This window comes from Triturus cristatus, chromosome 5_1 (genome assembly GCF_964204655.1).
Source record: "Triturus cristatus chromosome 5_1, aTriCri1.1, whole genome shotgun sequence".
Lineage (NCBI taxonomy): Eukaryota > Metazoa > Chordata > Amphibia > Caudata > Salamandridae > Triturus > Triturus cristatus.
This window is the reverse complement of record NC_140587.1, coordinates 659,691,011-659,763,099: the sequence shown is the minus strand read 5'-3', so window position 1 is coordinate 659,763,099 and position 72,089 is coordinate 659,691,011.

Here is a 72,089-nt window from a genome sequence, read left to right as displayed (position 1 = left end):
AAAACACCCCACTACATATAGATTTTCTTTTCTTTTTTTTTTTTTACGAGAAAAAAGATTATGATAACTAAGTCAGCAATCACTAAAGTGAGTGTAAGTGCGCTTTCGCTGCAGCTTCTGATGTGAAATATCGTACCTGATCTTTGTTAACAACTTTCAGTTTTGCTGGGTTTAATAAAAATGCCTGTGCGCCTTTATTCCTATATGGAGTGATAAGTTGCCGTTACTGCCATCTAGTCTCGACTGTAAGTGGACAATAATCTGGTCGCACAAAAAATTCAATGCCTTTGCCTGACTTTTTATGATCAGGGCGGGCCAGATCGTAAAGAGCCTTCCTCGCTAAGAAGTTGCTGACAAAGATTAAAATTGCTCTCGGTCGTGTATTACTAGAGCCAGGTCTAGATCTGGGGGTAAGGGGAAACCTGTGGGCCCTCTGTATTTCTGATTTCCAATTCCAGTGTGTTAGTGTTGGAAAAGCTTCTGTAAATAATTCAATAATAAATTGCCGCACATCTGCCCCTTCAGCCCCCTCTGGAATGTCAATAACGCGTAGGTTGTTCCGGCGTAATCGATTTTCCAAGTCCGTTAGTTTCCAAAGTGTGTCGTCTTTTGTGGCTTGTAGGGACTCAGTAGTAGCTTTTTGGGTGGCCAGTTCGTCCTGTAAAGATGAAATACGAGCCTCGGCTTCTGAAAAGCGAGTAGTGAATTCAGTACAGGATTTTTCAATTCTTCTAACAGAATTTTGCAATTTGCGATAAGCACCTTGCATGCGCTGACCCTCGGTTCTAGTTTCTTCTCTATGGGCATGGATGCTCTGATAAATATCCGCTAATGATATATTTTCTGGATTGGCCGTGCTATTCCCAGGAGCGTATGTAGAGAGGTGGTTATCAGCCACAGTACTGCTCCCTCCAAGTTGTGTAGTGAAGGAATAATCCCAGTGTAAGCCTTTAGTTGCATCGTCCCTTGGGGAGTGAGGACTAGGCCACTGTTCTCGATGCGTCAGAAGTGTCAGAAAGTGAAAAAAAGTCCCCAGAATCAATATCTTTAGCTACATCCCAGGTATTGGAACTGGCGATTTCTGGGAGGTTAGGTACAGGCTCACGAGAGTGATCGGCTATACTCATTTGTGCTGTAGTGTTTTCCAGTACTGATTGCAGGCTCTCTTCAGTAATCAAACCACCGAAGGGGTCAGTTGAAGAATCCGAAGGGATTGCTATTGAGGTCAGGGTATTCGCTGGCGATGTAGATAATATCTCTGGGTTCAAGGTGATGCTAATTACATCCTCTGTAAAGCCCTCTCGCAAAGATACATCACTACCCCCGCCTTTATTTCAAGCTGCAGCGCACCCTTTTGTGGGTTGTCGTGGCAAGGTAGTTCAGAGTCAATATTTTTTCTGGGCTTCGATTTGCTGGCCGAGAATATATTAGGTACAGTTCTTTTCCCCCCTGCCGGGTTTGTTTTTTTAGCTACAGATACTTCTTTTGTCTTTACCTGTCGCCCCCCGCTCTGGGTGTATTCTCACCGCCAGCAGCCCCAGCGTTTCCATTGTTTCCCGCGTCTGCAGGGCCGCGGGTTCTGCCGCGCACAGCTCGCAGCGGCATCCTACTAGCGTTCCGATCGGATCCGCCTCCAAAATGGAACAGCCTCACGGGACGCCAAACAAGTGAGCAGAATCACCACAGGATTGCCGGGGGGGTGGTGTACAGTCTGAAAAGCCAAAGCATCCTGTATGGTGTTGCGATATGATGTTTGCCACCGCGGGACTTAGTTAGTATCTCGCCAGCGCCGCTCTGCAGCCGGGAGTCGGAGGAGCTGTGGTTTCACTCAGCCGATAGGAGCGGCCGCCATCTTGGTAGTAATCTATGTACAATGTTGATGTTTTTTTATTTATATGTATAATGTATGAACATGTACTTGTGACATTAGAATGTTTTTTATAAAAACATGATTTATATATTTTGATAATAAATGGTTTAAACTACAAGTTTGTTTGGGGCATGTTATTCGTAATATGTCACCAGATTTAAAAGTATTAAGTGGGGGAGGTGTTTGTGTTGTTGATTACTGTATTTTCCCTGGTTTCTTTCCCCCTGAAGTGCTTTTTCAGGGACCCTCTCATGGGTTTTACTAGTATTGGTGGTGGTTGTCTTAGTGGTGGTGGTGTTGGTGGTGGTATTGGTGGAGGTGGTATTAGTGGGGTATTGGTGGTGGTTGTATTGGTGGTGGTATTATTGGTGGTGGTATTGGTGGTGGTGGTGGTATTGGTATGGTGGTGGTATTGGTGTTGGTGGTATTGTTGGTGGTGGTATTGGTGGTGGTGGTGGTGGTATTGGTGGTATTGGTGTTGGTGGTGGTGTATTATTGATGGTATTGGAGGTGGTGGTATTGGTGGTGCTATTGGTGGTAGTATTGGTGGTGGTGGTGGTATTGGTATGGTGGTGGTATTGGTGTTGGTGGTATTGTTGGTGGTGGTATTGGTGGTGTTGGTATTGGTGGTGGTATTGGTGGGGGTGGTATTGGTGGTGGTTTTGGAGGTGATATTGGTGGTGGAATTGGTGGTATTGGTGGGGTGGTATTGGTGGTGGTGGAGTTAGTGGTGGTATTGGTTGTGGTGGTATTGGTGGTATCGGTGGTCGTGTTGGTGTTTTTGGTATTGGTGCTGGTATTTGTGGTATGGTATTGGTGGTGGTAGTGGTATTGGTGGTGTTGATGGTAGTGGTGGTGTTGGTGGTGGTATTGGTAGTGGTGGTGGTATTGGCAGTGGTGATGGTATTGTTGGGGGTATCGGCAGTCGTTGTGGAATTGGTGGTGGTGGTAGTATTGGTGAACATGGTGGTATTACTGGTGGTGTTTTGATGGTGGTGGCATTGGTGGTGGTGGTATTGTTGTTGGTGTTATTGGTGGTGGTTTTGTTGTTATTAAAAAAAGGCTTTTGAAACCAACCCCTCAGGTTGTTTTAGTACAGATGACATGTAACACAGATGTGCTGTTGTAAGATTCAGCCCATTAGTACAGGATTATGTGCTACCTGGAATTCACATGACTTAATTTGCTAATCATTTCTAAATCCATTTTACATTGGGGGGGTGGTTTGAAACAGACACAAGAGAATTCCAGGTGCAAGTGATTGAAAGCAGGTGCCCGTGTTACGGGGGAGGTCATGCCGCTTGAAAAAACACAAGCGGTTTCAACTGAAGCAGCGCATGTCTTGCCTGCAGTAAGAAAAACTCAATAAAGTAAATAGTGCTTACTGACTAAATTACAGGTCCCGTGTAACAACCGAAGTAAAAGGGCCAGTCGCCATGTAAGGGTACAAATGAAGACAAGGCTGTACTGAGGGACTAACAAGCCTAATATCGAATCTGAAGGCAGCATTTACAAAAGACAATGACACAAGCCAATTAAAAATATAGGAGGAGTGTGGGTGCAGCTACTCTCCCATATTCTACTGCAGCAGTCTTGCAGAGCGAGCAGCACATGTGCGCTGCCGCTAGGCTCGACCTAAAAATAGGTGCACAATGGTACCGCTGAAGGTACCCTGAAGTCGATCAGAATAGGTTTGAAGCAGGGGTGTCACCTTTAAATGAGTGTGACAACAAGCCACCCTCTCCTCTGGATGTACCATGGTGCAACATTACAGCATCATGTATATCATCAAACTATGAATGCCTAATAGGTGGTAGCTGGATACTTTTCCAATGTTTTCCTTGCATGCATTAGTATGCTTCCAGTGTGATTGGACAGGAGAGGTACCAGTGAGCTAGCTCCCCCAGGTCCTAAAGAAGAGCCAATCAGGGTCACAGCTTGAAACATGTCGACCGTTAAGAATTGATCCATTATAATCTCTCATCCTAAGCTCCCACTATTTTTATTCATACCGACTAGAGGTTAAAATAAAGTGACAACTACTACCCAGGTATTTTTTATTTTCCAAATCTTTTTAGTGAAGGTTGCCACCTTTTACCACAGCGTAAAACGTAAGATAGGCAGCTGATATTAATTATAAGGTCTTATACACAAAGGGCATACATTGAAAGCAATTGTCCTCTTGTGTAGTACATCCAGCAACGTAATAATTAAAGAGAAGAGCTGTATCCTGCCAGAGAGACGGCTTCTAAGGTGAGAGGGGGGAGAAAACCAAGAAGTGAAAGGGAAAACTAGAAGAGGGAGGGACAAGGAAAGGGGAGAAGGGGAAAGAGAGAGGGGTGGATGGGCAGCTGCGGTCCGTGCAGGTAACAGTGGTGGGGCAGAGTAAGGGGAGATTTCAAGGTACGATGCTGAGATAAAATTAATTATTTATTTAATTTCCCCGCTGCTCCATCCCTCGAAATCCCCCCTTATCCGGCCCAACCACCCCACCACTGTTACCTGCACGGACCATGGCAGAGGACGGGCCATCTTGGGCCAAACCCGCCAGTGCTTTTGTTGGAGGTTTAGGGGTGAGCATTGGGCTTTCTATGTTGTCAGGTTGAGCTTTCATCTGGGGGGTTTCAGCCCCATGGACTAGAGAGACGTCTTCAAACAATTGGAGGGGGCAGAGCCGAGGAGGAGTGAAGCAAGTGTATTCTATTTTGGAGAAATGATCAAGCAGTGGTTGCCAGATGCAGGTGAATTTGGTTTCCGTGTGTGTCACCGGGCATGATAAGAGCTCCATCTCCATGATGTGCCAGAGGTGAGTGAACCACAAAGCGATAGGTGGTGCAGTGTGCTTTTTCCAGTGAAGGGCCAGTAATTGTTTTGCCACGCATAGCATTTGTGCAGTGAGATACCATTCTGCATGGGTAATAGTGGTAAGCGTCGGGGGTCGAATGCCCAATATGGCCACGGTGTGTGTGGTTTGGACAGGGAAGCCGATATTGTCTTTTATATGGCTCAGGATTTCCTTCCAGTATAGGGTAAGTAGCGGGTAGGTCCACCAGATATGGATGAAGTAGCCAGTCGCTGATTCACAGCTCCAACAGCGTAACGGAGTGTAATACCCTCTAGTCATGAGTTTTTTAAGCAGTTTCACGTTGGGTAATGCTCCTATAAATTTTAGGGATGTAGCGTCATTTCGGAGAGATTTTCTCTGAGGTGTCATGTGCCAGTGTGTTTGGTAGGGGGGTTGGACGGATGTGGAGTGTGGCAACACTTGATATGTGCCGGATATCAAACCCTTGTGCCATCTGAGGATCATACCAGAGTATCGAAAGGGGTGAATGGTCAAGTTGCCCCCTGTTTGTTCGATGGTGCGAGCAGCCAGTGTCAGAGTTAATAATATTGTAGTCTGCAGGGTTCCGTGAGACGATAGTCTCTTTTGCATTAGTCCAAAGTTTTGAACGTGTCCCCCTCAAAGAGGTCATGATTTGTGCTACACTGTCCCTCTCTCCATGCAGAGAATGACTGCAGTTGCAAGGCGGTGGGAAGTCAGAGTTGTGAGCCGATGGAGTGTTTGGGAAGGGAAGGATATTAGGCCCCTAGAGAGTGCAATTTTATCTCAGATGTCAAGGACCGTTTTGGTGGAGGTGACTATGTAAGTGCTATGGGGTTGGAGAATCTCAGGAGCTAAGCGAGATCCAAGAGTGGTCTAAAATATGGAACCAGTGTTTTTCACTTTTATGAACAACCTATTCCTAGATATATCGAATGTGCGACGCCAAATAATATTCCAGTAGGCTGGGGCACACCAGGCCTGCTCGGTCTCTGAGCAGCATGAGGAGTTTGTTGGCGAACTTGTGCATTTCCCCACCCCCAGATAAAAACACATCACGTTGGAGGTGTAGGATAGCGGCCTGCGGAATATGAGTGGGCAACATTTGAAAGAGGTATAGGATTTTGAGTAGAAGGGACATCTTGACTGCGTTGAGGAGGCCAAGCCATGGTATGGGAAGTGGTTTTCAGGCATGTAGGTCCTCTAAAATTGATTTCCTACACACCGATCAGTTAATCTGGGTCCATGTTGCCAGGGAGGGAGTTAGATTCAAGCCAAAATAGCGAGTCAAATGTGGAACCCATGGGAAGAGAGCAAGTGATTGTAATTTGGGTATGTCTTGAACAGGGATCTACAAATTTAACACCTGAGATTTGGCCATGTTGATCTTGAATCCTGAAATTAACACAAAGGATTGGAGAAGGTTACTAAGGTAGGTAGGGAGGTCCTGGGGTTGGTCAAGGTAAGTAAGAGGTCATGAGCAAATAAGGCAACCTGGTGCTCCAGGCAGCCAAAAGGGATGCCCTTTGTGTCTACACTTTGGTGTATTGCAATTGCCAGTGGTTCTATCACCAATGCAAAAAGTAGGAGTCAGAGCGGGAAGCCCTTTCTAGTGCCTCTTTGTATCTGTATTTACGGGGACAGCCGGCTGCTAACCTGGACCTGCACTATGGGGGAGGAGTAGGATGCCATGATTCGAGAGATCATAGTCAGGCCCAGTCCTATTTTCTGCAAGACTGTGCTCATAAAGGTCCAACCAAAGGGGTCAAATGCTTTTTCAGCATCAAGGGAGAGCAAACATTCTACGATGTCCCGGAGTCAGACCTTTTTGACTAGGTGGGCTAACCGATATATGTTATCCGTGCCCTGACACTGACTTACAAATCCAATTTGGTCGGGTAGGTAGGGTTCCAGGTGATTCGCCGGGAGTTTGGTGTAAATCTTGCCATCTGTGTTTAGGAGGGCAATAGGGCAGGATGATGCGCACAGGGAAGGGTCCTTACTCAGCCGCTGACATAGTAGAAGTGAGGCCCACGTTCTCTGAGAATAAATTAAAAAAGACGTAACAGGTGGGCCTGGATCTGTGGTAGGAACATTCAATAGAATGAAACCGGGAGGCCATTTGGGCCAGGGGTTAAACCGACTGGTAGGTCGTTGAGAGACTGCTGCAGCTCAGCCAATGTAATCGTGGGCTCTAAGAGTTGTGAATGGTGCGTATCGAGTGGTGTCCACTGGCAACAGGATAAAAAAGAGTTGGTGTCCTCCTGGGAAGTGTTTTCTTCCTTATACAGAGTAGTAGGGATGGCATGCAACACTTGCTGCTGATCGCGCTCTGAAGAATCCCATGCACCATTCGTACATTTGATCTTGGAGATGTGGGCCCATGCTGCCAGCTGGCAAAGTTGACGAGCAAGGACAGATCCCAGTGTATCTCCCCCTTGCAGTATCTTTGAAACAGCACCAGCAATGATCGTTCCGCTTTGTTTCCCCGGTGTATCCTCAGTTGGCCCCAAAGTAGAGCAAGCTGCTTTTTTTATTGCCTAGAGGGCGTTATGTGGTCCAGGCGTTCCAGGGCTTTAATGACCCTGGTCAGCCCGATCTCCACTAGTCTTGCCTCCAGTCTGTGGGCTATCACGATTGAAGTTATGACGCTCCATGTTGTCGCCTTAAAGGCATCCCATATGATAAAGCTTATAGTTTCAGGTAGGTTATTTGATCTAAAATAAGCAGGGATCTCTAGCTGCGTCTCGGCTACATTAACTGTGTCACGTAGGATATGAGGGGGAAATCGCCAGTGAGCGAAGGATCGTATTGTATGGTTATGACAGTGCAATACCATTTCAAGGTGGGCATGGTCTGAAATAGAGATGTCTGAGAGAAGAGCAGACTCCAGATCCCAAATTAGCAATTGTGAGAGGAAGAAATAATTGGTACGTTAATAGGAGCAATGGACGTGTGAGTAAAAGGAATAGTCTTGGGCGTCTGGGTGTTTGTAACACCAGGCGTCTGTGAGGCCTAAGTCTATGCGAGCCCTTGTTGATGTAGTAGATATTGCCCCTGTACCCTTGTAGGAAGCAGCACTGTGGTCTAACTTGGAATACCAGAACAGGTTGAAGACTCCTCCCACAATTAGTAAGTCCCCATCTTGAGTCGCCTGGTCTTTCAACAGTGTTCTGATACAAAGGTCCTATGACTGGTTCGGTGCATATACGTTAAACAAAGTGAGGGGTTGCGCATTATGTCGAACTACAATTTTTAAATACCAACCTACCCTCTCCCTGACCACCCGTGAGACCTGAGAGTGCAGACCCGCCTTACACAAGATTGCAACCCCAGCTGTCTTGGTTGGGGAGGGTGCCCAGGATTGTGTCGGTATTTTGGGTGGGCCATTCAATATGTATCCACTTGCAGAAGGTGAGTATCTTGCAGGAAGATAACATCTGGATTATGTATAAGTAGGTAGCGCTAAATTTGCTGCCTCGTACTCGGGGTATTAAGTCCCCTCATATTGAGAGACAGAAATTAGCCATTATTAGGGGCAAGGTGGTCAGCTACTAAGGAAGGACGAGTATGGGATGTTGCCCACCCTGCTGTTGCTGGGTAGGTATGATGCTCAGTGTGGGTGCCCCATGGCACAGAGGGAGAGGAGAGGCTAGAGTAAGCAATGCTAAAAGGATGGGGTGAAGCCTTGACAGATAGCAGCTCTTCCATAGGATCGGGCAGGTATAAGGAAAAGCCTGATAGGCGCCCATTTCTGTCCTAGGACCCCCCAAGGGCACAATAGAAAAAGGGGGGGTAGATAGGTCAAAAAAATAAACAGTAAACGGCCAACAGGGCAAAACAACTCTATTCCACTCCTGGTCTCTAGACTGAGCACAGGCCATTCTGAAGACGCCGCTCTTCAACGGTATGAATTGAGTGGGGGGGTGCCGTAGAAATCCGTGAGTTCTCCATGCTCCATATCCCGCAGCCAGTGGTCATCAGGACAAAGGAGTGCCTAGCTGTAGAGCCAGACTCTATGGCAGTGGAGGAACCTTCGGTGCAATCCGCCACAAGGACCACATCAGTGGGCGGCAGAGGAGGTGGTCAGGAGGAAAAGAATATTGTGCGGACCACAGTCTCTGGGTCTATGTCTCAAAGGCGTAACTCTATCAGATACTTGAGATTCTAATCAACCTTGTGTAGACAATTGAGGTTCTTTCTTATCAGGTAAAACTTTAAAGCTCCTGCCGTGAGGAAGAGTCCCCACATTTATTCCGAATCCACTTGTAAGCGAACAGGGGAGTGTCCACCATCCATGGAGCGCAGATGCTGGATGATGTCTTGCTTAGCCTGGGAGGAGTATTGTTCCTTAGCATGAGTGCTGTGTTTAGACCAGGGTACCGTGGACCACTTGAGGCATATAGGTTCTGAAGATGATATAGGTGAAGAAGAAGGGCTTGTATCGCAAGAGGCTATTGGGAGTTGAAAGAGCTGTTTAGCATCCCAAAGAGAGCAGAACACCCAACACCTGCCCTCCCAAGTAAAGATCAAGGCAAAAGGATGGCTGAACTGGTATTTTATATTAAGATTGCGTAATTCATCCGTGACAGGCTAGAATTCTCTGTGTCGTCGTAATGTCACCGGGGCAATGTCTTGAAATATTTTGATTGCGTTTCCCTTGTAAGCCAGCTCCGCATTCCACCATTAGGCCTGCAGAATGGCTTCCTTATCAGTAAAGAAATGTACTCTAGTGGGTATATTAGTCACAAAGTCTGGGTGGCCCAGAGCAGAACCAACTCAATGGGCTCTATTCAAGGCTGGTGGAGAGGCGTCCCCATCAACTCTGATTTCTTGGAGCAGATCCGCCATGAACACCACGATGTCCATGCCCTTGTCCCCTCTAGTTATTCGCTGATGCGGAGGTTATTTCTTCTGCTTCTCTTTTTTAAATCCTCCTGTTTTAATTGGAGGTCAATGTGTTGCTCTCGAGGGCAGCCATCCTCTGTCACAGGTTCTCTTGGTGCTCCGAGCATGCATCTACCATGTGTTCAGGGTTGTCGACTCTTCCTCCAATCTCTGTAATATCGCATTTGAGGTCTTGAAGACAGACCTTGAATTTGGTCTTGAGGGAGCCTATCTTCAAATTTTATTTCCTGTAGGAAGTTGTTCATGTAGGCCTGTGTATGGGTTGCTCCTGCGACCTCCTGGGGGGTCCATGGGTGGAGAGGCTGGGGGGGACTTACTTGAGCCACATGGAAGCGACAGTGTTTTCCTTGCGGAGGCTGATTGGGTGGTCTTTACCAAGTTTGGTGCTTGGCATGATCCAACGAAGAACCTCTGTTTGTAAATGTCGACTATAGGGCTTAAGTAGATGTTACAGGGGGGGTCAAAGGCTAGGTATTCGTGGCACATACTCTGTGTTGGCCCATGGTCCTGACACAGTCGGTTGCGGTGTCTGAGGGGCTAAAGGGAGGGTTTGGTTTGGCCCTACTGACAATGATAAGTACTATAGTCTCAGCCGCGAGGTAGGGCGTCCAAGGTCTCCTCAGAGGCTATGAAGTCATCTGTCTCCTCTGGTGAGTGGGTATCAACAGAGTCTCCTATGGTCCCAATGCGAGCTTAGGCTCCTCCAGGCACCCCAGGAGAGGGTCCAGGCCTCCAGATCACAGAGTAAGCCGAAAGAGAGAGTCACAAGCACTGTAGTAGTAGGGAAAGGAGGGGTGACAGCAGGTGGGTGGGCCTTGGGGAATTAGGGTAGACCAGTGAGGCAGGGACTGTAACTGGAGAGGGGCTCCAGGGTGCAGTTCAGCCAGAGCTTTGGGGCATTCAGCATTTCTCTTTAGTTGCAAAAGCTGGAGCAGGGAGTTTGCCCAGCGGTGGTGGTAGGGAGTGAGGCCTACTGTACGATCCCAAAGCTGTCTGGCCCTTACCTCTGGTGTGTAGTTCATGTCTTGTGAGGCCCAGTCACCTTAAGTTGGGTCCTCGGGACTGCTCCTTCACGCCTTAGACTGCTGTGTATTTCCCATCAGCCATGGGCTGGCAGCACCGAGGGCTCCAACAGCCGGAGATGAGAACCCTAACCCCGGGCTACATTACAGGCCCCGTCTCGGGCCAGCAGCACAGTTGGGCCTCTGTAGCAGTCACTGAGACCTATGACCTTGGGGGACCGTGGCCGCAATCTTCTTCCTTAGAGGCTGCAGCGACCCACCACAGTGTCAAGCAGTCTGCCCCTTCAGGGCCTGGGCACAACCCCAGCAACTGCAACTGCAGGTGACGTAGACTGCAAGATGGCGGGGCAGTCCAGCCTGGGATCGCAGGTCTCCAGTTACAGGGATCACCGGGAGGGGGTCCAGTCTGCTCCCCCCCACAGAGGAAGAAGGGCCGCTGCTGGGGCCTCGGGCCCGATGTAGATCCAATTGGGACACCTGGTGAGCCGCCATGAGATGACAGGCTGCCCCGTCGGTGGTGCTGTAAGCCGCGAGATGGTGGGCCAGCCCAACCCGGGCTGTGAAGCGGTGGACGCAGGAGGCGCCGGAAGGAAGCTTGGTCTATTCCCCCTCCCGCTGCAGAGGAGAGATTGTCAGCTGGGCCCCTGGAAGCCAGATATGGAGCTGGCACAGCCACCTGGGAAAGACAGCCGCTCTATTGCAAGCTTCAAGATGGCGGACCAGGCAGGTAGCGGTGTAATGCTCGGGATGTCCGTGCAGGAGGATTTGCATACCTCGATGCTGTAGGATTAGCCGTAGCAGGCTGCAGTGGAGCGGAGACATAGAAAGGTATGTCTCACTCCATTGACTAGTTGACCACGCCCCCCTTGCCAGGTATTTTTAAACCACACACCATCTACCCCACTCCCTTTCCCTTTCTAACAACATTTTCGTCATTGTATATAACAACAGTAAGTGCTCCCACGTAGGTTGTAGCACTCCCCGATCTGCAGTGGCACGGGATGGACCCAATAATGAAGCATGTCACCAAGGGGTAATGTTGGTGGGTGATTGTTTTACAAGAAAAATCCTCCCTGTAGACCTGTGACCATTTCAAGTTTTCAAGCATACTTATGGAAAACATTTTTGAATTTTATTTTTGCATGAGCAAATATATACTGCTATTTTTAACTAACCCCTCCCCTTGGCCCTTGCCAATTGTGGGGGGTGTTAATTTCCCTCCCATGTTCAACGGCAATATACATGTGTTGTGTAACCCCCTCTATTTTGGGTCACACCAAATTTGACTTCCCATGTGAATTTGACCTTAATCTTCCTGGGCTGAAGTGCAGCAGACAGGCAGGTCTCACTTTCTCCTTAGGGTAGTACTCATAGCAACACTGACGCTCTTGCTAGGGGTAATTGAGAATCTTGATCTCAAAGGACTCCGAAGCAGTGCTCAAACACCTGTCTATTTTATAATGATTATTGGTTGTTTTGTTCTAATCTAATTTAAATACATACTTTAGTTATCACCATAATACCAGATAACTGAAGAATAATGAATATTGCAAGATTGAACAGAATGCACATCCCAAACATTTCAGTGTAATCATTCTATTTGTCCTTTGGTATCCTATCATTATGCTGCCTGGTTGCTGAAACAAAATACCTACCCCCATACATGTGCAGAATTCGGTGTAGTATTCCTTCTAGCAGCATGTCTCCCAGTATCCCATTCCTCTTCATCTCCACATTATTTGAAGGAAGTATATAATGAATGAATTACATTTTGTAAGGTGCTGCATTCAGCCAGTGGGTATGATGCCACTGGGAAAATCCAAAACAGAACACTGAAAAAAACAGAAAGGAAACACAAATGTTTTACCTGAAAAGGATGTCTTCAAGGCTTCTTGAAGCTCATATGAGAGGAAATAGGATTCAGATTTTTAAGAAGTGGGCCCCACAAAACAGCATTCTGCCTCCCACTCTAGGGGCCTCATGTAGGTAAATAAATTTTACCGGTTCTTAAATACCGAGCCGTACCGAATCGGTAAATTAGAATCGGTAAGTTATATGTAGGTAAAAATTCGGTAACAGTTACCGATTCGGTAACATTCGGTAAATACGAATCGGAATTCACCGATTCGGTAAATACCGAGGTGATAATTACCGATTCGGAAAATACCGAGGTGGTATCTACCGAATCCGAAAATACCGAGGTGGTATCTACCGAATCGGAAAATACCGAATCGGTATGTACGGATTCGGTAAATAACATCACATGACTTGACGAAACAGCTAATCCTGTGCAACGACAGCCCACCCAACCAGGAACTGCCCACACCCAGGCAGGTGTACACAATTAGCCGAAGTGGCCACACCCAGGCAGGTGTACATAATTAGCCGACCCTGGAGAGGCTTGGAGTGCAGAGGAGAGGCAGGGAGCAGTTGCATGTGCGAGCGGGAAACGAACAGCATGTCCAGCCAGAGAACACAGAAAGACGGAGGGGAAAGGAGGAGGAAGCTCAAATTCAGCCCCAAGGAACTCCAGGTGCTGGTGGAGGAGGTGGTGAAGCAGCACCAGAAGCTGTTTGGGAGGCAATCCCTGCAAGTGCCTGAGGCCGAAAAGCGCAACATATGGCTGGCCATCCAGGCGCAGGTCAATGCTGTGGGAGTGACCCACAGGGACATAGAGGTCCTCAAAAAGCGCTGGTATGACCTGAGGATTGTGACCAAGAGGAAGATGGGCGACATCCAGAAGGAGGCCAGCCAGACCGGAGGTGGAACCAACAGGGCACCTGCCCTCACCGAACTGGAGGAGCTGGTGGCGGCCACAATCGAGCAAGAGAGCGTCGTGGGTCTTGGGGACGCCGACAGCTCTGCCAGAGCCGCAACACACCAAGGTAAGACGAAAGCACAGCAATGTAGCCTCCCCTACCCCTATCCCACATTCCCCATTGTGAAACGAGAATCACACTGCAGTCCACACGTGTCAGTGCAGACAGGCATTGCATTCCGGGAGATGTAGTCAGGGCAACACTAACCATGACGTAAATGTAACAGGGCAACAAGGCATGTCACGCACTCGAGGCACAAGGAGACAGAGGACAGATTGGAATGTGAAATGATTTATTGTGACGCTTGCAATGCAGCCCTTCGGGGACACTGAGCCAATGTTGTTTTTCTGTCCACAGATGTGACATCATGCAGTACAGGGCATGCTGCAGGGGAGACGGCACACCGGCCACAAAAATCACCTCTAGCCAGCACGAGTTCAGACCAGGGAGCAGGCCCACTTGCAGCCGCACCACCAACACAGCCAGCCTCGCCGCACACAGAGCCAGCATCACCTCACCGAGAGCCAGCATCACCTCACCGAGAGCCAGCATCACCACAACCACAGCCAGCATCGCCACTCATGTTCGAATCACCGGCCACATCTCCGCTTGCAGGTGTGAGAATGAGGAGGCGTCCAGCAGCCAGGCTACGAGCCTTCGACACCTCGTCAGACGACAGCATGGGCCCAGAAGACCGCACCGGGCCCCAGGAAGGGAGCCATCCCACTGTGCCCCACACCTCACAGGCAGCACAGACGGGAGCAAGAGGGCGCCGCAGGTCGCGTGTCCAGAGTCCACCAGCACCCACTGACGGCCATGGTGTCTTCTTGGGGCTCGAGGGCCAAATGTTGAAGCAACAGCGCCTGCAATCAAAGGCAGTTATGTCAGTCCAGAGGCACATGCGGGTGATGAAGACAAGCTTAGTCAACATGGACACAAACATTGGCGGCATGGCTGCGGGCATTCGGGACATGTCCCAGTCAATCCAGCAGTTGTGCAGCAAATTAGATGCTGACATCGAAGCACGGCGCCGGGAACGCCAGAGAAGGGACACTACCAGCAGGGCACTCAACCGTCTGGCAACTGCGACTTCCCTACTTTGCCGGCGCTCTGTGACGATGCAGGAGGGCCTAACACAGTGCTGCAGCGACCTGTCTCGGGGGATGGTGCAGGTGACAAGTGCACTAGGGGTGCTATTGACTAGTCAGGCGTCGACAACTGCTGCAGGGGATGCTGCGGAGAGCATCGACACCAGCAGCAGCATCACACCCCCCGTCCCCGAAGCACGCAGGAGCAGCAGGCGGCTTGGGGTTGGCTCTAGTGAGGATGCACAGGCCGTGCAATCCACCACTGCAGCGCGTATGCGCAAACATTGATGTGGCCCTGCTTAGCCACTTCCCATTGGGTGACGTAACCCTGGACATACTCCTTGTATAGATGGTATATTGCCAGATTGGCCTGTTCATGTGTTCATGGCGTGGTGCCACATTAAACTACGTCATGACTTCTCACAACTCGCTGTGTCCCCTCACTTACTCAGAAATAGTTGCATGTGATCTCTGCCCGTCTCTCTCTCCCATCGATTGCAGTTGGCACTCTAGCTGCGCTGCCCTCTGGCTGGCCTGACTCATCCTCGTTGTCCTCAAAATATGTTAGTTCCACATCTGTCCCTTTTTTCGTGGCAAGGTTGTGCAGCATTGCACAAGTGGCAATAATCTTGCAGCAGGTGATGGGTTTGTACTGGCGTGCGCCTCCGCTCTTGTGGAGGCAGCGGAACATGCTCTTCAGTAGTCCAAACGTGCGCTCCACCACATTGCGTGTTGTTTTGTGGGCCACGTTGTATCGTCTCTCACTCTGGGTTGCTGGGTGTAGGTAGGGAGTGAGGATGAATGAACGGCATGCATATGCACTGTCGCCTGGATGAGTAAAAGGGAACCATCAGTTACATGCCTCTATACACTCTGATTTGCAGGTTTCAAGGGGCGTCACTGTTACTTACCCAGCAGGTATCCCTCTCCGAATTCTCCGGCACTCAGTCGTGTGTAGATCCCACTATTCTGGAAGATGTAAGAGTCGTGGGTGCTCCCAGGAAACTTTGCAACAATATCTGTGATGATGTTCCCTGCATCACAGATCACCTGCACATTGATGGAGTGGGTGGACTTCCTGTTCCTGTAGATGTGCTCTGTATCAGCTGGTGGACAGATTGGGATGTGTGTACCATCAATACAGCCGATGACATGGGGGAACTGTGCCATGTGATAAAAGTCTGTGTGTTTGGGAAGCTTATGTAGTGGTGCATTCTCTGCATCATGGCATCCAGGAACTTCCTGAAGAAACGGGACAGGCAACTCTGGGATACACCACCCACCGCAGCTATCACCACCTGATAACTGCCGGATGCCAGTAGATGTAGGCTGCAGAGCACCTGCACATGTGGTGGTATGGCGTGCGCCCTTCTTGTTGGCTGGTCCAGGAGTGGGTGCAGGTCCCTTATCAGGTCCATGATGGTTTCGGGGTGTAGCCTGTACCTCTCATGTATCTCTGCATCAGTCAGCTGGAGTAGTGTGATGCGCTGTCTGTAGATTTGTTCCTCCCGTCGCCACACCCTCAGTCCTGCTGCCTGTAGACGTAGGCGCCTTGCAATGACGTACATGGCGGCCATGTTGTCCACGCTGTTGCATTTTGGGATTGCTTATGTGCATTGTTGATGGTTACCACCTGCTTTCAATCCGTGTTAATTACCGACTCTTATTTACCGATTTTCCTGGATTTCTTAATTACCGACTGCTCCTACATGTCATTTGAATTTTTACCACTTCATATTTACCACTTCATATTTACCGATTCGTTAATTATGTATTCGGTAAATATGAATCGGTATTTTAGAATTCGGTAACTATGAATCGGTATTTACCGCCTCATATTTACCGAAAAGTGGTTTTTGGACTCCTACATCTCACTTGTCTGGATACCGGTCGGTAACGGCATATTTACCGAAAATCGGCCGTTACCGACCGGTATTTCGCTACCTACATGAGGCCCTAGATCTATTAAATCTGGGAAGAGACCACAGCATGGCACTAATAGGGGTGTACAATGAGCAACCCAAGAACAAGGACTAGTTTCAAAGCTACAAAAAAATGTATGCATAAGTCATAAAATCTTAAAAGATACCATCGGCTTCCCAGGAGCCAATGCAAGGGAAGATGTGTATTGGTAATATGATCCCTTTTTTACCATAAGAGCCACTTTCACTGCAAAGTTCTGAATGGATTGAAGATCAAAGCGGGCTACCTTGCTAATCTAACTTTTTTCTTTTTAATCCTCATACCAGCTTAGATGTCGATTGGCAAGGAAAGGTTAAATGAATATAGGAGACTCTTATCATAGCATTTCTGCAAATGCCCTCCTGAACCAGCCACATATCTGACTCAGTTGTTCAGGAATTGTACCTGGGCAGTTGTGCCCATGCATACTCGGCATTCATCTTGGTTAAATCATTGGACCTTATGCCAAAGTCAAGTGGTTATGAATTAGCCAGGTACAAATTTACTGTCAAACCTGTCAAACCTGTATGTTTTTTTGTTGGAGAATTGCACATCTTAAGCACAAATATATTTTAAATATGCTAACCATTCCACATGTGATGGAGCCACCGACTAAGTCCATTTTTTTAACATATTTCCCTCCTAGCTAGTACTGTTATACAAAAAAGCAGTTTACTTTGGTTTGACAATAATTCAATTCTCTCTTTTTCTTCTTCTTTTAGTATTCCAAAAATAGGAAAAGTACAAATTACCTCTATTTTCCTAGCAACAATAGCTGTTGCTATGTTACACACATTTTGCCAGTATGGTTGCAATTTAGGACCGCTGGTAAACATGTGTAGATCATCTGAAACCCAGCTGTGATATTTGGGGCATCTGCTATTGGTCTGTTTCTTAACTCTAGCCAAATTCAAAGGATATCAAAATACCTTATGGAGAGTACAAATGTGGTTCTTCCTTAAAGAGGAGGATTTTACTGTAGTGTGTAAAGTGTTGAAAGAGACTGGACATAGATTTTATTGCTCCTTCGGAGGCAAGTATCCGTTGCATACTCAGATTGGTAACTTCTGATTTGTGTCTACTGCACCCAGTACCCATACCCACATTTAAACCTCCTTCTTCCTTGGCGCAGTATTTTGCAGTTCTAATTCACTGTGACATGTCTCCTTCAAAGCATCCTCTTGTGATTTCATCCACTTGACCAACTAACAGTATTTGTATCTTGATATAGTGCCATTTGTTTTTTTTCCTCCAGATACTTCCAGGATGCATAACAGTTCATATCCTTCTATCAATCACTCCAATTTATTGATCCCTTCTTGCTTTAATGGTAAGATTAACTGCTCTCCTACACATTCTGGTGCACCAGGTGAGACCTAACTCGGACCTATCTTTTTATAGAAATGGATATCTATTTTAGACCTGACATTATACCAGAGTTTTGTGGCTGCTTGTATTATCTCAAGTTGCACTTTCTCGAAATACTTTGTAGCTACAGACTTGTACATAAAGAAACTCCCACATACATTATCTTTCACTCTTACTTATAAAAGACAATCAATTGTTAATTTATCAGGCTCAGACGTCAGAATTCTGCAATCTTTAAATTGAAACTCCCAACACTACCATTGCAGGGCTGGTACTGCTATGCCTCCTTTATCCAATTTCCTTCTTAGTTTATCCCTGGTTCCCTTCCAGGCGAATATGAAGCTGTCAATCTTTCCCCATAGTTTCCCTATTAACCCAGCAACGCTTAAAAGAATATTATCACATATGAACGCAAACTTGGGCAGAATTATCATCTTAACTAAAGTTACCCTTCCTTATAAAAATGTATGGGAGAGTTTGCCATTCCTTCATTAATTTATCTGATTCATTGATTACCTAATTGAGATTTATATCCATAATCATTTTAAAGTCAAATGACACCTTTAAACCTAAGTGTATCTCTAAGTATCTCAATTCATTCTTTTCTGACTTTTTCTCCCAAGTCAAATTCCATGTTTTACTTGCACTATATGTGGGTGGGATTTCTTATTTCATCTGCATACACAGGGATTTTTCAAATCCCCCATAGATAAAGGGTACATACAATGTTTGTTCTTTATCTAAGCTGCTGGGCTAATGAATCAAGGTGCATATCAAATAACAGAGGTGAAAGTGGGCAGCCTTATTTAGTTCCTCAACTGATTCTAAACTGTGTTGTACGGTTTCCATTAACTAACATCCTTGCTGTGGGGGACCACTATATCTGCTTAAATGTTGTATAGAACCCATCCTCTATCCCAAAGCGGATCAGCACACCCACTAGGTATTTCCCAGTAATTCCTTCAAATGATTTTCTTGTAGCCAATGTAAAGATAGGCATTTGTGTTTATGTGTCATAGCTAAGTAATTGAGTCTCTAAGATTATGTGCCAACTCATGTAGATAGCTACCTGGTAAGAAGCCTCTCTGTTCCTCATGTATCAGGCTCCTCACAACCTTACTTAGCATATTCGCTAAAATACTTGAAAATACCTTACATTCACACATTTTGCATGGATATGGGCCTATATGGTTGACAGCTGGCCATTGATTGCTGATTTATTTGGTTCAATAGCTTCATGTTATGTGGCAAAAACTGAGTTCATTCTAGAAGAATGGAATTGAATAACTTCATAAATGTATTTTTTTTTTATTCAGTATACTACATGGACCAGGTGCTGTACTTTTCTTTATGTTTTTTTACTGCTTGTTGTATTCTTGTATTTTCTTGACTCAATCTTATTTGTTGTTGGTTGTTCTGGTTTCAACCTGGAAAGGTGTTAAGTTTTTATATACCTATTTAGTTCAGCATGATTAGCTATATTATGTTCTGTATATAACCGTTATACACCTTAAGCAATATCTCTTTGATCTTTTCGTTATTACTTTGCAATAAACCTTAATCCTCATTATATATTTCTTTTATGCTGTTCCTTGTTTGTTCTGCTCTAGCTTCCCATACCAGTAATTTATCACACTTCTCACTTTATTCAAAATGGCTCATTTTGGCTTCCCTCAGAAAGACCCCAAACATTGGCAGGTATGGGCAGATTTTTTAGGCCCAGGGTTGGAGCCAGTGCATCCTCAGCATCACCTGATTTATGATGAAATCCAGATATTCAAGGGATAAGGGCAGGTTAGGCTGGTGTGGGATGAATAATTTAACAATTGGTCTTATTTTATGTTTCAATGATGGACTGTGGGTGGGAGGTGTAATGAGTAATTGCATGCAGGTATTTGCTTCTAATTTAGCTTTTTTTGTGTGACTTTCTTGTTGTATTGTGGCTTCTTAGGCCATGCTGTTCATCTCAACTTTAAAATCAATAAAATATGCTTTGAAAAGAATGACACATTTTACTACTTTTGTACTGCTTATGAGTTTTTACTCTGAAGTTACTCTAAATTCTCTCTAATGTCCCTCTAGTGTTTGTGTTAATATACGCCGCTCTGCGACTTTGTGACCCAGTGCCAGATGTATGACCCGCAAATTAGCAAGTCACAAATTGCCTCATATTTGCGACTCGATAGTAGGGATGCATGACAGTGTCTGAGACACTGTTTGCGATTCCTAATGGGGTCGCAAATTGCATGCCTCATGCATAGTAATGAGGCTGTCACAATTTGAGACCCCATTGGTAAAGGCTTGCACTCCCAAGGATGGTGGCGTGCTGGGGTCAGCAGACCTCCATGTCTGGGACTGGTTTTAAATAAAGCAGTTTTTTTTTTAAATGCAGCCCATTTTACTCAAAGAAAAACGGGATGTATTTAAAAAATAAAAATGAAACTTTTCAGTTTCATTTTTTAAGGGCAGGCAGTTGTCCCTCCGACCACAGCCTGCCCTTAAAAAATATTTGTGCATGCATTCACAAATGGGAAGGGTTTCCCTGGGGACCCCTTTCCATTTGCGAGTGCTTTACCACCCTTCTGAGAAGGCTGGTAAACTGCAAGTGTTTTGCGACTGCACCAAACAAAACATAATTTATCATGATCCTAATGTGAGCAATATATTATATAAAAAAATGTTTAATTAGTGTACAATAGAGATTGGCTAATTTGACAGTTGCTGTTTTTTCAACAATGTAAATTGATATATTGATACACTGTATTTGCCAACAGGAGTGAATTACAATGGCAACCAACCAGTGCCCATAATAAGAGAGACGTACTCTGGGTCTTGATAAAGATGGACTATTAGATAAAACCATCGAAACGCGTCAACGCTGTATTTAACACAATCTGTGGTACAGCTTTTCCTATAGATATAGAACAAATAGAGTGTATCTAGGAAGAGCTTTTTTGAAATTTAAAAAACGGATGTGTTACCCAATGACAAATTATACTGTCTGCTTTTGTCTCTCTGTTTAATTGTATGTTTAAGTATAGAAGCTAGGCGTAGGTGTTTATGTTGTGGTCTTTTTTATAAAGTATATTTTTGTTTTATTATTTTGTATAAATGTTATCCTTGAATGAAATAAGTTTCAACTAAGTAAATGTGATATATCCATGTCTTAAAATATATGTATTTGTGGTATGATTATAGACGGTCTATGCTTGTTTTATTAGCATAGAGTGCCAATAAATGTGGAGACAAGAGATCCTGGTACCGTTTGAAAAACTTGTAGGGGAACCCATCAGGGCCAAGAGTCTTCCTGGAGATCAGTTATTGCTTGCCCTATCTCTACAACTAAGAGCGGCATATCCAGTTCATGTGCCAAGGAGGGAGGGATACGTGGTAGTTGATATCTTCAATAAGGCGATGGCAGTGTTCATCTGGGGGATGGACGTATACGTCCTGATATTAGTCCACAAATACCTGGGCAACGTCAGGTAGCCCCTCACAAAGGATGCCAGAGCAATTTCTGATGGCTGGGACCACAGTGCTAGATACCTCCTAAGTTGCCAACCAGTATAGTAGTTTGCCCGATTCATCTCCTTATGCATACATTGTTTGGGTAGATGCCCTCCAGCACTGCCGCACCTCATCCAACGAGACCTGGCGCAGCATGGCTCTCGCAATCTCCAATTAACTAGCGGTTCCCTCGATCTAGAGTAATTTATCACAGGTTCCAGATCAATGATCTGGGTCTCAAGCTCCATTATCTGAGTCTGGCATAGTCGTCCCCCATGCTGCACATACCCTTTAAGATGACCTCACAATGTGGGTTTGCTTTCTGTCCACAAAGTACCGTTAGAGGACACGGAGCCCTGGTTATTTTGGAAGAAGCCATGTATCTCCTGTTTCACACAAAGTGTGAGCAGTTCTGGTCCATCAGGTACCATGCATTGAAGCGCCACATTGGATGAGGAAAGTCACATGGGTATCCCATTCAAGGAGAAGGGGAGCATGATCTGAGATGCCTCTCAGCAGTATTTGGACACTCTGCACATGTAGCAGGTCACAGCCTGGCAGCCAGAAGAGTTATCAATGCTAGATTCGATCTTGTGGGCTGCTGGTAAGTGTGTGTAGGAGTGTCTTGTAGGATTCTAGCTATTGCAGTGGTCACAGAGCCCCATGCAATCCACCCAGGAGATGAGGCTCACAGAGCGTGTCAGTCTAGTAGGCCGCGTAATATCTGATGTGTCTTGTGTGGGGTCGGGGACCGTGTTGAAGTTCCTTCCGACTACTGTTATCTTGGGGGGCAGTAATGAGGATCTGAAGTGCCTGTAGTGTGTGTTTTAACAGTTGTGGGGGAAACAAATTAAATTGAGGTGACTGGCCCCTAGCCGCCCTTTCATGCCCATGCATCGCCCCTTAGTTTCCCAGTGTTCATTAGATACTGTTATGAGGAAAGTCTTTTGTAAGAGGATTGCTTGAGCCCCTAGAATAGCCTGCATGATACACTCAGTCATTCCCAAACCCACCCAGGAAAGAACAATGGGTTCGCAGGAGATGTGTCTCTTGAAGCAGTACTGCATCTGGCTGATGGTGCTTCACTTAACGTAGCACTGCCTTTTCATGTGATCTAAGAGTCCATTTACATTCCAGGAGACGACTCTAACAATTAGGGAGTTGCAGTTTAAAATGTCGGAGGCAACCCAAGTCCCCGGAGGTGCGATTGGAACCCTCATCAACATTCCTGGATTTTTCCCAAAGTGTAGCACACAACATTGGAGGGCTGGTGTAGTAAGTACCTGAAAAGAAAAAAAAAATCAATGAAACAATTGTAAAAAAAAAACTACAAATATCCCTTCAATGCCCCCTCACACTATACTTCTGCCCTGGAAGCATCAGTTGCCCTTATAAAGAACATTTACAACTAACTGTAGGGGGAGAAGGAGAAACAGATGAATGGGAACTTAATTTGGCCAGGTAAGGATACTCTTGCCTGACAGCAATGCCCGGAACATGATAGTGGGTCCTTGTGTATATTTAGGTCGAGCATTCAAGACCTCTTGTATATACTTTAATATATACTTATATACTTTAGTATATACTTATATGTGTATGTACTGTGTGGGCTGTGGAGATCAGCCCTAGGACTTGTCTGCTTTCGCTTAGGGACTTTTTTTTCTGTTTAGCTGCCTCTATTTACCTGTCTTTTTTTTTTTTTTTTTTTTTTTTTTTTTGAAACCGTTTATTGCAATCTCAAGAATATACAGGTATGGGCCTACAACCTTCCGGCCGGCCGCTAGAATGACAGGAGCATATGACATATATACAAAAACACTTGGCGTTGCAGAGGAGCAAAATCAGGAGGTATCAGCGTCGTGGGCCACATCACTCTGACCCCACAATACGGTTTCATTTTACACAAACAACACAAAAACCACACCCGCAAGGCAACCTGCAATCGACAGTAACAACACGTGCTCCCCGAATGGGGGACCCCAGCCATCCACAGAAGTCTAAAGAGGGGAAGGGGAACCGATCGAGGACTGGGGGAATTCCGTGCTCGGGGCTAGGAAAGGAGTCAACTAAGGGGACGGGGCTGGTGAGGCCGCAGGCAGCAATGGCGGCGCGCAGATACCCCCGCGGTAGGCGTTCCAGGGGCCCCATACCTTCACCCATGCCCCAGGCTTACCCCTCGCCACATACACCACCTTTTCTCGGAACATGCACCAATCCATGTGTTCTTTCCAGGCCGACACCGCCGGGGGCCTCTGGGATCCCCACAGTTGAGCAATGTCACGCTTAGCTATCATATATCCCAGAGTCACCCATCGCGTCTGCGGAACCGAGTAGTCAGTTGGTTCCCACACATTCAGCAGGCATCTCCTCGCTTCAGGCAGCAGCACGACATGCGTAACCACTCGCAGGACCTCATGCACACCACGCCAGAAGCGCTCCACCTTCGGGCATTCCCACAAAATATGCAAAAAAGTCGCCAAAGCACCACACCCACGCTTACACAACCCATCCTCAGCATAGCCCATACGCAGAAGCCTTGGCCCCGTCATGTAAACCCGGTGGAGTATCTTAAGCTGGACGAAGCGAAGGCGAGCCGGTATGGCCACCTCCTTCGTAGAGGCCACCGCGGAAATCCAGTCTTCGTCGTCCAACTCCAGCCCGTCGGCAACCCAAGCCTCGCGGAGGCCAGTCAGCAGGCCCGAGCGGTCATTAATCAATTTTTTGTAAATAAGGGAGATCGTGCTGTCCGGAACGTGGCCATCCAGCACTCTATCCTCCAGGGGGGAAGACTCCGGGATGGAGGCGACGTCTGGGAAGACTGAGCCCAGCGCGTGACGGACCTGCAAGTACCGAAAGTATTCACTGCCCTGCAGCTGAAACTCCGTCTGCAGCATCTCGAATGTTTTAAATCCCCCTCTCGTCCAGAGGTCCCCCACTTTACTGATGCCGATCGTGTCCCACTTCTCGAAGCCCTTCGAGGTCCACAGGGAGCCCAATCTCTCAGACGCGTACAACAGTGATGCCCGGGTCAAACGGTCCTTCCACCCCATAGCTGCGTTGGCCGCGTGCCATACTCGTACCATGACACGCGTAGGTCCCGTCAGGCGGGGGCCGGGCGCGCCAGAGTAGAGCGCTCGATTATAATCGCCACCAGGCAGGAGCATCTTGTCCATTTCAAATGCCGGGTTCAAGGCGGGCCCGTAAAGGCCATGATTAATTGCAGCCAGCTGGGAGGCCCAGTAATACCGTTTAATATCCGGGAGGGCAATCCCCCCGTCGTACCATGGGAGCGTCAACTTCGCCAGGGCAATACGCGGCCTCCCGTCCCAGAACAGGCGGCGCTGTAGACTCTCCACCTCACGGAAGTAGCGCGCCGGGACTAAATCCATAGTATTCTGGAGAGCGTACAGGAAGCGTGGCAATGACATCATCTTAAACAATGCCGCCCGGCCGAGCGGCGAAAGCGGCAAGCGCCGCCAGTGCGCGACGTCCTCCTTCAAGCGCTGGAGGGGGGGAAGCAGATTCCGCTCGTAGCGGGCCTCCGGGTCCAGAGTAATGTAAACCCCCAGGTACCGAAACCCCTGTGAGGCAATCTGGATCGGACAGCCCCGCGGGAGGACGGGAGCCTCCCCGGAAAGCACATACACACATGATTTAGCCCAGTTGATGACAAGGCCTGAATTGCAGCCGAATGAGCGCAAAACATCAACCAGGACAATCAATGATTTACGCGGGGAGGCTAGGTACAAAAGGATATCGTCAGCGTATAGGGACACGCGGTCCTCATATTCGGGGGTCCAACGGAGACCACGGATGGAAGGGTGCCACCGCAGCCACTCCGCCAGGGGTTCCAAGGCCAGCGCGAACAGGAGCGGCGACAAGGGACAGCCCTGTCGTGTGCCCCGTCCCAGCTCGAATGGGACCGATACTCTTCCATTCACCACCACCTGCGCCAATGGGCCCGAATACAACAATTTGACCCAGCTGATGAACCCCGGGCCAAATCCAAACTTCGCCAGCATGGCCCAGATGTATGGCCACTCGAGCGTGTCAAACGCCATGGTGGCGTCTAAGGACGCCAATATGGCCAGCTCCCGCACAAACGGGACACGCGCGAGCACCCCGTGCAAGCGCCGCAGATTAAGGGCCGTGTTGCGATGGGGAATAAAGCCGGACTGGTCTTGGTGGACCAGGTCGCCCACCACGCCGACCAGCCGGTTGGCTAGCACCTTGGCGAGGATTTTGGGCTCCGCATTCAAGAGCGAGATAGGCCGGTAGGATGTAACCCGGTCTCGAGGTCTCCCCTCCTTGTGGATAACCACGATTGTAGCCAGACGTTGGTCCGGCGGAGGGAGCCCAGCGAGTGGGCCGCCAGGAACATCGCACGGAGGTGGGGTGCCAGTACATCCGGTCGCAGCTTATACAACTCGATAGGGATGCCGTTCGGGCCCATGGCCTTGCCGGATGCGACCGAGCGTATGGCGAGGGCAATTTCGTCAGCGGTAGGAGCGGCATCTAACGACACCCTGTCCTCCACTGAAAGGGAAGGCAGCGCGATATCCCTAAGCAGGGCATGGGAGTCATCCTCCGAGCAGGGAGAAACCGGGGAATACACCTCGCGAAAATAATCCGCGAAACAAGAGACGATGTCTTCTGGCTCGGTGACACGCACACCATCCATCCTCTCAATCAGCGGGACCACACGACTCGCTCTCTCCTTTTTATCCAACCATGCAAGCAGTTTACCAGCCTTATCACCCACATCATACAGTCGCCCCTGTTGCTCTCTATAGAGGCCCCTGGCCGCCTCCGTGACGAGGGCCCTGTAGGCCGCCTGCTTAAGTTGTAGGACATGTAGTGCAGCATCCGTCACCCCACCCTCCAGATCACCCTCCAATTCAGCGATTTCGGCCTCCACCCGGGTCACCTCCTCCTGCTCGCGCCTCCGGGCATGGGAAATAAAGGAGAGGGCCTCCCCTCTAAGAACTGTTTTGAAAGCTTCCCACAGGGAGATAGCCGAAGGGACGGACCCCACATTCTCATCGAAATACCGCTGCAAGGATTTAATCAAATCAGCGCGAATGGTGGGGTCGCGCAGGTACCAGGCATTGATTGGAGCTACTCTGCCCTCCCCCCTCGGGAAGACATCAACGTGCAACAGGAGCGGGGAGTGATCTGAAATACCCCGCGCCAAATGGCGCACCTCTCCTACCCTCCCAACATAGGCCGCAGGGACAAGGACATAATCAAGCCGTGAGAGGCTACCAAGGGCACCCGAGTGGAAAGTGTACTGCAGCTGCGTGGGATGTTTTAAGCGCCAGCAGTCCACCAATCCCAGTGTATCTAAGAAGCCGGACAGCCACGCCTGCGCCCGGGGGAGGTCCCTAGGGGGGTGACGATCCACGGTCCCAGAAACCACCGCATTGAAGTCCCCCCCAACCACCAGAAGCCCCCCCGGAAGGTCAAGGAGGAGGCGCCCTAGGTCTGCAAAAGTCGTGGACTGTAACCCTGGTGGGACGTACACTGATACAAAGACAACTACTTTACCCTCCATTCTCCCCACTAAGACAGTGTAGCGTCCCCTCTCATCATGGCGCACCTCGTCTATTTCCAACGGGAGCGAGTTCTTCACCATGATGCCCACCCCCCTTGAGCCTGACGTGAAGCCCGAGTGGGCCACCAAACGATAGCCACGCCGATTCATGGCACAAAAGGAATTACCAATAAGGTGTGTCTCCTGCAGAAAGACCACATCTGGCGAAAGTCGTTTCAAATACTGCAGGACCACACCTCGCTTAATCCTGTCCCCCAGTCCGTTAACGTTCCAGGACAATAAAGTCAGGTCCCTACCCCCCATCACATACAGAAGCCATCATTCGTCCCCCCGAGAGCACCTTAAAAACACAAATACAATAAAGGGTTTGCCTTGCGGTAAAAACAAACAACACCCCACCCCAACCCACCCATCCCAACAGAACTCCCCCCTCCCTGCACCCCTGCATGAGCCCAAATAGCCCCCCCAAAGTGCAGTGTGCCTGTCGCCCCATGAATGATTAAACTAACTAGTCCCCCAGAGGAGGAGGGAGAGCCCCCAAGAGACCCCGTACCACCTCCACAGGAGGGAGCCTTAACTAACAGTCAAAAATGACGACAATGTTGTCCAGAGCAAGGCCTACTATTAGTCCCTCAGTCCTGATCCAGCGAGCCCTCCCCTCCAACCGCCCCCCCCCCCCACCCCCCCGGCCCCGATCCCCGGGCAAGGAGTCCAACCAGTCCCCGGCTGCCTCGGGACGATCAAAAAAGTGCGTGCGGCCATCCACCTCCACCCGCAACTTAGCTGGAAAAAGCATCGCATACTTGAGGTTCAGGTCCCGTAGACGACGTTTAACTCCGAGAAAGCTCAGTCTCTGCTTCTGGACCGCTGGGGTGAAATCAGGATAGAAGTTCACATCCATATTGTCGAGTCTGACCGGTCCTTGTTGCCTAGAAGTCTGAAGGATAGCGTCTCTGTCCCGAAAGTTGAAAATCCGGGCAATGAGAGGCCGCGGAGGGGCTCCGGCCTTAGGTCTTCCTCCGGGAACCCTGTGGGCACGTTCCACCGCAAAGAATTTACTCAGCCCCCGGGGCTGGAGATGGGTGAGAATCAGATCCTCCACAAACAGGTCCGCCGCCGCCTCCTCACGTCCCTCCGGCACCCCGACAATGCGGACATTGTTCCTCCGGGCCCGACCCTCGGAATCCTCCAGTCGACAATCCATCAGGGCGCTCGCCTGGCCGAGCCGGCGCACCTCCTTTTGGAGGGCCGCCACGTCCGCCGTAAGGCCCGAAGTGGTGTGGGCCAAAGAATCGACCCGGTCATTGGTCTTGGATAAATCGGCCCTCACCAGGCCAACATCCACGTGGACCGAGTCAATCTTTTGCGCCAGTGTGTCAAAGCGCTGGTCCACCGAGGCCTTCATCTCGGCGATAGCGCCCATAACATCTCGCAGGGTCAGATCCGCGGGCAGCGTAGGAGCATCAGTCGGGCCCTCAGGGGACCGACGCGGCACCTCGGGAGATCCCTTCTGGAGGGTGTAGCGGTCCATGCTGTTGGACTGATGGGCCGCACCACGGCGGGTCGATTTCACCTTTGCCCGGTCGCCATCTTGCTTTGTGGACATGGTTTCAGTCCCCAAATCGTGCCAATCACCTCGGAAAAGGCCGACAAACCAGTTCACGGGCTCCGGGGGGGGGCCACCACAGGTCCGCAGGACGGATCACAGCCGGCGGGCCAGCAGGGCACCCCAACGAGGCCACACCACCGCACACCGCCCCGCAACCCAACCTCGCCCGAGCAGCAAGGAGGGTGCAAAAGCGAAAGTGAAAGTGCGGGGTACGCGAGTCGCCCAGCCCTGCCCGCCGCTGTTGATCACTTTGTCTCCGGATCGCCCCGCGACTCCAATCCGGGGGGCCGGGGGGCCGGCGTGGAGAAGGCCGCAAACCTCAATCGGTGCTCCCGCCGGTGTCCGAGGTCCAATTTGGAAACGGAAAACGGGTGACACCTCAGCTCGGGCTCACCAACACAGTCCCCTCATCTAGGACAGGATATTTTCAGGATTTATGTAGGAGGTCACGGAGGTCCTCGGGAGCCTCGCACCTACGCGGCCATCTTGGTTGCGCGCTAGGCTCCTCCTCCTATTTACCTGTCTTAATAGAAAACGACCAGCAGCGGTCATTAAAATACCAGAATCACTTTAGCATTTTCTAGGTTCCAATCCATAGAAATTGTCTTCCATGAGCGCCCGTAGACAATAATATTTTCTTCAAATCTTGTATTTTCAGTGATATGACCGCTGAAGGCCCTGATTATATATTAAAAACAAAGCTTTGGACCGCTAAAAGGCAATATTTCTCTCTATGTGTTCCCATACCTGGTGTGTCATGCAGTTTGGTGCTTACTTTCCCTCCATGTTAAAGGACAGTGGATGTTTCATCACCCAGGCTAATGTGCTGCATAGCTAAATACATATAAGGTCCCAACGGAAAGACCGATTGCATTACAAATGCTTGTTTTGCTGCAGGAATTCCCTCCCATCCCGATCGGTTTGACAATTCTGCCAACAGGTATACAGTACCACTCCTAGTTCACATCCAGGCAATCCGGTTCTTCTCTGTTGGGTCCAGCCATATCCCCACTAAGACTGTTCGAAGTTTAGGTCAGAGAGTCGGGCAAACTGTTGGTGTACTTGAACATCGCCGGAGTATCAGATAAAGAGTCCTTCTAAGCCGTGCGTGGTGTGTCACTCAGCAACTGCCAGAGCAGGGCTTAAGTAGGTAATTCACCCGCATTGATTCGGCTCTCTCATCCGCGATTTGCTGAGTCGTCTGCGGGGCCAACGAGCCAGAGGCAGCATCCGAGGCTCCCTGTCTTGATTCCCCGGGGTCTATTCATACAACCATCAACCACTCCAGAGCACAATAAGTAAAGGACTCAGTGGTCCTGGTTTCCCCTGTATAAACCCGTCCCCATCCCATGCAACCAGCACTAACTACCCTTTGTTAGAATTAGGTGTTGTGCTTGTGCTTGATTTACAAGGGGCATATCAGCAACAGACGACGATAAATATCGCAAAGCGCGCTTAACGCTTTTATATTTATCGCTGCCTATCGCTGTAATTTATCGCCCGGATAACGCGTTATTAACAACGTGTTACTCCAGGGCGATAAATTTTACATCAAAAGTGGCGTTATGTGGGAATATCGCTGTTAAACCAGCGATATTCTCACAGCGATAGAAGAAACCTTGATGATAGGGAGATGTGGATTTAGCCACTGAATCCACCTCCCATGTCATAGATAGGGTAGTCATGAAAATTAGCAGACGTAAAATACCGGCGATAACAGTGGTTAACGCTGTATTTTACATCGCTATGGGTGTCCTGGGCCGTATTGTAAATACAGAGTAGGGCAGTTAGAGATCATTTTCCCTTAGTTTTTACAGGGAACGCCTACTTTGCATCTCATTAGAGATGCAAAGCGAGGCGTGAACTAAACAGGAGCTGATTCAAGGAAACAGGCGATAGCGTGTCCTTGTAAATAATGCAATATAATTATCGCCGCTTTTCGCCCAAAAACGGACGCTAAAGCGGCGATAATTATATCGCCAGCCCTTGTTGATATGCCCCCAAGTTAGTTATGTGCCATGCCAAACTGCTGATGTTTGTTTCACGGAGGTTATGCGCCATGCCAAACTGCTGATGTTTGTTTCACGTAGATTATGTGCCATGCCAAACTGCTGATGTTTGTTTCACGTAGGTTATGCGCCTTGCCAAACTGCTGAAGTTTGTTTCACGGAGGTTATGCGCCATGCCAAACTGCTGATGTTTGTTTCACGTAGATTATGTGCCATGCCAAACTGCTGATGTTTGTTTCACGTAGGTTATGCGCCATGCCAAACTGCTGAAGTTTGTTTCACGTAGATTATGTGCCATGCCAAACTGCTGATGTTTGTTTCACGTAGGTTATGCGCCATGCCAAACTGCTGATCTTTGTTTCACGTAGGTTATGCGCCATGCCAAACTGCTGATGTTTGTTTCACGTTTTCTCCATACTTAACCCCTCACACTGTCTGTCTATTTCAGTGCATGATATCTGATTGCTACTACTGTGCTCTAAATCTGTAGTTGTGTGGCATGCAAATCTATTCTCTACCTCTACTGTGGGGATGGTTAATTTTGGTGCAGCTGCTTCTCTGGTTAACAGTTGGGGTGTCTTTGTTGTGCGTGGCTAAATTGTCCAGGGGGCAACTGATATTCACTGATGCCCTATTTAGTTCTGCCATGCCTTATCCCTGGTTCTTCTACTCTGGCTGGATTTTAAAGAATGATATAAGAGAAGGTGTAATTTTTAATATTGTGCAAGACCATCTTATTATTTTTGTGATGCTGCTCTGTGTTCCCTAAGTGGCTAAGGGTATGCCCAGATGTGGCCATTGCACGCAGCACCACTGGATTCAAGCTAGCCTGGCTGATGATACACAAAACCTGGTATCAGAATGTTTATTTCCAGTCCAGGGAGGACCCGGCTTGGCAGTTCGAGGCTGGACTGTACCCATGGGGAGCAGGGTAACGATTGATTTGCATATGGCTGGCACCCAAACTAGAGTGACGTGGCAAGCAAAATAACAATGGATTAAACTCAGATCTGAGACTTAAGGGTGAGTGTTTGAAATGTCTCACTAGGCTGTGTTTCTTTGCTTGAGAACTTAGGTGTCGGTTTGTTAGGATGTTATGGGTAATATGTTTAATTACAGCTACTCCCTTTTTGTCTATCTTTTCATTTTGATAGAGTTCTGCCTTTATCCCTGAGTTGATACTGTTCTGGAGGACCTAAGAGCATATTGTCCCTCATCTGCCTGTTTCTGTACAAATGGGCACCCAACTGGGTATAACAGCGCTGCAGCCCTGCTTTTAATATTTACATGCCCCTCTATCTAGTGGCAAAAACTCTAGTGCACCATTCTCTGTTCTGTGGTAATTCTCTGTTTTAGCTGACCCTTGTTGAGCTAGGTTTATCATCTGTAAGGCGCAACCTCTGTGCTGGCAAGTCTTTTTCTCTTTGCCCTGTTGGGGTCTTTGCAGTGTTGGCTTCTCTCTCTCTGTACAGGCCACACAAACTGGCTTTGCCAGCATTCCTCCGAACCGGGATACATGCTACTGTGTGCCAGTTTTTCTGCAGCTCCAATGTTGCCTGTGTTCAGTGCTCCACTTTGCTCGGTCAGTAAGCACATGTTCTGAATTGCCGCTTTGCCTTAATATATTATGTGTTGCCAGTGTATGCTCACCTAATATTAGCCATGCCCTTTGAGCCTACACACATACAGAAACAAACACTACCTGACCTGGTGTTACATAGAGCTCCAGACTGGCTTTTCCAGCGGGCCACCCTGTGCCGCCCAGCAGTAATAAAATCTTGATAGAACATACAATGCTATTACTTGCCTATGTAGGTTAGATGGTAAAAATCTAAGAAATTTTACAGGATTTTCAAATGAAAAAACAGCTGGAAGCTGATATGTCAAATTTATATATAAGTCAAGAAGAACTCAAATAGATTTTGCAGAGCTACCAGGTGATCGTACTGGGCCAATAATATGTTCAGCCATCTTTCTGAGTTTTTAACCACCACTAACAATTCTGTCTTGTGTACGTTTGGCTGGATGAAATTACAGGACATCCAGTGACAAACAGCTTGAAAACAGTCTGCAAGCTGCATAGCTGACCCAGAAGAATGTTGGTCGAAGTGAAAAATAATTTGGGTTTTATCAGAATACGAGAAGGCGAAACCATTATATAATTTAATACCAGATCCTAAGGATTAAATATAAATGTTAAAATGCTGGGTGATAAGGAGGAGCCCAGAGGAACCCTATAAGTCATTTGTTGTAATTGGAAATGAAAGGGGATTAAAAACACTACTAGAGTGCTTGCTATCCTAGAAAGGAGACAGCAAAAAAACATGGCAGAATCTGCCTTTGTAGCTCAATATTTTTTAAATGAGTTAGTAAGATGTCTTAGTTGACCATGTCAAAAACAGCAGACAATTCAACAGCTGCAGAGTCTCCTTAGTCTTGTGATGAAGCAAATTTCCTCTGATGTGAAGACAAAGGTATTTTCTATGCCCCTAACAGTGAAGAAACCTAATTGCTGTGTGGTTACTCTTATGATCCAATTTCATAAGCCAGTTGATGGTTGTAACATATAGGTTCCATAGCACAAACATGACTGCGGTTGATGCTCCTTCTTCAGCCAGCAAACAACTGACTCTCAAGAGAACGTTCTTGAGTCATAGAACCAAAGAGTACTAGAATATATACTCATTAACATTCTACATCTATGTTTAAAGGTACAACTACTATGTTTAAATATACAACACATCTTCTCCCCTTTACAAAGTAGTCTTACACTTGAAACAAGAAGAAAATACCAAAAGTTGATGGAATACTGACACAAAATTATATCATATGTAAATTAATAACATTACAGTATATAATCACTTAAGTGTGCAGGTGGTCTACTGAGCCTTTGTATTCCTGGTTATCTGTGACATCTCAACTTCTGCTCATTTCCCCCCTCATTGTCGACTCCACCATCTCCCCTTTCATTGGGCCATTGGTGCCTAGCACCACTTCGACCCACTAAATCACCATCATCTATCAACTAAAAACTGCTGCAACTCTCCACTACTTCCACTCTGGTATCATCCCCTCTCTCATGCAATGCTGCTCTTCTCATATTGCTCACCGTTCATCATTCTCCAAGTTTACAAATAACTCATGTACTTCTTTTACTTTAAACGGATCTTGACATTTTGGTAGGCCACCTTCAACTTAACCAGACTTCACTTTGGCCAAATCACCCACCTTTATTCTCATATATTTTTACCATTAACCTCATTGGTATCTTCATAGCCCTCTCATCACTCAAAACCTTCATCCATGCTGGTGACATTTTGGTATTGGTCTTCCGCCCCCTCATAACACAGAAGGGAGTTTTTTAGTTACACTACTCTCTGTGGCCCAATATGCCCATAGTAAATCACTCACCATCAGGGCCAGACTGGCTGTAGCGGGCACTAGGAGTTTTCCCGGTAGACCGCCAGGGCGATCACCAGTTTTGGGTCCCTGGGGTCCGTTTTTGTTATGAGGGGCCAGCAAAATCGACCCCAGGAGCAAAATCGGCCCAAATCGGCCATAGCAAACAGCTCAGCCGAATCTCCCTTTCCTCGAGGGCCGGCAGACAAATTTGCCAGGGCAGGTTTCGGTTCCGAGTCCAGCCCTGCTCACCATGATTTTGGCAAAAAGACACAGTTGATGGACAGAATGCAGAACAATGTCATACATTCACCCTAGTACAGAGATCTGGGCCTAAATCCATTGTTTTTTTGCTCACCATGCCATTCCAGTTTGGACCCAGCCACATGCAAATCAGTCTTGACCCTGCGCCAAATGGGAACAGTCCAGTCCGTTCAGCCAGGCCAGGTCCTCCCTGGAGTGGAAACAAGCATCCTAGGACAGGTTTTCAGGTTCCAGTGGCCTGGAGAGCACAGGACCCATGTCTGGGCATACCCATCCCGCTCGGGGTGACAAATGCAAAATGACCAATTGATGGACAGATTGCAGAACAATGTCATACATCCACCCCAGTACAGAGATCTTGGCAGTTCGGGCTGGACTGGTCCCAAGAGGCACAGGGTCAAGACTGTTTTGCATATGGCCAGGTCTAAACTGGGGTGGCATGGTGAGCAAAAGAGTGAAGTATTTAACCCAGATCTCTTGACTGGGGGTGAATATTTTGATTTGTTCTGCATTCCGTCCATCAATTTTGTGTCTTTTGCTTTCTCGCCCTAAGTGTGCCGGGTATTCCCAGACATAGGTCTCGGGCTCACTGTGCCACTGGATTCAAGCTATCCTGGCTGATTAGGGGTGAAACCCCAAAACTGGTCCTAGGATACTTGTTTCTGGTCCAGGGAGGACCTGGCTTGGCAGTTCAGGCTGGACTGTTCCCATGAGGCACAGGGTCAAGACTGATTTGCATATGGCCAGGTCTAAACTGGGGTGGCATGGTGAGCAAAAGAATTATGGATTTAACCACGATCTCTTGACTGAGGGTGAATGTTTTGATTTGTTCTGCATTCCGTCCATCAATTGTGTGTCTTTTGCTTTCTCTTCCTAAGTAAGCCTGAGCCTGGTATGCCCAGATGTTGGTCTCAGGCTCACTGTGACACTGAATTCAAGCGATCCTGGCTGATGAGTGGTGAAACCCCGAAACCGGTCCTAGGATGCTTGTTTCTGGTCCAGGGAGGACCTGGCTTGGCAGTTCGGGCTGGACTGTTCCCATGAGGCACAGGTTCAAGACTGATTTGCATATGGCCAGGTATAAACTGGGGTGGCATGGTGAGCAAAAGAATGATAGATTTAACCCAGATCTCTTGACTGGGGGTGAATGTTTTGATTTGTTCTGCATTCCGTCCATCAATTTGGTGTCTTTTGCTTTCTTGCCCTAAGTGCACCGGGAGGATCCCGGGCTCACTGTACCACTGAATTCAAGCTATCCTGGCTGATGAGGGTGTGAAACCCCAAAACCGGTCCTAGGATGCTTGTTTCCTGTCCAGGGAGGACCTGGCTTGGCAGTTTGGACTGGACTGTTCCCATGAGGTACAGGGTCACGACTGATTTGCATGTGGCCAGGTCTAAACTGGGGTGGCAAGGTGAGAAAAATAATGATGGATTTGACCTAGTTCTCTTGACTGGGGGTGAATGTTTTGATTTTTCTGTATTCCGTCCATCAATTGTGTGTCTTTTTCTTTCTTATCTGTAATATCTTGGGGTTGGCTCCACGATCATACAACACTGCGCTGCACAAGCTTTGCCTCATGAGCATGGCCTTCAAACAATGTTAGTGAGCACTTTCAGCTCTGTCACGCGCTCTCCCTCCTGCGCACTGCAGTTAAGCCATAAAACCTGTTTGTTTGTCTTTAAATGTTTCCGGACACAGTTTTGTCCTCGCATTATGATGCTTAGATATATAAAATTTTGAGATTGCTAAGTTGGGCACTCAGGAGCAGTCAACGTCAAGGAAAAGGGTTGCAGCACATGTCGCTGTGATTTGGAGCACCTCCTACAAGTCCATTGACAGTGTGCCTTCCACCATGTTGTGCATGGCACACAGTGCATGACAATGAGTGGGGACACTACATGTGGCCCCAGCACCACTGTGCAGTGACCCGCGATGGCCGGATGCCCTGTTTGGGACCTCCAATATCCCTTTCCAACAATCCTTACATAGCGGTGTTCCCACCATAAACAGGTTGTTGGAAAGGGATGTCCACAACCCAACAGCGGTGCCTGGCTCAGCTCCACCACAGGCTCCATCTTCCACCACCGCCCCACCTGGATCTGAGATCCTGGCGGAGGCAGCCCTCTGGACTTTTGCACTGTGGTCTAAATGCCAACATTGAAATGTGGCGGTCAGACCGAAGGGCTGTCGGTGGTTGGACAGCCACCGATGGCTTGTCATGGCAGTCTAACCTCCATTATAATGAGGCCCTAACTGTGATGAGTTAATGTACTGTAACGTGTAATTCTTTCAGGTCTAGGGAAATAAATCATTTTTTAGGTTAATTTACTTTTTTATTTTACATTAAAATACTTTTTTTTTTTTAAATAATGATAACACTTTATTATTTGTCCATATATTTTACCATGGAGAGATTTCTGTCCTAATGTTAAAGACCTATTCCTACATGTGAAAAGTTACCAGTAAACCTTACAATTGCAAATCCTATTCGAGCAGGCTCCATCCCCTGCTTTGAGATGTGGAGACACATACGTTGCATCTATTAATGAAATTAACACTCGAAAATGGTGAATAGCAAAAGAGTCTACAGTTACTACTAAGTGAAGTAGTACATTTACATGTGAGAACATCTACATGTGTAAGTTTACCTTTGCAATTAGTACTCTGTTTTGTGTTAAGGAGGCGTTAAAGCACACCACACTTGCCCATGTCAGGTGTCATTTTTAACTTTTTTTCTGGGTCAGCAATAAGTTTATGAAAATCCACAAACATGTGAATTTGAGTGTGTGTTCAATATCTAGTGCATTTTAACATTCTCAGATAACCCTTGATGTTAGATTTATTCACATAAAATTGCAGATGTAATCAAATTCTAATGCAAATCCCGATTTTGTGATTTATCAAAAATTGATTGTTTTCCAGTTGTAAAAAAGTTTTTGGTGAGACAAACGTAAATATGTTAATAGAACTGTGAAGCAGGCTCAAGTCGATTACATTATGTTCAAAATGAAAATATGACATAAGGAAACCCAACCAGGGGCGTAACACAGGCCCCCGCAACCTCCGTGGTGCGGGGGGTCCTGCGCTCCAGGGGCCCCCTCACTCAGCGGAGCCTTCATGAACGCCCGTCCGCCCTACCCATAAATTAAATGGTGCGCGCAGCATCGCACGCCACGGCCAGGCGGCCTCTTCATTAATTAAATGATGCCGTGCGCACGCCCGCCGGTCTCTTAATTAATTATATGGTTGGCGCGCACGCCCGGGCCCCGGCTGGGCCTCTGAGGCTGTTCATAATTAAATAGTGCGCAGCAGCGCACGCACAGTTGTTTCCGGACGCGTTTGCGCCATCTTCAGGGAGTTCCGGCAGCAGCTGAAAATGTTGTGGAAACCTTTTCCCTCTCTTTATATCTGGAGGCCCTACTGGTTGCTGTCTGTTGGGGACTCCGTACAGGTATGGCCGATGTGAGCAGAGAGGTGAGGGGGCATGGGTTCAGACTCCGCTGTGCTGCCTGCGGCAGAGAGGGGAGCGGCGTTTTTGTTGTGGGCAGAGTGTATCTTTTATTTGTTCGGTGCTTAGTTTAGGCTTTATTGCTGGTTTTGTGGAAAGTTGACGTAATGCCAGTTGTTTTACCGAGGCAGCAAGTGGTGCTATGGTGTACTTTTTGGGGATGTTTACATGGCACCACCATATTACAGTTCTGAATCCCCTGCTATGTTGCGAATTGTTTAATTCTTCTATCATGCACTAATTGAAAAGCACACGCACCTCTATTAATACCATATTGCTGCTAATTACAATGTTAGTCATGTTAAACGTTTCATTGCCAGAACTTTGCTTGCCCATACATATAGCTGCACTGTACAACTGCATATGCCCAAATACTTTGAGCTGCTCAGTTGATAAGACTTTTTGGAAGCTGTTTGTTCTCCGTATGAGTGCATTACATTGGATCCTTCAGACCTTTCTGGGGTCTCATGGGGCGTGTATTCAGTGGCACAAAACCAGTGGCGGCAATAAAGCTTTCTCACACCCCTCTGCTTCACTCAAAACACCTGAATCTGGGGCCTGACTTCAATGACACACAGCCTCCAAGCAGCACGCCCATGTATGTAGCCTTCTCACACCTCCTCCTTCCCTCACAACCCCTGAACCTGGGGCCTGGCTATAGCAACGCACAGCCTCCAGGCAGCACCCCCAAATAAGGATACTAGTTAAGTGCCCTTCAATTGCTGGTGCTTTGCCGCAGTTTGAAGGTTTGTTTAGAGTTTCTCGTTGCACAAATTAGTGTAATTTCTTCTATTTATATGCTGCCACCATCTTCAATGCTTGATTTTACTTGCAAGAAAGTGTCACTCATAGTCGTTGAATGTCACTCATAATTACACTGAAATTATGAAAATGTCACACACAGGCAATCTGAAACCTTGGCAGCTCTGTATTTTATTTCGGACAGCCGGGCCGGCCGACTCGAGGGCATTGGGTGAGGGAGAGGGCCCTGCTGCATCATGCAGTCAGGAGACAGCGGTCCAGTGAGAGGGCCGGTCCTCACTGGTGAAGAGTCATGTCAGCTCAGTAAACCTGGGGGCAGAAGAAGAACAGCACAAACCGAGAGGATTGTGGTGTTGGCTTCCAGGAACTGTGCTTCAAGGGATTCTGGTAGGAGAGATGATACGTAAGTGATCAGGTAACAGGAAAGTGATGCATTTTTCAATAAGGGCTCATCAGTGCCACACATGGTGAAATGCTGTTGCTGTATTTGTAGCAACAGTTGCAGAATGGTCATCTTCACCAGTACTGAGGGCTGTGTCGGGTAGAACCAGCAGTATGTGACTGTGCTGCTTCTGCATTGCTGCGGCATCGGGGTTTCGCGCACTTTCGTCTGCTGTTGACATGTCACTGCCTGTGTCACACCTGAGCTTTACTTAACGATTGTAGTGGTTCTGGTGATTACCCATGCCAGACTGGGTTGCTTTTGATTGCAAGCAGACACCTACTGAGGTTCTCTGCAGATGGCGCATTGAGTTTACAGCCTTATTTCCCGGTAAGGGTGAGCTGTACGCATCTTGTGAACATGCACTTATCTGAAGGTGGGCATTATGTATCCATAGGTGGCACGTGTGCACACCTGACTCCTTTGGAGGTGAGCAGCTGAGCTCTGCACACATAGCCTCTGTATGCATGTTTTTATCAAATTGACACCTTGTGTCTAGAGAACGCTCCTCTGTTTATGGACACTGTGTTTCCGCAGCACCCTCTGTAAAGGAAAAGTGGGGGGCATCCTCTTGCTAACGAACTCCCGGGGACCTTTTGTTATTCATAGGTGGGCACACATTGTACAAATCGTATTTCCAGATGGGAACCTTTGACATTGCAATCATCTGCATATAAGCATGCTGCGTACACAGCACTTATTCACAGGTGTCCCACCATCTGTGCACAGCGCCTCTCTACAGCCAGGGCACCTCTACTACAAAAGGTGCATCCTATGTACACCACAACTCCCCACAGCACAGAACCTGCACCAAGAGGGCTTTAGAAAGATAGGGCACTGTACACAGTTCTTCACTGACTCGGAAAAACTTTCCAAGGTGAAGGAGGGCCAAATATGAAGGATGGGCTCTCAGGGTGAGAGGGAGGGGTGAATAGAGAGTGAGAGGGGGAGAACACAACGAAGTGATGGCAGCTACAATTAGTCGATCAGCAGTTGGGCTTCCCACCCTTGGTGGTACCTACACAGTCTGGAAGGAGGGTGGCAGCAGAGGAGAGGCAGACTGAGCATTACCCAAGAGGAGGTATCCCCATACCATGGAGGGCACATGAAGGTCATCCAGACTGGGATAGTACAGGAGGACGGAGATCCAGTCCGGGATTTGGAAGTGTGACCGGTGGGGTATAGGCCATGCATGCATGCAGGATGGCAATCCATGCTGGTGTGAGTGCAGGCAGGGTTAGTGCATAGTGATGGCACACCAGACGCTGCCGGCAGTGAGTTTCGAAATGTACAAATGTAAAAAGTGTTGGGTAAAGAAAAACAGAATTTTGTAAGGCATGGAACTCGAGAAAGCTATATGAGGTAGGATAGTTTGGCTAGAGACAATTGAGGGTCTGTTTGTGCTACATATGTAGGGATACATGCACATTTGCAGGCCCCGGGGGTCTTTTTAGTTTGCAATGAACATTTGCCATGCCTGTTTTAATTAAAACATCAGTTTATAAAGCTAACAGTGGTACCCAGACATTATGTGTAGCTCTCCAATAAAATATACTTACTTCATTGAATGTCTGTTGTGGGAGAAACGGTGCACAAGAGACCGCTAGATTTTAATTGTCGGGCATGAGTGTTTCATGCTCACTTTGAATTTTCTTTGCATTGTGATGTTTGTCATTATTCGTACAAAAATGCAAAAAAGGAAAAAAAAAACAGACGAAGGCGAGACACAGTGAATAAGTAGAAAACACCCCCTCCCCCCACCTATTACAAGGCACTATGGTAGTGCCCTTTCATTTCTGATGCTTTGATGATGTTTTAAGATCTTCTTAGAGCTTCTTTTTGCTCAAATGGGTGCAATTTCTGATACTTATATGTTTCCTTTGTCTGCATTGAGAAAGTGTCACTCATACTTGTTGAAATGTCACTTATAATTACACTGAAATTATGAAAATGTCACACATAGCAATCTGAAACCTTGACAGCTGTGCAGCAGTGATGGGGCCTCCCAGGCCTGGCACTGTGCTGATACCCCCACGGGGTCACAGCAGCTTACCCAGTCGTGGTGAGTGCAAAGATGCTGCACTAGTGATCCTCTGCACCTGCGCGGGGTCGTGCATCGCCGAGCCCTGTCCCACCTTGCAAGCGCGTTGAAGCCTGCTCTGGTAGTTCAATGAGATTTGTGACTTCTAGGCACTCACACGCAGCCCCCTGTGGCAAAGTCATTGACTCTTACAAAACAAGCCATTCGTTTCAAACCTACCCTAGATCTTGACTGTCACCCGCGTTGGACATGCAAAGCAAAGTCATCATGCCAAACTGTAAGGTAGCCCGCCCACCCCGCCCAGCCCGCCCAGGTATAGAATCCTTTGTGGTACTTTCCTGGGGAACAGAAACTATCCAGAATCGAAGGGGGGGGCTGAGCAGACTGTGTCCTACGCTTCATACTAACAGTTCAAGTTCTTTGCAATGTGAGTGGGAATAAAAGTAGAACCTAATATTATATAGTAGGCCCAGGGCGCAACATAGGCCCCCGCGTTGCGAGGGAGGCTGGCGTGCTCCAGGGAACCCCTCACTCAGCGGAGCCAGGCCTCTTCATTTTGTAAATGATGCACGGCACACAGATGTCGCTGCGGTCTTTAGGGTGGGGGCTACAGATTAGCATGAAGGTGAGAATTGGGTCTGTAGTCAAATACACGTTAGTGTGAAGGTGAGGATTCGATTATGATCAGGGTCAGTTTACATATTAGAGTCAGAGATAGAATTATGGTCAAGGTTCAGGCAGGGTTGTAAAAGCAGAAAACAAATCTGAACCAAATGATGCAAACTAATGCTCAAATCGACACACAAGGATGTTTTCGAACTATTTACAATCAAACCTTTTGATTTGAACGAGATGCTGTTCAAACTCATTGCTTCTACTAGTCACAGAATCATAAATGCATCAGAAGCTTTCGATCTTTTAAGTCTTTTGTTGATGCAACTCAAATAAACTAACATCGTATATAAACTATCAAGAGGTGCTTCGCAAAAAACACGTATACACACAGGCTGTAAGCGCAATGTAAACACCAACAAAACAGATGCACAATAGAGAAGTGTTGGAGCGGGTAGTAAAACCCCCCTATTTCTGCATGTATATATTAATCCGAATAATCTATTAATTATATATTATTAATCTGTTTGAAGTGATAACTCACCAATTATATTAACGAAAGAATTACACGTGGGATTTGCATTTGCATGGCTAAACTAATTGTATACTAATATATGTACGCATACTAATGGTAGAAAATTAGAATATTGCATGATAAATGTTGCTTTTGTGACGTAATTGTGAGTTGCACCAGATGACATCACTGGGTGAATATAAACGCTTTAAATGTTGCTATCATGCTAGATAATTAATTACACATAGGGGAATTAGTGAGGGTTTAACATTTTATTAGCCATTTCAATGTTTTAATTACGTTTTGTGTTTGTTTTGCTTAAGTTGACCATTTGGGCCTAAGTAAAGATGGCAGACTGAGACACACGACGTGACTACAACCGTTTCACGAGGTTTCGGGTGAAGTGCGCCTGCGCCACCGCCAGCAACAGTGGCCTCGTTCTGACCCCAGGCAAGATGTACCCATCAAGGACACACTGGGAGAATCGCCAAATTCACGAAACAAAGGACTGTCTTTAAAACCGGAACCAGCAAGTGTGAAGACTTAACCTAACGGACTATGTGAGAACTTTACCGAATGACCCCAAACCAGCCAATCAGTACGGCCTAAACCTGATTTTTGTTACATTTTGACGTTAGTTTCATTATAAAAGTAGGTAGACAAAGTGAATTAGAACCGATCCTTCTTTCTGAGCAACTTTTACTTTTCATGACGTTATGCTGACGGAGAGGATGGTGACACTGCTGGACAGCTGTTATCCTGAATCTTTGAAAGACTGAATTGCTGCATGACTTTGAGGATTTAAAGACTTTTCCACGACTTGATTGACTTAGAGGACGACTAATAGCCAGATTACGTAAATATGATGTTCGGTGATTTGGTTTATGACTTATTGAAATTTAAATTGATTAGATAAACGAAATTATTATTCCAACAAACAAATTTGTCGGGTGATTTATTTAGAGAAATTAGAAAAAGATTAAATGTAGATTAAAGAATTGTGTCACCAAATATTCAAATTCAACTAACTGATTAATCGATTAAATGGAGGGAATATCTCGAAGTTCTGAGTTTAATAAAGGTACTTAATGTAGGTTCAGGTAAATTATGTTCCTTAGTTGAAAAGGTATTCCTTTCATGTCAGCGTTTGGACAATTTATCTCTCCCGTGAGAACGGATCAATGAAGTGTGAGTGTTGGTGTTATGGGCCCCACCAATGAATGTATTGAGTGAATGTGTTAGTGTGATATTTGATCTGTGATGAAGGGAGGATTTAAAATTCCACGCTGCATCAGAAGCACGTCTGCGATAACAGAAAAGGCACTAAAAGGCTTTTTTTTTAGTTTTATAAAGCGCAAACTCGACCCAAAGTTATCAGAGCGCTTTACATGAGCACTGACTGCATCGCAGCCGGACACATTCATTTTTTGTTAGGCACAGGGAAATTAAGTGATTTACCCAGATCAGGATGTTGAGCGTCCCTGCCGAGGCTCGAACCCAGTTCACCAGTTTCGAGGTCGACCAACATGTCATGGGCACTGTGCCAACAATGCATATACAAGCACGAAAACCCATCTAACAATGCAACACAAGCACTTAGAATCTATTTACTAAGGATGCTTATGCCCATGAACACTAGAATAGTAAACCTACATAGGAAAACACAAAGAACATCTCTGCAAACACTGTATATACAAAAAGCTGCCCCTAAGTAGATACTAAATACTCTGTCCACCAGTAACGTGCAAGCCAAAATGTAGGCCTTTGCTTATAGCGCTATAGGTAGCGTAGAATGGATATTTTCCTTTAGCAGTATATCTGTTCGAATGCGAAGGTCTATTCCTTCATACGCTTATGGTACATACAGAGGCCAGCTATCCCTAAACACCACCTTCAAGAGACAATAGGGCTTTACACACTGCACATATTCATACACTAGAGACTTTTTCACTGCACAAAAAACATAACTGAAAACACCATGGGCTCTCACTTACTGCACACGAATAAACAAATGACGTACTGCAAGGAGGAAGCAACGGGACAGATGTCAAGGATTAGCTTTTAGCAGTTAGTTTGAAAAAAAGTGGCAAAATTCAGATGAATGGATGATTTCGGGATGTTGTGTTTTTAGCAAGTCAATGCCCTTAAATCGAATTTGTTAATGACAAAGGTTTGCAACAATCTCGAATATTTTATTGGTTTGGGAATCGTACGTGTAACAGCGTAAAATACTTTAATGCATAAAAATGCCTGTGTATAACTCACACACTGGTATGTCATCCGATAACTATTACGCCATTGCTGTAACCCAGCACAACTTTGTTTCTAGCAATATGTTTTCCAGCCTATATTTAACTGGCAAATAAAAGCGACTTGTACATTATAGTTAATCTTATAAACTAGGGGTCCAGTTAGCAATTTCACTATGGCTGTCATTCTGAAAATGTTATACTATTTCATACCCTAAAATCCCTTTGTGCCAGCATTCCTGCCCCACCCTACACCCCCTCTGACTAACAATTTACTCCTGTGTTTCTGGGCCTCTTCTGCATACAAGGTGCTCATGAATAATACTGTTAGGCAATATCATGAGAGAGGGGTGTAGGTGGTAGGCTGACATGGAGCAAGCAAATGGAGAAAGAGAAATTAGGGGAAACACCTTGATAAAGGGACAAATAGAAAAAGTGATTATGAGCAAAAGAAAAATTAAGAATGTGAAATAGCAGATGGGTATGTAAACAAATACAGAAAGAAAGACTGGAAGGAAAGAAACATGAAAGGAAATAAGGGAGAAAAGGCAGGATGGAAGGGTGAAAGGAATGATGAAATAATTAATGAATAGAGTAGTGGAAGAATTGATAGAGGGAATGTTGAAATGATGGATGGAAGAGTGAAAGATCAATAGGTTAAAGGGTGAATGAATTGAAGGGTGAAGAATAGATAGAATGGGAAGAGTGAAGGATGAATAGTTTAAATAATGTGTAGATTGATCCATGGATATAATGATTGATGGATACATGAAAGGAAGGCTATAAATATGTATATATGAAAGGACTACAGTCTTCCGATCGCATCCACCTGTCAGGGTTGGTGCACAGCAGTGGGAGCATGTCCCACTATAAAAATGCAAACAGCCCTGCGTCATGGTCACACACAGAGGAAAGCTAGCAATCTGTGATATAGTTGCCGTAGTAGTTTATTCAAAAGACTGACTTGTTTCTACCGGAACGGTCTTTGTGGTGTTATTTCTGATATTTATATGTGTTGATCGTCTTCATAGCTTAATTTTACTCGCAAGAAAGTGTCACTCATATTAGTTGAAATGTCACTCATAATTACACTGAAATTATGAAAATGTCACACATGGCAATCTGAAACCTTGGCAGCTATGCCCCCAGCAGCCCCCGTTTTCCAGTCTCCAGGGACCCCATCAGCGCTGTAGCGCACACAGGCAGCACTACACTCTCTCGCCGGCGTTAGTTGCACCAGTGAGGTGCCTCCTAACAGTCCTACTTCATAAATTGTACATTTACTGCTGTAGTATTAGAATGCATTTCATGAAAAGGAATATAAAGTAGGGATTGCCAAAAGAAAAATGCTAGCCATGTGTTTAAAGAGACTGGAAAGACCTCCTCTTGGCACTAAATAGGGTTATAAATAAAAAAGTATGTATTCATTTGACTTTTCTGTCTTTGTTCCCTTTAGTTATCAGTCATGGATCTCCTCATTCAGGCAGCCCCAGAAGACAATTAAAGTGCATTCTATTTATATTTGCTGTTAGAAATATGCACAGATAAGTGCTGAAAATACGGCTTTAGGTGACTGCTTATTTTTGTTGGTGGGGCAAAGTGGTAGGTGGTGGGCCGGGCCGCTGGAGGGGGACCCCTCATTGTGTTTTGCAGGGGGGCCTCCTCAAGCTTTGTTCCGCCACTGAACCCAACTATTAGAATTCAAAGAACTTAGTTCTAATCTCTACATTTTCAAGACTCCTTTTGAAATGGTATTCGATCCAGATGTCCCAGGAAACAGACATTAATTATGATCCAAAAGAAGGGATAAGTTGACACGTTGTTTTCATGTTTCTAAACACTTTCTCACCTAGGCATGCACTCAATCATTTAAAACAAAGAGCATGCAGAAATGTTCACACTTTGTTTCACAGCCTTATCTCCAGACAGCTGGGCTTTTTCTGCGGTGATCTGTCACAACAGATTTATTTCGCAAATGCAAGCTATGAATACTAATGCTTGTCAGGCATTAGCGACTCCAACACCAATGAGGGGATTAAACAATTAAAGGTATTAAGAGGGAATAAATCACTGAGATCAAAAATGCGTTTGTTATTCAAAAATATATTAAAATGCAATTATTAGAACCTGCCCTGGATAACAATTTCTGACATTTCCTAACTGGCCAATTTGTCTTCCCCAAAAATGTTTTTTCCACTTATTTCGCCAATTTTTATTACCTGTTATAAACCTAATCCATCATCGTGCGTGCTTCCAGCCTAAAAGATAGTATAAGTGCAAATGTGATGAGTTTTATTCTATTTATTACCAATGCAGAGTGTGATGAGGGCTCATCACTCATGAGAATCAACAACCATCATTAAGCACGTTTTCTCATATATTTAAAAATTGGTATTGGAACAAAGCCAGACCTATATTTGTGCCATCACTTTGAAGCTGTCTTGTGACTCCAAGCAGAGGACTTTTGCTTTGTAATGTTATTTTAACGTGAAATCTCTGAGAAGTAAACAGTCCCAAAGGGGCTAAACACGAAGTCATGCAACGATCAAAACTGCAGTCATGGATATCAGTGTATAGATATCTATGCTTCAGGAAATTCTCCCGCTACATTAAATGGACCATAAAACAGACCTTACAAAGTCCATTGATAGACTTGTCATCCTTGCCATGGTATTCCCCCAAACCATTTGCCTTCACTCCCTGATTTTTGCTAAACTCGTTTTAGTTGTATTAGAACTCTTTGCAAGTTACCCCCTCTAACCAGTGCTAAGGTGCTTGTGCTCTCTCCTTCAAAAATGGGAATATTGAACTACACCTAATTGTTACATTTAATTTACTTGCAAGTCCCTAGTAAATGGCACTACATTCACCCAGAACCTTTAAATTAAATGCTAATTGTGGGCAGCAGCACTCATTGTGTCACCCGCTAAAGTAGCCTTTTAAAACATGTCTCATGCCTGCCAGTGCAGCCTGCAGTGCAGCTTTCAAAACGCCTTTTCAAACTGACACAATATCCTTTTTAATACCACATGAGTTGTAGAATGCACACCCTGTGCTTTTTCTTTTATTCATACTTTTCATCTATTAACTTTAGTTCTATAACGCTCTCCAGGTAAATGTTTGGGCGTGCAACCCTGATGCATGTTCTGCCCATACATGCCAATATTATGAAAATAACACCAGTGTATAAACAGTTCACCGGTTCAAGGTGCGAAGCCTGCAATCGGCCCGTTGGACACTGTGATTCTTGCAACCTCAATTATTTACCATTTTTCTCCAATTTTATCCATGTAGTCCATATTTGTCGAAAAATAATCCAATTGAGCCAGTAGTATTCAGGTCTTCCAAAGGTTTATTTGATGATTCCATAATATAAATAGCGATGTGAATGTTTTCCATGCTCATCAAACCCAATGCATTTCGGGAAAGCTCTCTTCCTCAGGGGTAACTGCAATGTAAACATTTCTTTAGTATACCGTCACAATACGCATCAGATAACAAAATGGCATCTCATCAGATAGCTATTATCTACCTCATTGTTAATAAACTATAGTCCAAAAATCGTTCTGGTTATAGTTTGATGAGCATGGAAAACATTCACATCGCTATTTATGTTATGGAATCATCAAACCTTTGGAAGACCTGAACACTACTGGCTCAATTGGATTATTTTTTGACAAATATGGAGTACATGGACGAAATTGGTGAAAAATTGTAAAAAAATTGAGATCGCGAGTATCACAGTGGCCAACGGGCCGATTGCAGGCTGTGCACCTTGAACTGGTGAACTGTTTATACACTGGTGTTATTTTCACAATATTCTTTTTGCCAGGGCTAAACCTTCCTTTTTAACCTTCCTTTTTATACTTATCAGTCAACCCTAAGATAGTCCCTAAAGGCTCATAGGGCAGGGTGCATGGTATTTAAAAAGTAGGACATGTGTGTTTAAGTTCTACATATCCTGAGAGTGAAAAAGTAAATGATAGGGGCTAACTTCATATTTGGAGCAGATAGAGGAATTATGTTTCCACTAAAATGAAATTTCAAATCCGCTTTATTGATGAAGTCTGATTTTAGATTAGAATTTTGAAAATGCCACTTTTAGATAGTTTACATTTTCCTGCCTAACTTTTCTGACTTTCTAGGAGTTTAGAGATGCCTGGGTCTGTTAAGGGTTCCCCCACCAAGGATTGGACCCAGACAGTGAATAATGTGACCTGGGTGTAGCTGGGAGAGGATCTTCCTAGTAGGATGGCTGGGGAGGCGTTGTACTCTGCCCTATTACATTTTAAAGGACCTTAGCCACAGCCACATAAAGGAACTTGACACCTAGCCTGCCTTTTTACACTATCAGTTTGGAACCAGGACCATTTAGGTGGAAGAACTGACCAGACCCCGTTTTGGGAGTAGGTCAGGATATTCCCCCACACAAAGGCTGGCACCAGGTATATAAAAAGGACCTTCAGAATGGAACCACACATCAGAACACTCCTGCTGGCAGGACTACCCTGCTGCTGGCAGGACTGCTTTGTTGTCTGAAGAAGGATAATTGGGCCTGCCTCCCTTGATCTCACGGTCTTAGCGCAGAGCTGAGGCAAAATGTAAATGATATGGTTCAGCCTTTTCTTTACCATCACCTACAGCATTAAGCCCCGTTCCGCGCTATGTTTGGAATATTCTCTCTTCAGGAGACGAACCTTCTCCACCGTGTTTTGAGATAGCAGCTATTGTATTGCATCATAATAAGCTAAACCACAAATTACTTTTCTAAGTTCAGTCAATGATGAGAGTGTAAATTAGTTTATATAATCTTTATTTCTCATTAAGATATTAGTAAAATTCTTTGTATTCAAATTAGTTGTTCAGTTCGCGTAAGTTTTAGAAAGATCATAAAATTATGGTTAGAGCAATTTATCAAATAATGCATCAAGCGTGTTCCATAAAGGAAAATTAGCCTATTTTAAAGAGCAGAACCAGAATTTGAATTAGCAGAACTCATTAAGAGTTTACATTTAAAGAAAAAGAGTGAGATAAAGAGTGCATGAAGCTCAAAATTCAATTAAAGCAGCAGAACTTCCCATAAAGAGAAGTTCATGAAACTCATTAGAGTCTTAGCTTGTAGGCAAATAGGAATACAGTTGCAGTAGCAAGCTGTTTTTAAGAAACAATATCAATAGTAATCTCCAGATTATCAGCAGCAGCAGTAGCCACAGGCGGCAGTCAAGGACAAGGGAATAGAATGGGTGTCTGGGAGCAAAGTGTAGAATGAAAGCTCTCCCTACAGAAGGAACACTCACTAATATAGAAAGGTCAAACAAAGAATATTGCAAAAGTGTAGCAGGTTTCTCGTCTTCAGGTCATTCATGTGGGAGTTAGTTCAGATTCTTCCTTTCCCATGAAATAATATGAAGCTTGCAAATTTCTATCATGAAGGTTGTTACAGACCTTTCATAAAGCTCATTTCCCACAGCCTAACCTTGTAATGTTCTGGATATCTGTGCATCAAGAACTATGTTAAAGAAGAAACATCAGCTTGCAATATATATTGTTTAGCAATTCATTTCATTAATACGAACAATAAACAATGTTTTTAAGATGAGCAACTATTCAATTCAAAATGTTTTATTTCGTCAAATTGGCCATAAAAGTGCAAATGCAAAGAAAACTATACATAAAAATAGCCACCACTATAGGTGCACATTCACTTATCCAAGAAATATCCTTGAGTACATATTATAATAACATAAGTATTTTATAAAATGCACGTTCACCCGTAGTTATCTTGACTCTGAATAATAGATATTTATTGTTACCAAACTCAATGCTACTCGTTTTATTGACCTCGGATGAAAGGCTAAGTAGACCCACCAGGATTTGAGCCTGTGACCATGAGGTCAAACTCAGGGCCCTGCAGTGGACGCATTAGTCCACTGAGCCACCAGACCCAGCTTACCCAGGCTCACCCAGATCGAGATGACCTCATAAGATCATAGACCCACAGTCCTAGAAGTTAGGCTATATAGGGTCCACCATGCTGAATGTCTATTCTGTACCTATCTAGGATAATCTTACTCATGGGAATTAATATGTGGTATGCACACTGTTTACTGCCTGATATTTCAAAATGGTGTGTGGGTCATAGTCAAATAACTCATCTAATATTATAAGACCCATTGCCCACATTTAAATTAGAAAAGATAGGGGATTCATCTCTGGGTGGCCCCCTTTGTCAAACGACAGTGATTTTTTAGCCTCTTTTCAATACTATTTATGTACTCCTATGCCATAAAAACATAATATACATTCAAATAAAAGTAAGTACTTAAAAGCAGATAATCAATGTTCCCTCAATAAAATTGATTAGGATCCTAATTATAGTTGTATTCAATTAAATTAAACAATATATTTTGACCTTTGACAAAAATGTATCTGTAGTACAGTTATATTTTACCAGTGCGGGGTCCAAATGGTCTTCCTTCTCCTCTACAGATAAAACATGCCAGTTTGAGATGTCTTACCCCTATTACAATAAGCAAACCCATAACGCATTCTGGCCTACACCCTCCCAGGAAGGGTCAGCTATTTGGCTTGAATAGAAGTGCTAAAATCTCAGAGTATACATGAGCGCACCTAGGATCCAGTGGGATGTGATGCTTGGGTAAAAGGGTAGGACTTTCACCCATTAACTTTTTCCGAGCATTCCAATTGTTCACCGTGATTCTCTGGGAGGAATACCTGCACCCCCCAATACCCTAAGAAAACCCCACAGCATACAGGTGTGGGTAGTAAGGCCCAGGAGTGACTTGAGCGCACACCACATGGAAAACAGGAATCTCGAGACTGTAAATACGATCGGTTGTTAGGTGTCGTATTTCAGGAGCCTAAATGCTTCTGCAGAATGGGCTGTGCCAACATTCCTAAAAAGCTGTATCAGTCATCTTAGTCTAGGTTTTTTATATCCAGGGCGGAATAAAAATACTTGAAGTTCTGTTTCCTCATCATTTCCACACGCAGGGCACCCTAAAGGATTGGAGCCTGCCCATTTGTTGGAAAATGAGCGCAGGGGAAGTGACCCATGTCTGAATTGAACATGGAATTTTCTTGCTAATGCTGGCTGTATATCATCTAGGAAAGGCTCCACGTTGTAATAGTCTTTAATTCAGATGAAGGTTACTGTTTGAGAAGCTAATGCTAAGCTCCCATGCAGAAGAGCAAGTTTTCCTCCCTTGAAGCTCCTGACAAGTTCCTTCCTAGATGTTGCAGGACATGGCATTTGGGTTACCTCACATGCTTGTTCTTCCTATGCTAAGGAGTGTGTACTGATGTATGTAAACCAGGGTAATTTCCCTGCCCCTGGGAGGCCCATTACCTCTTTTAACTCAGACTTGTAAACAACCAGTTCCAGAGTCGCCCATTACGCCTCCAGAAGGTTAGCGGCCTGAGTTCTATTCCTTCTACAATCAGTCTAACTCCTTGATCCAATTGTGGAGGAACAATAAGGGTGCTAGAGGGGAGTCCAAGTAGATGCCTAATAAAATTATTTTCAATCATGGTTATGTTTTTCGTTGGGCAGTGCCCCCAAAGTTCAGCCCTATATATGATGGCACTCCTGGCATGCACTTTGTAGTCTGGGTAATGGGAATGATGGGTTTACAAAAGGAGCTCCTATGAACTGTGTCAAGCCCCCCTGTTGTCTGTGCTAACTTGAGCCTCATTTTGTCTATTGATGTTGTTCATTCAATTTTTTTCCGTTAAGGTAACCCCTAGATATTAAAACAAGAATACACTCCCAAGTGAGGTGCCATTCAGGCAAGGATTAGGGCGTGTAGTGTCTACTGAGTTGAACACCATATATTTGGTCTTCTGGATGTTAATCTGCAGCCCTCTATTACTGCTGAAAGCACCTTGGAGAGCAGGAGGATGTTGTCAGCAAACATCTTTGTTCTGTGCAATCTTCGGGCATCAGTGTCCTTATTCAACAAGTCTACCAGTGTATTAATGTATAAATAAAACAGAGTGGGGGCTAAAACGCATCCTTGTTTAACTCCCCTGTTGACAACAAGAGTTTGGTGAGTTCACCTTGTTTCTCATACATAATTTGGGCGAAGTTTCCTTCATGCAGTCTCCTAATCATATGGCAGAGATATATGGGGACCCAAATGTCTTGTTAGACGGACCACAACATGTCTCTAGGTACCAGGGTGAATGCCATTTTTAAATCAACACATTTTAAATTGAGACTACCTCCCTCTAAGATCACAGTTTGCCAGTGTAGGAGCTGTAGCACGAAGATTTGATCTACAGTAGAGGTTTTTTTCCTAAATCCAGCTTGGGAACGGACTCAGGATATTGTGATCCTCCATCTAGTCCTGCAGGCATGCCAATAGTACCTGGGCAAAGACTTTCTGCATTATATTGATTAAACTGATTGCTCAAAAGTTGGCTGGTAAAAGTGGGGAACACTACTTCTAGACTGGGAGAATTTCAGCTCCAGCCCAAGTTTTGGGGAGCAGCGTTTCCCGCAGCACCGTGTTAAATAGTGCCCACAAATATGGCCCCCAGATTGATGGTTCTGATCGGAAAAGATCCCTCAGTATTTTGTCTATTCCCAGTGCTTTTGTGGGGCTATTTTGTTTATGGCACTTAGTAACTCAGTCAGGGTTATCTCTGGAGACTCTGGGGGTGTGCTCTGTTGTGGGTTGGTAATTTGGATATACAGCATGTCCCTCATCCTGAGGTGAGGTATACAGGGCTTGGAAATGATCTTTCTAGGTTTCCGCCACAATGTTAGGCTTATGTGCCTGTTTACCTTCTCTGCAACCTGGGTTAACTATGCTCCAAAAGGCCTATTCTATTCAAAGCATTACATTTGGTGTATGAGAAAATAGGAAGCGTTTTTATCACTTATAGTGTTTCTTCTGGCACAGATTGAACATTTATTTAATGAGAACATTGTGCAGATTTGACAAATATTTCTAAAGATGTCAGAATATGGTCAAGCTTTTCTCTATTATTCACATTTCAGCTTGTCAAATTAATTTCCCGTTGAAAAGAAGCCTTGCATTTAAACGTTTCTGAGGACTATACTAATAACTATGTCTACTTAGTGTATTTTGCACATTTAAACCCTTTCTGTGCTCATGACGGAATGGTTCCTAGGCACCAGTGATTATTTTTACGTACGGGTGGGGGCAGCCCTGAATTGGCATGCCAGTGCCCCCACCCCCAAAAGGGATGCAGATGGGGCAATAGCCGCTTATCTGCCCCCACCCCGGGGGGCTGATTGCCCACTAGGTGCCAGGGATTTTTTTTTCCAAGTCCAGTGGCGAGGGCTGGCCAGAATGGGCATGCTAATGCCCCTACCCACCAAAAAATGGCACAGACTTTCTGCCACTCCAAGAGGCAGATGGGGCAATAGCCCCTGATCTACCCCCCGGAGGGCAGAGAGCCCACTAGGCGCAAGGGATTACACTGGCTTTTTTTATATGTAAGGGTGGGGTCTGTCCAGAATGGGCATACTAATGCCCGAACCCCCCGGTAAAAATAGCCACAGTCTTTCTGCCCCTCTTGGTGGCATATCAGGGCAATATCCCCCGATCTGTTACCCCCCCCGGGCGGCAGAAATCCCACTGGTCACTGACCTTTTTTTCGCAATGTGCCTAGCTGTGGATTTTGGTCCCTAGTGCAGCCGGCATCTATAGAAACCTAGCAAACCTGTACATTTTTGAAAACTAGGTACCAAGGGGAATCCCGGATGGGGTGACTTGTGTGCCTCTCACCAGGGTCTGTTACCCAGAATCCTTTGCAAACTTCAAACTCAGTAAAAATAAAACACATTTTCCTCACATTTCTTTGATGAAAAGTTATGGAATCTAAGGGGAGCAGCAAAATGGTACCTCACTTGTGTGGGTAGGCCTAGTGCCAGCGGTAGGAAACGTCCCAAAAGGCTACATGGACACATCACCTTTTTCTTCTAGAAACTAACCCCTTTTTTGCAATGTGCCAGCTGTGGATTTTAGACCCTAGCTCAGTCGGAACTTAGGGAAACCAAGAATAACTGTACCTTTTTGCAAACTAGACACCCAGGACAAGCCAGATGGGGTGACTTATGTGCTCTTACTAGGTTCTGTTACACAGAATCCCTTTTGAACCTCACACCTTGTAAAAAAAACATTTTCCTCACATTTCTGTGATGGAAAGTTCTAGAATCTGCGTGGACCCACAAACTTCAACTGGCCCAGCATTCCGCAAAGTCTCCTGATAAAAATGGTACCTCACTTGTGTGGGTAGGCTTAGTACCCGCGAGAGGACACGTCCCAAAACTCAAATTGGACACATCACATTTTTCAATTGAAAACTGACCCTTTTGTTTAAATGTGCCTAGCTGTGGGTTTTGGACCCTATCTCAGACTGAACCTAGGGAAAACTAGTATACCTGTACCTTTTTGCAAACTAGATACCCAGGGGAAGCCAGGATGAGGTGACTTGTGTGCTCTTGCCAGGTTCTGTTGCACAGAAACTCTTGCAAACCTCAAACTTTGTAAAAAAAACACATTTCTGTGATGGAAAGTTTGGGAATCTGCAGAGAGCCACAAACCTCCAGCCACCCAGTACTCCCCAAAGTTTCCGATAAAAATGGTACCTCACATGTGTGGGTAGGCCTAATACCTGTGACAGGAAGCGGTTTTTCATGGTAGTTTTCTTAATGCTGAGTTCTACTGCAAACTGTACATTTTTTCCAGGTCTGGGCAAGAATACAATTCTGCTTGCAGAGTTGGCAGTATTCATTATTTTTACATTGGTGCACACAAGCCTTGTTTTGGCATTCTCTGGCAAGAGCAGAGATATTTTTGGCCGCTTGCTAGCATGAGCTGTTAGAGCGGGTCACCATGGTGCCTTCTGGTGGCTTCCAGTGCCATTTTCATTATGATAGCAAGCAGCTGCACATCTAGCTGATTCTCTCCTCGAGAAGCAGCTAGATTTACTCAGAAATATGTCTTTGTGTTAGTATTCTACTCCAATGGACAGGTAAGATTGTTTTTAGTGTAAGAAGCATTTATTTTATTTTACTTTTAACTTTCAACAAGAAGGAACTGCCCCAGAGATTAGGTTTTCTGTTCCTGTCCAGTAGGCTCCTCCAAGTATCTCCTGATCACTTTTCATTTTGATTTTGAAGTGGAATTATCACTCTCTTTGTCTCCTGCATTTATACCATTAGATTTAAGGACTGTGCTTTTGTGATATGACAAATACATTTACAAAATGTTGATTAAGGGTGTTTTTTGCTTGATAGAGGGCATGCAACTTTATTTTTTTGTTCTTGTATTCATTTTAAGTTTTTACAGTAGTGGGAAGCCTGCTGTTTCAGTAGGGACCTAGCTATTTTTTCGCATTTAATTTTGAATTTTTTAGAATTGAAAAAGGTTACACAGTTCAGTACATATACTCCATGTTTGTTATATTTGCAATATTCATTTATTTTACTATGTGGCCTAGTCTGCCCATGGGCCATCTAGCTAGTAGGCCCAGTACTAGTAATGGGTATATGAATCAACTGTTTCTGTGGTATATGTTGTTTTAAAACATAATTTAAGGGAGGGATGACTTTGGATTACATTAAAAATGTGGGATGTTTTTTGTATTTTCACTTTTTTTCTACAAAAAGTATACTGATGGGGTAATATTTGATGCCTTGTGAGGATTTGTGTTGTAAAGTTTTTATAGCTCACCTATTTTCCGTTTTTGACATTGCTGAATTAATGGTAGTGTCTTCTTCAGTATCACTATGCCTCCTTCGTTGAGCCAGTGTGTGTTTGCCATAGGCCACCATTTGTCTTTGTTCTCCATGCCATGTGGCCGGGGGCAATTTTGTGTAGTCAGTGTCCATAGGCCTGCATGTGGTTTTTGTTGTCTATGCCTCCTTGCTTGCTGTTTGACCATGTGACTGCAACCATTACGTGTAGCCAGCCAGTGTGCTTTTCCAATAGGCCTGCATGTGTTCTTCATTGCGGCCATGCCTCCCTACTTGCATTTGTTGATTGATCATGTTGCCAATGGCTATTTTATGTAGCCAGCCAGTGTTCTTTTGCCATAAGCCTGCATGTGTTTTTTGTTGTGGCCAATCCTCCTTGCTTGTTGTTGTTGTTTGACTATGTGGACGGTGGTCATTTTGTGTAGCCAGCCGATGTGCTTTTGCCATAAGCATGCATCTGTTCTTTGTTGTGGCCACAACTCCTTGTTTGCTGTCATTGTTTGATCATGTGGCCAGCGGCTATTTTATGTAGCCAGCCAGTGTGACTTCGCCATAGTCCCGCATGTGTTTTTTTGGGGGGCCATGCCACCTTGCTAGCTGTTGTTGTTTTACCATATGGCCAGTGACCATTTTGTGCAGCCAGCTGCTGTGCTTTTGCCATAGGCCTGTGTTGTAATGGCTTTCTTCTTCTTACCCTGAGATGCTTGTGTTCTGGAATGTCAGGGCCAAGCTGGATCTAGAATGTTGTATGAGGAAGGGAGCATTAACCTGGTGGCAGTTGGGTGGACAAGCTGTATTGACCTACAACTGAGAATAAATTAATAACCTCCCTCATTGAGCCTCAACTTCATTCTTCTCATCAAGAGATCACCTGTTAACACTGGCGACGACTGGGATCATCATCAGCTCAACTCCAACTCCTAACCTCTTACTATCAACTCCATTCATCTTCTATGCTTAAGGAAGAAAACAACTTCAAGTAAGATATTTTGCTACCTTGTCCCAAGAAAGACTTTATCTCTTATCTCTGACTTTTCACACAGAGTGTCGCTTATACTGAAACTTCATTGACAGCACGCTCTGCCTCATTACATTATTTGCGCTTTGTCTACTGAGAGGAATTTTCCGGTGCTGAGGGTGGCTCATTTGGTGGTAGATACGGAGACGGGGCATATAATGAAGTTTTCGTTGATTTTAAAATCTCCATCGTAATAATTTTAATTAAAAAAAAGTAAACAAGAAAGAAAACTTACGTTAACCCTCGCGCTATCACGCGCGGAATCTTCAAAATTTTGTATCCATGGTAGTGGCGCTGCATTGTTCCGAGTCACGATCCAAGGCATCTGAAACGCATCGGGAGAAGACGTGGAACGCAACGCTGAAGACGTGGTACGCAACGCTGACGTTGTTTGTCTGACCCTGGATTGGCTACTCACCAAGTGCTACTCACCAAGTGCACAGCTGGATTTTGAATCCCGTGTCGAGGACCATTTGCTAAATAGCGCTGACATGCACAGCTGGATTTTGAATCCCAATTTTGTTCAGATTACTTAACAGGGCTGACGCACAGCTTATTCTTTTATCGAAGTTTAGCTCAGAAATTCTGTGCAATTTCACAATTCAGGTGCTCTCAAGTCACATCACTGACTCATATGCATATTGTATGAAATTTAGTGCAGTGAAATTTACAGCACAACTTGGATGTGGGAAAATGTTTTGTTTTGGTACCTGGGATTGTGCAGCTTTTCTAGCATAGAGTACTGCAAAAACTTTGAACATTATTAGAGATAATTGCAAGTGTGTTTTATCACCATAATGGGTTTTGTACAGTACATGCGTTAACATTAATTTTGTATTTTGTTTCTTTTCACTGGAAATTCACAATTTTTTATAGAATTTTTATTTTTTTCTCTCTCTAGTCTAAACTCCCTAAACACCCTTTACCATGCAAAACGTCACAGCAGCTCCTTTCTTTCTACAATCCCCAGGTGACCCTCCCATTAAATGGTCCAAATGGAAGAAAGTATTCGAGCGCTATGCTCGAGTATGTGGCACTTCTCTAAGTGTAGAGAGAAAGACTGCTTTGTTGATGCACTGTCTGGGATCGGAGGGCCAAGATGTTTTTGACCATCTGCCAGATGTCCCAAGTGGAACTAGTTCTAGTCTTAATGAGTATGAACAGTGTATTTATAAGTTGGATGCTCATTACTTGCCAAAGGTTAGCACTATCTTAGAAAGATATCATTTTGGCAAGCGTATGCAAAAAGAGGAAGAAAGCATAGAGAATTATATGAAAGAACTTAGACGCTTAGCGTCCAGTTGTAAGTTTGATGCTCTAACGGATGAAAGAATACGAGATCAGTTTATGCTTGGTTGCGTATCTGAGAAGGTACGTGATGAACTCTGGTTGAAGGATGAACCTTCTTTGGATGAGGTTCTAGTAGTAGCTAAAAGAATAGAACACTCTCTACAATGTGTAAAGGTGATCAAAAAAGATCTTAATAAAGAAGTGTCTGTGATTAATACCAATTTAGCTTTGAAAAAGGAAGCAGATAAGGGTGACTCTCATGCAAAGTCACAATTTTAAGAAATAGGTGTAAATAAACCTCGTGACAATCCTATCAAGGGTGGTAAGTGCTACAGGTGCAATAGCACTTCACATTGGGCAAATGATAAGTCGTGTCCTGCCCTAAATGTTACATGCTCTCATTGTAAAAAGAAGGGCCATTTTGTGAGTGCCTGCAGGTTCAAAAATACAAAGAAAAAAGTGAATGAGATCTCTGATGGTAACACATCAGATTAACATGATTTCTAGTGTGGACAAATTGTGGTCCAGGTTGGGGCTGAGGGACCTCTTGATTTCATTTTGGTGGAAGCTCACAAAACTAAGGTATTGTTTGACTCTGGAGCCAAGAATACTGTTATTTCTAGCAAATTTTTTGAAAATAATTTGTGTGGGAAAGTTAAACTATTGAAACCAGACATCCGTCCTACAGCATACAGCGGAGATCCCATTGAATTAAGGGGATATTTTAATGGTTTAATTGAATATGGAGAGCGTTTCACTTCTGGGAAAGTTTATATTTAGAAAAAAGGTGATAGCATCATCAGCTGGTGGCACCAAAAAGATCTTGGTGTCATGTTGGACCCGAACAACAATCCTCCCATCATTCTAAGAGAGAGAGGAAGTGTTGAGTCTGTGGTGGAAAGTTCTTCGCTGCAAACTTTTCTGAAAAGTCAATATCCAAGGGTTTTTGGAGATAAGCTAGGCTGTCTTAAGGGTTACTGTCATAAGATTAAACTTTCTCCTGGTTCAACTCCAGTTTCCTGTAAAGTCCGAAATGTTTCGTTCACAGTCAAGGAGGATATGCTCAAAGAATTAAATAAACTAAAGTCCCAGGGCATTATTGAAGAGGTAGCTTCATGGCTTGCTCCGGTGGTGGCCGCAAGGAAACCTGATAATTCTTTGAGGCTCTGTGTTGATCTTAGACAACTCAATAAATGTGCTTAAGTGGATAAGTATCCCCTCCCTAACATTTCTGAACTGTTAAGTATGGTGGGTGGGGCTAAAATATTCAGTACTATTGATTTAACATCAGCGTACCATCAAATCTTGCTTGATGAGTCCTCAAGGGATCTGACTGCCTTTATCACTCCGTTTGGAACATTTAGGTTTATTAGACTTCCATTTGGGTTAGTATCAGCTGCCTCAGTTTTTCAACGAGTCATGGATAAAGTTTTAGTTAACATCCCTGGGGTCTGTGTGTATCAAGACGACATCTTGGTACATGGGTCTACTGACGCAGAGCATGAAAGAAGGGTTAGGCAAGTGCTGGACAGGCTTACTTCTCACAACCTAACTATAAAAAAGGAAAAGTGTAGATTTGGTATCAGTAAAATTTACTATCTCGGCCATACTATAAGTGCGGAAGGCGTGGTTCCTAAAGCGGATCTTGTAAACACCATTAAAGACCTTGTCGTTCCTTCTTCCAAGAAGGAGCTAATGAGATTCTTAGGAATGGATGAATACTATAATAAATTCATAAAGAACTCTGCTGAGGTCGCGTTCAACATGAGAAATTTGTTAAAGAAAGGAGAAAAATTTAGTTGGAATAGTTTGTGTGACAGAGAATTTAATGACATAAAGTTGAAATTGCAGAATGCTCCGAATCTTATGAATTTTGACCCGTGCAAGAGCTCTATCATTTCTACTGATGCAAGCCTGAAAGGGATAGGTGCGGTCCTGTATCAAGGGGGTGTCCTGCCTGAGAATACCATCATGTTTATATCTAGGTGTTTGAAAGGGGCTGAATGTCGTTATTCAGTAATTGAACGTGAAGCCCTTGCGGTATATTGGGCTATTAAGAAGTTGAAAAAGTTTTTGTGGGGCTCTTCATTTGTCATAAGAACTGATCACAAGCCTCTTTGTGAGGTGCTAACTAAAAAAGGCATTGACTCTATATCTCCCAGAATCTCAAAATGGGTGGTTGGCTTACAAGGGTTTAATTTCATTGTTAAACATGTTCCTGGATCAGATAACGTTGTTGGAGATACTCTTTCGAGGTTAGTTCCTGATGAACAACAAGAAATGGTAGAGACAAATTCAGATCCGTCTTTTAGTCTTCCACAAGACTTTGTCTGTGGAGTGGATTATAAAGTGATTTCTCGTGAGAGGTGGCTAGATGCTTGCAAGTGTGATACTACCATTCAAGAAGTCTCCAAATTGATTTTTGATGGATGGCACCATAAAGGTCAAGGTGGTGACTCAGTGAGAGATTTCTGGTTAGTCAAGGATCAACTTTCAAGTTGTGAGGGGCTGTTGTTGAGAGGTCACAAGCTAGTACCTCCGGTTTCTTTAAGGAAAGAGATCTTGGATTTGGCACATGAGGCACACCTAGGTATTTCCAAAACTAAAGAGAGAGTGCGCTCTAGCTATTGGTGGCCAGGTCTGGACACACAGATTGAACATTTGGTCAGGGAATGTGTTCAATGTACTGTCAGCGAGAAGGTTTTAAAAACTAGGACACAGCCCATGGAAAAAAGAGTTCGACCGTGTGGCCCCTGGAAGGATACGGCTCTTGATATTTTAGGGCCTATTCATGGAGATGGTTCAGACACATTTGTTATAGTAGTTATGGATTTGTTTTCAAGGTGGCCAGAAGTGTCTTTTGTGAAGAATGTAAATTCAAATACAGTTATTAAATGTTTAAAAGACATTATTGCCAGGGAGGGAATTCCTGAGACCTTACTAACAGACAATGGTGTACAACTTGTTTCGAGAGAAATGGAGACTTTTCTAGGTGATTGTGGCATTATTCATAAAAAATGTTCTTTGTATCACCCAGAATCCAATGGGACAGTAGAAAGATTCAACAGGGTCTTGAAGGAAACGGTCTCTTTAGCAAAATCTAATGGTCTTAATTGGCAGGATGAAGTTTTGAAAAGGGTGTGTGTGTACCGTTTTACCCCACATACCACTACAGGGAAGTCTCCTTTTCTTTTGTTTCGTGGAAGAGATCCTGTTACTTTTTTAGATCCACCATGAGTAAATAAGTTTCTTTCTAACAGGTCTCAAGAAGTTGATCCTACATCATGGCAAGAGAAGGAAGATATGAAATGTTCTAAGAGTAAAGAAAACTATGATGTTCGTCATGCTGTTAAGTTCACGAAGGTTAAGGTGGGTGATTGGGTTCGGATTAAAAGGCCAGGCTTTGCTGTTTCTGGATCTAAATTTACTGAGCCGTTAAAGGTTATTAAGGTTTTCAACAACGCTATTAGAACAAGTGATCACAGAGTATGGAATCTGGGTTGTGTTGCTATTTGCAATACTGTCGTGGGATCTAGTTTTCCTCACACTGTCACGGAGGGAGAAGGAGCTCCGGAGGTCATTATGAAGCCCAGGAGAAACTCCTGCCTTCCCTCTCATTTGAAGGATTATGTCACTTAATTAATGTCACATGATGTTAGATGTGTATATAGAATATGTGTTAGGTGTTTTGCTGTAAAAGTGTGAAGGAGGGAGATATGTTGTAATGGCTTTCTTCTTCTCACCCTGAGATGCTTGTGTTCTGGAATGTCAGGGCCAAGCTGGATCTAGAATGTTGTATGAGGAAGGGAGCATTAACCTGGTGGCAGTTGGGTGGATGAGCTGTATTTACCTACAACTGAGAGTAAATTAATAACCTCCCTCATTGAGGCTCAACTTCATTCTTCTCATCAAGAGATCACCCTTTAACAGCCTGCATGTGTTCTTTGAAGGGCTGTGCCTCTTTGCTTGCTGTTGTTGTTTGACCATGTGGCTGGTGACCGTTTTGTGTAGCCAGCTAGTGTACCTTTGCTACATGCCTCTATGTGTTCTTTGTTGTTGCCCTGCCTCCTTGCTTGTTCTTGTCGGTTGACCATGTGATCAAGGGCCATTTTGTGCAACCTGCCACTATGTAAACCAGTTTTCAAAACCATTTTCTAGGGAACTTGGTGGGAAAGGGTTATGTCTTTTTGTTTTTGTTTATTTTTTAGTTTTCTCTGATGTATGTTTATTATGCTTGAGAAACCCTTGCATCATGTTGCAAGGGTGCCTGTGTTGTGGGGATGATTGCACAGGCATTTTCCTCTTTATATGTATGCTGCAACATGTAGCATGTATAGAAAGAGGAAAACATGAGTAGAAATTAAAGTATTTCTCCTCGTTGCACCAAAATGAACTGTGCACTCTAGGTGGGAGTTGAAGTTCAGCCAGAGCAGCAAACCCTCTACCTGAGGAGAGCGGGGGTAGGCTCAGAGCACCATTCGAGGAAGAGTCTGAGGTATAACTAGAAGAGAAGCCTCCGGCTGGGACCAGAGCCTCACAAGATCATCAGCGTAGGAGAGGGGCTGACTAGCAAATCAGACATAGAAAAAGTCAGATGGCACCATTTGGTGCACGTGAGAACAGCAGCGATGAAGATGTCTGCTGCTCCTCCCAAACGTGTGGGACAGATAGGCTGAGTCCAAAGGAGATAGTGGCCTGAGGGGAAGGTGAGATCTTCGTACAACTATTTTGCCACCTGCTAGCCCTCTTGACCGAGGGATAGGACTAGTGTTATAGGCCCTGGCCAGAGGAGGGACCCTTCAAACCAAAGGACATGGCTGTTGGGAAGACTGCATCCGGACCTTCCCCTACATGATGGATTGCCTAAGAAGATGGGAACGATATGTTATGGAAAAACCAATAGAGCTCCTCCACTCCAACATGTACCCACTCCTGCAGAAGGGCATGTCTGGAACCATCTGTGTACCCTGGGCTCAGATGGATAAAGAAGGACTATGAACCGAATTGATGTCCCTGCTGGATGGAGCGGTGAAATGGATCTCATATTTTGAGAAGAACATCGGGGAGTAAATGTAGTGATAGGCGATGTTATAAGTCTGCTAAGCAGCCTCATTGGTGAATAGTCTAACGCAGTGTTCACCCATACTCGCATTCCAGCAGTCAAGCTGACAAACACTGAGCATTATGGGGCCACATTCAGTTCATACAGGCACCAAATCTGGACGACCCCGAGAGAAATGTTGCCTGACTACCCAGATGTAGGAGGGTTCATGGCAGAAACTATGAAACCTGAGGAGACCATAGCGGAGTTTCTGGATTGAATGAGGGAATGATGGGAAGAAGAGCCAGGAAAGCCATGGACTGACAAGGGCCAGCAAGTTGTGTTCTTTTCTAACATCCTCAAAAAGGACCTACCCACCGAGATACATAGCGGTTAGGACAGCTTACAAGGGTTAGATACCAATCCCTTGTGGGAGACCCACATATTGCACTTTTACAAAAAGAAATAAGAGAAGGATAGGAAGAAAAAACATCAAACTGATAGAGACACCGCTAAGTTGGTCCAACACAATTTGAAAAAGACAGCCCTAGAGGGGGCCGCATTGGCCGCAAGCATACACAAATGGTACAATTTTTTAAGGGGACGCCACCGCAAAACCCCAGAGGATTTCAACCTAGCTATAACAGCAGATGCCAGGGAGGGAGACGTCAGTGTTCAGAGAATGTTACTATTGCCACAGGATGGACCAAATAGCTAACCGATGCTGGCTAAAAGCAAATCATGCACAGAGGTCTATAGACATTGATCAATCCCCGCAAACCCCCAGCGACAAAGTCAAACACATGGCAACCCAAACCAACAACACACACAGCCTCAGGGAAGTCAGCCAGCCACTGAAGAACCGCAACAAGGAGCAGGTAGTTGGGTGAACATGTGGCTATAGCAACAACAGACAGGGAGCCCATCCCAGCAGGGACCAGGGTGGCAACCTCAGCAGGGTCAGATAATTGTTTGAGGAGGCAATGCCTTTGCACAAACGCAGAACTCAAATATGTAGTAAGTTAAAAAAAAGTATAATGAGTCATCCATTTTATGTGCATCCCACAATTCACTGTACCAAAATAAAAAAAAGACCAATGAGACAGTATTAGAAATTCAAGACTTTACTTGCGGTCGTGAAATTCAGGGCTGCTAGGGATCACTGACGAAATATCGAGAAGAAGAATATCGAATTGCCAAAATATTGAAGGAAAATTTATAGAATGCCAAAATATCGAAGCCCTATCTCCAAACAGGTAAGTACAAAAATATAGAATCCAAAATATTGTTGTAAAAAATATAGTTAGTCACAATATCGAATTATTGTAAATGTCTTAAAATTAATGAAATGAAACATGTAATTAACTGAAACATACTTAAGAATACTTAAATTAGTTTAAAATTAATAAATAATTAATTAAGTAAAAAAAAATAATAATAATACATATATATGAACGTAATATTAATTTAAAAAATGCAATATTTTTTGCGTAGGATAGCGGGCGGGTAAAATTTACTATTACCACTCCAGTAAGTGCAATAGTAGGGAAAACGTTGGATAGCGGGAGGGTAAAAATTACTATTCCCACTCCAGAGAGTGCAACAGTAGGGAAAGCGCTGGATAGCGGGAGGGTAAAAATTAGTATTCCCACTCCAGACAGTGCAATAATAGGGAAAGCATTGGATAGCGTAGGGGTAAAAATGTATACTCACACTCCAAAGAGTGCAACAGTAGGGAAAGTGTTGGATAGAGTAGGGCTAAAAATTACTATTCCCACTCCAGTGAGTGCAACAGTAGGGAAAGCGGTTGATAGTGTAGGGGTAAAAATTACTATTCCCACTTCAGAGAGTACCACAGTAGGGAAAGCGTTGGATAGCGGGAGGGCAAAATTTACTATTCCCACTCCAGTGAGTGCAACATTAGGGAAAACGTCAGATGGCGTAGGGGTAAAAATTACTATTCCCACTCCAAAGAGTGCAACAGTAGGGAAAGCGTTGGATAGCGTAGGGGTAAAAATTACTATTCCCACTCCAGAGAGTGCAACAGTAGGGAAAGCATTGGATAGCGTAGGGGTAAAAATTACTATTCCCACTCCAAAGAGTGCAACAGCAGGGAAAACGTTGGATAGCGTAGGGGTAAAAATTACTATTCCCACTCCAGTGAGTGCAACTGTAGGGTAAGCGTTGGATAGCGTAGGGGTAAAAATTACTATTCCCACTCCAGAGAGTGCAACAGTAGGGAAAGCGTTGGATAGCGGGAGGGTAAAAATTACTATTCCCACTCCAAAGAGTGCAACAGTAGGGAAAGCGTTGGATAGCGTAGGGGTAAAAATTACTATTCCCACTTCAAAGAGTGCAACAGTAGGGAAAGCGTTGGATAGCGTAGGGGTAAAAATTACTATTCCCACTCCAGAGAGTGCAACAGTAGGGAAAGCGTTGGATAGCGGGAGGGTAAAATTTACTATTCCCACTCCAGTGAGTGCAACTCTAGGGTAAGCGTTGGATACCGTAGGGGTAAAAATTATTATTCCCACTCCAGTGAGTGCAATAGTAGGGAAAGCGTTGGATAGCGTAGGGGTAACAATTACTATTCCCACTTCAGTGAGTGCAATAGTAGGGAAAATAATAATTTAACATTTTATTAAAAATAAATAAATGATTAATGCCAAATAAAGATATTAAAATTAATTACCAACCAAACAATATTTAATAAGTACTTTATTATAAATAGCAATGATTTTTATTAATAACCTATTAATAATTAACAAACAATTAATTTTCAATACCCAAAAATAATAAATAAAATTAATACCAATTAATAATTAATTAAGAATAAATTAATTCGCAATATACAAAAATTATTTCAATAATTAATTATTTACAATTAAATTAATTCCCACCATATTCCCCTATAAAGCCACAACCCGCTACAAATAATAAATTAATACAATTAACATAATTATCAATTAAACAATTAATACTAATTAATTACCAATTAATACAAATTATTTACCAATTAATAATTAATCAACAACCAATTAATTTTCAATACCAATTAATAATTACCTAATCACATTTAAATTACTTCCCACCCTATTCCCCTATAAACCCACAACTCGCTACAGAAGTAAAACTCAAAATTAAATTAAAAATAATTAATAATTCCTAAAAATTAATATTTAATGTACTATAATTAAATTACTTCCCACCCTAATCCCCTATAAACCCACAACCCGCTACGGAATTAAATTACACAAAAATTAAATAACATAAAATTCATTACTTTAAAAATATTCAAACATACATTCCAAAATTTATACATACTTTTAACACATATACTAACACTTAAAACACTATAAAAAAAATCGATATTTTTAACAACTATATTATGACTGTCGATATTACTTACTTCTACATTATTTAAATCGATATTTTATTTCTTACCTGATTTTCATTATTCTTCACCATTATATTTTGTCAATTCGATATTCTGTCCATTCTATATTAAAAACTCGATATTCTGTCCTGTCGATATTTTGAATTCGATATTATGTCTGTTTACCGCTGCTAGACATGGGAGTCCTCTCTAGAGTCCACCATTACAAGTGCCGGCAGGAGCCTGTGCCTTACTCTGCTGCTGATCCCCCAGGGCAGGGCTGGCTGACCACACCCCAAGAGGAGTGCAGTCTTACGATGGGGGTTCATGGTGGCTGCTGTCCAGTCCTTAAAAACAAGCACCCTGGCCTCCGCACCCACAAGCCATTTGGGATGGGATCCGATCACTAAATCAAAAGGATCCCATTCTTGGGCACCCAGCCCAGGACCAAAATTCCTTCATGGTGTGAGGTTCTAGCTGCTTCCCCAAAGGCTAGCAGCCTCCAGCTAATGGAGGCCACCTTTAGGTTCTAAAATGAAGCTGTCCTCCAGTGTCAGGAGCCAGGGTTCCTGTACGCTCGGGATAGTGAAGACCCCATCACCTCCACCGCATAGGATCCAACAAGTTGTGAGGCACTGTGCGGAGCAGAGTCAGGAAGGGAGGTCTGCCCAAACAACCACTATCCCAGTCCATCACCTTCATTGGATGAATTTCGACTAATTCTTGACCTTAGATTCCAGGTTCTCCATACTGCAGTGTTTCCCCTCCTTTCTCCCTCAAAATGTTCAAAGCATCCAAAAGCCTGCTCACCGGTTCATGCCCCTACAGAATACAAAATCAGCATGCCGGTGGTTAAGGGGCCCTAGCCACAGCTGGACACCAGAGATCCAACTAACCAGGAAAAGAAAGGTCAGAGGGAGACAGAGGGCAAATAAGGAGTCCGCAAAGATCCATCACAGCTCTGTATGAGATTAGAACAAAATAATGAGCTTACCCTCTTCTCAGACCTCGCAATTAGCCAACACACCAGCCTTATACACACCATATGAAGGAGACAGTAAGCCCAATCTCAGACACTACAATATCAGAAATACACGGAGACCAAAGGAGAGATTTCTAACCACCTCCATTCTTTTTGAGCAGAGTGACTAATTATCTAGGTCCTGTCAAATGTTCCGAACCAAATTTGGGGTCTACCAAGGGCAGAAACATGTTGACCATCTACAGGGGTATATTTGGTGAATTCCCAGAGTCCTCTCATGTTAGCCCTTTCCCATAAGACCATTCAATAAAGCTGATCCGGCCCTCTGGAGTTTTTCTTTGCACTCTGTCTCTCAGTGACCCTCTAACATCAATTTTTTTTTCAAAACACCTCAGCCCACACCAAGGACCTTGTGGTACTGGTATGAGGAGGGAACCAAATGATGAAGCACGTCATCCTTGGGTGAGTGAGGGTTCTGGTCTTTTAAGAAGCTCTCTTCTGATAGTCATACCATACACTATACATACATATACAATTATATGTGTGAACTGTGCATTTTTCTATCTTTCTCTTTCTATTGACCAGACGTACTATTTTGTGAGTTTTATTTAAACTGGTTTGCTAGGCTCACCCGGTGGCTGACTGGAGTATGCACGTCACTGTTACCCGTTTTACATTTTTAATTGTTTTTCTGTGGTTTCCTACAATTGGGGGTTACCTGCTGTAAAAACGCAGTCCTCAAATTAGGTAGAGTGCAAGTAACTTGGAAAATAGTATTAGTCAAAACTGAAGAACAGCATGTCCCCAATATTGTGACTGTCATGAAGTATGAGTTAGATAAGGTAGTTGAAAATTCAACAAGAGGGGGCAATCTTGATATTGATAAAAAAAAATATTCCAATGCTTGTAATAGTACTCTCACATACACAAATGAAATTGGATCACTATTATCAAATTTGCCCGTCATGAACTCTCAATCAACCCAGACTCAGAAATATGTGATCAGGCAGGCTCTGAAATTTAGGCCCGCAGTTACTGACTGATAGGTCACAGGTGGGGTGCATGTACCCAGCAGACAAACTCAGGAACAGGCAACTCAGGTCTATCCCCAGATAAGCGCAGCAACACCGCAATGGTCCAGGGAAATTGGCCCCAATAAAGCACACATGTCGAGTGGGGTTTACACATTCTCAACATCATAAAGTCAGATGCTACATGGAGTTAGGAACACACAGCCAATCAGGACACAGCACACAAAGTACATGCAGTGATCATGTTACCCTCATGCCAGACATCCAGACACATTACCCAGTGGCCTACATTGTGGCCACGCAAGGTCAAGGCCCAGCTGTATTTGTTATCAGGGACCTTTAATTTACCACTCCACAAACACGGGCTGCATTCTATGTACCAAAACAAGGATTGCCAGATGTACGTTTATGACACCCAAACTGTAAAACCAATTCAGATTGATTGTTCTTTGAGACAGTTATCAGACCAGTTTCTGTAACCTGTAATCCTGACTGAAGAGTTTAATTAAAGCATCTGTCCCTGTTTTGCCAAAAGTCTCTCGTCTTTTGTTTTTTAAAGATAAATTCATATTCGTGAAACAATGTTATGGAGTTGTAGTGTGACTTTAGAATTAATTCACTATTGTTAAATATTTAGGTTAATAAGTTAGCCATTATATTGTCTGAATCATGAATAATTTGAACTGGAAAAATGCCACATTTCACTATATGTTTTTCTTGCTTGTTTGATTTTAGGTGCACAAGAGATATCACCCACAGTACTGTCAGACAGAAGGTCGGCTCAAAGTGATATAACCACAATACGTGACATTAGTCCTCCAGTCTCTTCCACTTTTTATGATAAGTGCCACTGCCAACTGACAACTTCAAGATGGTAGGAAAGAAAAGTGCTGCAAAACAAAGTGACCAATGAGGAGAAGAAGCAGATTGCCACCACTAGCAGCTCTCCTCCTTTCTCAGGAAACTTCATGTGCCTGCCACACCATCCTTCGGGCAGCAAGCTGGGAGCAGCACTCCTGCATCAATGACAGCACCACCCCAACCTAAGCCCTTGTCTCTCAACGAGGCAGCCACTTCAATCATGGCAACAAGCAGAAAGTCTGAATTGGATATGTCTCTGCTGCAAACTAGTAGCTAATTGTCACAGGAAACTGAGCAAAGTGGACAACAGGAGTCGCAACCAGCATTAGTAGGAGCAGTACTGAACGTGAAGCTTCCTGCTGAGCAAGATGCACCCAGATCTCCAGCAGGATAAAGGAAAGGTATTCCACCATCTTCTCCTATCCCCTTTTCTGATGATCTGGACATGGATTGGACCCAAGCTGAGTCTGAGATACGCCAAGAGAGGCAAGGCAAAATGGAAGTTCATGAAATTCTTACAAATTTGGAAGGGGATGAGGATGACGAGCCAGTCATTGTCATGGAAGCTGGCCCATAGGAGACCAAAATTAACCCTCCTCTATTTAGCCTGCTCTGAGGAACGTGGAACTGGTACCACCACCAACCCCAGCTTCCATATTTGTAAGGCCCCAGCTGAGGCATGCCTTTACCACTACCTCAGCTGAAGTATGCGCTGCAGAGAGGCAATTGATGACATACCCACCCACCTCCAATTCTTCTTCAAGCTTTGGCAATTACGCACTAAGAAAGTTATCCTTCCCAGTTTGGGACTTTGTTACAATTAGCGAGCAGGAGGATGACATTGCAATATGCTCCATTTGCCACACAAATGATCGTCGGGGTAAGCCTGGTTCACATTATGGTACTGGAGGCCAAATGACCCATATGAAAAAACATTAGGCGTCCTGGTAGGAGATGCACCTTTAAAAAGTACTGCAGGTTGTGGTGGTGATGAGTGTGAGGAATCAGCTCTGATCATGGTGGGAGGTGAAGGTGATGAAGAAGAAGAAGCTTACAGCTATAGGAAAAGAAGCCCTGTCCTCTGCAGTACTCCAGTATCACCCGTCTTAACAACCTCAAAATGGCACAAGAGTCAGATGGAGACACCACCGCCTTCAGTGACTCTCCTCAAGACACACATTGAGTATACCACCTCCTGGTTCCCTCTGGAATTTGCCTGTTTCAGTAGGTCCGCAAAATAAAAAAAATCCAAGCTACTATTACGGACATGTTTAGGGAGGAGGGGCAGTACGAACTCAGGAAGCTGGCTAAAATATTATGGTTGGACCTCCTCCATTTTCTTTTGCGGAAAGAGTTGGATTTTTAGAATTTGTGGCAGCCATCTACCCAAAATGGAAGCTTCACAGTTGGATCAATTTTGCCAGAGTTGCTGTTCCAGCGCTGTATCACAATATGCTGCAATTGGTTGGGCAAGCATTTTATCAGAGTGCTGTTCACACTGTCTACCTGACGACAGATATGTGGCCCAATTACCAAGTCACTGATTACATGTGTATGACTGCACACTGGATCTCATTTGTGTGGGTTAGGCAACAGCTATATACAGGTCTTAGGACTAAGGAAACTTTTCAGGGCATTCAGCAGCATGCAACAGTAGCCATGTTCTCCATGGAGAACTCTGATACGACTCAAAACATCTTGGACAACTTTTAAAGCAAGCTGTTTGAAAGGCTGTGACCCAGAGTTCTCAGAATTGGATTTGGCAGTAATATATTTAAGGCCATTGCATATGGTGGCTATTCCAGGGTCCTGTGTTTTGCGCATTGCATCAAACTGATTGTGCAGGACTGTCTCAAAAAAGAAGATAAAGTCAGCAGCATACTGACCACCTGCAGAAGAATTTGCACTCATTTCAGCAATTCTTTTAAAACCCGAAATCCGTTGAGGATCATTCAGCACACTAATAGAGAACAGTTAGAGCCCTCATACAGGCATTGCCAACACATTAGAACTCAACTTATTACATGTTGCAACATCTGTTTGAGTAGTACAAACTGAATATTGACTATGTCATTCAAAGAGGAGGGGATGAAACTGGGATAAATGATAATGGAGGTGGACAAATGGAGTATAATCAAATGCCTGACACACATGCCACTTCCTTTTGAGGTTTTTACCCAGGAAGTCACCAAGGAGGACAGAACAATGAGCAAAGCTATCCTGTTGTTGAATCTCCTACAGGACCAGTTAAAAAAGGTGTCGCAAAAGTTGGCAGTTGTGGATGGCACAGGAGTAGCTCATGACTTGGTTGAAATTATAATATTTCACTTGCCTGTTAATCCAAGGTTGCAAAGAGACATTGTGTCATCCAAAGAGTACATTAGTGCCACAATACTTGATCTAAGG